The sequence below is a fragment of the Cyanistes caeruleus genome, chromosome 8 (genome assembly GCF_971803275.1).
Source record: "Cyanistes caeruleus chromosome 8, bCyaCae1.hap1.1, whole genome shotgun sequence".
Taxonomy (NCBI): domain Eukaryota; kingdom Metazoa; phylum Chordata; class Aves; order Passeriformes; family Paridae; genus Cyanistes; species Cyanistes caeruleus.
The window spans coordinates 13,138,629-13,208,784 of record NC_141708.1 but is presented as its reverse complement, the minus strand read 5'-3'; the positions used below and the strand labels follow the sequence as shown (position 1 = coordinate 13,208,784).

The 70,156-nt window shown below is 51.4% G+C and overlaps 2 protein-coding genes and 2 long non-coding RNA genes across 4 annotated transcripts; 2 read left to right on the top strand and 2 right to left on the bottom strand.

Annotated features, from left to right (window-relative positions):
• The first annotated feature begins 13,587 nt into the window (after positions 1-13,587).
• Positions 13,588-16,590, top strand: LBX1 (ladybird homeobox 1). Its single transcript, XM_086900584.1, has 2 exons — positions 13,588-14,740; positions 15,038-16,590. The coding sequence occupies exons 1-2, from the start codon at positions 14,416-14,418 to the stop codon at positions 15,535-15,537; spliced, it is 825 nt and encodes a 274-aa protein (XP_086756710.1). The 5' UTR covers positions 13,588-14,415; the 3' UTR covers positions 15,538-16,590.
• Positions 16,591-16,798: 208 nt separating this feature from the next.
• Positions 16,799-27,977, bottom strand: LOC147651870 (uncharacterized). The gene is made up of 3 exons (XR_015290319.1): positions 27,922-27,977; positions 17,979-18,051; positions 16,799-16,953 (listed from the first exon to the last, which is right to left on the bottom strand). It is a non-coding gene; the product is annotated as an uncharacterized LOC147651870 (long non-coding RNA).
• A 262-nt stretch (positions 27,978-28,239) lies between these two features.
• On the top strand, positions 28,240-42,360 carry LOC111931256 (uncharacterized). The gene is made up of 2 exons (XR_002865491.2): positions 28,240-30,142; positions 30,342-42,360. It is a non-coding gene; the product is annotated as an uncharacterized LOC111931256 (long non-coding RNA).
• A 3,438-nt stretch (positions 42,361-45,798) lies between these two features.
• TLX1 (T cell leukemia homeobox 1) lies at positions 45,799-55,831 on the bottom strand. The gene is made up of 3 exons (XM_023929759.2): positions 53,095-55,831; positions 51,231-51,432; positions 45,799-47,379 (listed from the first exon to the last, which is right to left on the bottom strand). The coding sequence occupies exons 1-3, from the start codon at positions 53,561-53,563 to the stop codon at positions 47,157-47,159; spliced, it is 894 nt and encodes a 297-aa protein (XP_023785527.2). The 5' UTR covers positions 53,564-55,831; the 3' UTR covers positions 45,799-47,156.
• Between the last annotated feature and the right edge of the window lie 14,325 nt (positions 55,832-70,156).

The following is a 70,156-nucleotide window of genomic DNA, read 5'->3' as shown; positions in this document are numbered from 1 at the left end:
AAGGCTTTGCACAAGCAAACATGGGCCGCTGCCATGCGAAACCAGGGAAACAGGATTAAAGAGATGTCGAGACAGACAGGCAGAGCATGGTGCCGGTGCCGTGGGCTGTTCCCAGAGCAAATGGCAGCAGAGACTGCAAGCAGCCAGGGCTCAGCAAATACACATTGGCCCAACCCTCCAACAGGGACGGAAAAGGAAAGAATCTTCCTGGAGAGGGAAGTTTTAAGGGATGGGGAGGGATCTGCTCCCATGCAGTGATGTTAAAGCCCTGCCTGCAATGCTCTGTCTGCTTGTGACACTCGGCCCAATACCCTCATCTGTCTCCACACCCCAGAGCTGCTTCTGCAAAGGATGGGGAGTGTCCCTCACTGCCACAACTCCTGCTCTTCATGGCCCCACAGCCAGTGCAACATCTCTCCTTTGAACTCTGTTACCTGTGAGGATTGGCCAGGTAAGTCTGCATATCCCAACTTGCACTGCTCCATGAGGGAACCCAGGGCAACACAGCTTGGGGTCCAGGGGAAGGACAAACCCAGCAGTGGGAAGGTGGCCAACCCACACGAGGAGACCAGCATGGATGGGGCTGATAGAGCTCCTACCTCAGGCCCCACAAGGGATATTTTTTCATTCATTTCTGGGCAGGTTTTGAACTGATGGAAAGGAATACAGTAGTATAGAGCTGTCTCAGTAGGACTAGTTCAGCAATGCAGTTTAAGGTCTGGAGTATAAGGAGTTAGGTGATGGAGAAAGATTACCCAGTGCTGGTTATGGGAAACAAAACTGGGAGATTACAGTGAGAAGTTTTTAACATAACAGCCTTCAAGATAACGAAGAGCTGGGGAAAGAGCACAAAAGGAAAACCAGTATCATCATCTCTCTGTGTGTCAGGGTCCTCACCTAAAGCTATGGAGATCACTTGCTGGGAAAAGTGCTGTATTTCACACAAATACCAATATGACTGACTACCACTATAGGATGAAGGGCTAGATAGGAACATGAGTTCTTCTAGGTTTTCCAGACCTACATAGTGGAATAAAACATTGCACCACATTTTTTCCTCTAGAACATGCAGATTCATACCTCACTCTTCATCAACAAGGAGCGCTTGAAATCCAGCTGAACCCGCAGTCCATTTGCAAGGTGCTCAGCAGACAGATGGGGTTTGGAGGGTGCCCCTTGGGATGCAGCCTTGGGAGCTGTGTGTTACAGCACTGCAGATCAGAAACTGTAATGGGAGGTCGCAGGAAATAAAGTTATTTTGTTTAATGGCTTCTGGAGACTGAGGGATTTGGGAAAATCACTAGAACTCTGGATCCTGGCAGGAAACCTGTGCTCTGTTTCTGTGCTAAGCAAAACCAAGCAGCCAGAAAAAACTGGGAAACAGGTTCAAGATCATGAGAGAATATTTAAACAAATGAAATAAAGAGTGGCTTATCCTTGTCCCTTGCCCTGAGTGTTTTGTTCTTAACATTCACTCACCTTCAAGGGTATCTCTGTCACCACAAATCTCAGATGAGAAAACCCCCATGTGCAAGCTGAACTGTCCCCAAGTGACATTTTGAGTCAAATGTTAAAAACTTGCAAAATCCAGTGAAGCTGTAAGACTGGGTGACCTGAAGAGTCTGCCCAGCAGGACAATGGTCAGGGTTTAAGTCGTACAGGACTGTCTAAACAGGGGGAGATACCTACAGCAAGGACATTTTGGTCCTTGTTCAGCGGCGGCAACTTCCACCAGTCCAAAAGTCGCATGCGCATGACTGAGACAGAAACACATCCCAGCAAGGCAGCGGGGAGACAGCAGGCAGCCTTCTGCAATTAAAATGAAGTATTTCAAGCAAATCTGGCTCTTTCCTTACTCCTATTACATTGCAAAAGCCTCAGGAAGTCTCCCCAGGGGCTCCCTCCTCAGCCTGGCAGGGTTTGTGTCCCCCACAGTGCCTCTGAGGCTTTCACATCACCCCCACAAGGCTGGTGGCTTTAACCTGCTTTAAAGATCTGTTTTCCTTCTCCCCTTCACCTCCTCATTCTCTCTCACAGTCACGTTCCCAGGTACCTCTCCACAGATGTTTATGGTGTTTTTGTAAAACACTTCCACTTTCTCAAGCTTACCAAACTCTTTCTGTCTCGCAGGTGTTCTTGTCTGGAGAGTGCAATGTCATGAAATGACTGCTCCGACATCAGGCATGTTCTGCCCCAGCTCCTCTCCCTCCCCAACAGCGCCATATCTAGAGAAAAACCTTGTGAAGGCTGAGTACATTTGTCCTTACACTTCTGCTATGACCTCCCAAAGCATATTAATTTCATAGCAGGGCCAGGAAGTCCCTTGGATTTAATTTTACAGCTGCAAAGTCCTCCCAGTCCTGAGAATGTGGGGTACACAAAGGCATCAAAACCTAGGTGGGCAAAGGAACAAACCCAGAACATTGCAGGCCATGGGGGGCTCAGGCTGAGGGACAGACTTTTGTCCATAAGGTTCTATCTTGGGTGCTGCCAGTGGATTCTCTCTATTCAATGCAGTGATTCCCAGCCTAGGTTCATTCCAACAGGGCATGTGTGAGCCCCAAACTCCTGGTCTGCTTTTTCCTGACTACTCATAAAACACTGGAGATTTTGGCTGACTGGGATGACCTCCCTCCCCACTATTTCTTTTCCACCACCATGGCCCCAGTAGCCAACCCTTCACATTGACAGCTGTCTTCAATCAACCCCATGTATCAGCCAAGAAACTTCCTCCAGCTCATTGTGGTGATCCAACATCTTCCTCAGGTGTTTGCTCAACCAAGGGCAGCACCAGGCTGCCACATTGCCCAGCACACCATGGATGTCATTCTCCCTCTGAGGTGCATCTTGACTTTCCTTGGTCTTCTCCATTGAGTACTCAGTCCCAAATGACCGGAGATTCACCTCTCCCACGCCAGTTCCATGCAGGCTGACAGGCTCTACCAAAGAACTTCCGTGCTGTCAGACAGGCTGAGGAGTGGGTGAGCAGGGATTAAGTGTTTGCCACCTCTTCCTGAACAAGTGCAAGCGGACGTGGAATTATCAAGTGGCAGATTCATAGCAAACAAAAGGAAGATCTTATCTGCATAGCTGGTAGATCAGCCATGAAACTCATTGCCCCCAGATATCATGGATGCCAAAAGATTATATGGGTAGAACAAGTGGTTAGTTGCATTCATGCAAGAACAATCTGTCTGTCTATAAGACTTGAAGGTATCACTTCTGGCTCAGGACTCTGAACCACAATCAGCTGAGGGCTGGGGAAGTATCCGTGGGAAGCATGACATATACTTACTAAAGTTTGTATGATAATAATATAAAGAGTTATATATAATACAGTTGGGTCTTTTGCTTTCTCAGGATGACCAGCAGCAGCATCAATGGAGTCAGGATATGGGGCTAGGCAGAATTTCATTAAACCCTGTATGGCCTTCCTTAGCCTCTCACACAGCCAGTGGCTGTATGGATCAGTACCAGGCCAACTGCCATTAGCACTCCTGCAAACACGTAACACTCATGTCACTGAACTGCCTCGTTGCTCTTCCAAGGGATAAAGCATCTGATTCTGAGCGGATTCACACACCCACGTCTCCATGTCAGACCCCTGCCTGTGCTGGGGATAAGCATGGTGTTAAGCTGTATGTTTGACTGAGCTCTGGGTCCAAAACCAGACTCTCTGAGTCAGTGTTGTCTTGGGTGTGGATGTCTCAGTCTTTCCTGGAAAGTTATCAGTTAGGGAAAGACTTTTCTGAAAAATATTTCTGAAAATAACTTCTTGTTTCTCAGGAACAGATTCTTTTCCATTGCTCATCTCTTCTCACCTGATGCAGTAACACTGACTTTTAACTGCTATTTTGCATGATTTCCTGAGTACTCCCAGACACAGCACCACCTCCTGTGCTCCTGGTCCACCCCCATTCCTGGCACAGACAAGTGCCATGATGTGGAGGTCTCAAAAACCGCCCTGCCCAATGTCCATGAGCAAGCATGGACCCTCTGCCCCTGACCACCAATTTGTAAAGCAGAACAAGCCTGGCCTAGCTCATGCAGACATTTTCGGGTGTGAATCAGCAGCTTTGGGACAGGAAAGCACCTTGAGCATGACACAAGCTGGTCCAGGTTCAGAGAACAACCATGACTGTCTTCCCCACTATCAGTGTCCTTCCCCACTTGCCTTTCCTGTAACTCTGCCAAAACTCCTGCTTGGGAAAGAGACCTGGGGATGGGGACTAGATTTCACCCCTCCAATCTCAGGGGAAAGTTTTGAGGAGAAAAGGTAAAACTTATTTTCCATTCAAATACAACTAATAATAAAACTAGGGAAGAACAATGCTGGAAATATGCTAAATAAGCAGAAATCTGACTAAACAGAAGTTTTCCACAAGGCATCAGGAAATCTCTGAATTGCTATGAGTGCCTTATTTAGTGGTGTGTGTGCTTTTTGTCCACACAAGTTCCAGTCACTGCAGCCATCAAACATCTTTTAATAGGAGCATTAACTTAAGAACAGCTAACAGTAATATTCCTAGCTGTGTGGAAACAGCATTTTATTAAATGCTTCACACAGATTTTGTATAATAAAGATGAATATATTATATCCTCTGCCTCCCCCAGAGTGAAACAATAATAGGAAAATAAAAAAAAAAAGCCAATAAAGTGAAACATAAATAGAGCATAATGGGACTAGTAGCAAACTGAACTGACTATATAACATCTGCTATTGTTTGCCTGGCAAACACAAACAAGAGGAGAAACCAAGAAAGATTTGAACAGCCCTAGCCTCTTTCCCCTCTGCTGCAAGGAAGCAGCACTGATATCCCAAGCAGATTAGAGCTGACAGAACAGTACAAGGGCAACTTGCAAATTTGTCCTTAAACAAATGTGTGAGATTCCCTTCGCTTCCGCGCATGAAGCAATTTTCACGAGTCTTTTGCTGCCAGGCAGTTTATGTGTGAAAACATTCCTGGGTCTGGTGAGTTCTCGATGCAAACATTCATTCATTTCAGAGCTTACATTTTGCCATGTGTTTGCCTCTCACTATCCTCTGGTTTCTGAAGTTACCTCATCAGCTGAGCCAAAACAAAGCCATGGGAGCGGGGCAACAAATCCTGCCAACTAAGGGGATACAGAAAGAGCTAATATCTATGGGCAAGGCCTTAGTTGGCTTCTGTTTATCATAGCCAGGGAGCCTGTATCCATTACCTTTGGATAAATCAGGGTAACTAAGGGATCACACTGTGAGCAGAAGGGAAAAAAATTAAGGATTTTTGCCAGGCAGCTCCTTTGCAGGTGGTGATCTGGCCAGCTCACAGGTGCAGTAAACCCAGGGCTCTGCATCTGCAAAATTCCAGTCTGTGTTTGTGTTCAAACTTAAATCATAGACATCCTGACTGAAAACAGAACTGGCTGGAAGCTGGGGGAAGGAAAGAAGAGCTAAATGCCTATAAAAGTCATTTTCTGTGTTATTTGTTATCTTGCTTGTAATGATCACACCATGTTTCCTATCTATTTTTACAGTAAGTTGTACTCTGGTCTCCAGAGGCCCCTGGATGACTTATTATTAACGATGTCTTCTTATTATGGATGGTGATTTATTATCAGAATGATTCTATTTGTACTGGGTATGTTGTTCTTCTGCCAGCACAAGGCTGTTGCCATCCTCATAGCAAAAGGTCATGTTCTCGCAGCACAGCATGCCCAGCTCCACTAGGCTGAACTGGTGAGATTGCAGACTGCACATATGTACAGGGCAAAAGGACAAAGACCAAAGAGAGGAGAGGCCCTGGTGCACCCACAGCATTGCAACTGCCCCATAGCGGTGGGGGGCACACGTGATCCACTGGTGGATTTCACATCTCCTTACCCATTGCCCACACTCCTTGTACGTAATGAGGTCACCATTTAGAGATCTGTACCCATCTCAGCAAAAAAGTCATATCTTCTATAATTTTTACATTGCATTACCAGTCAGCAAGTGTTTATTTAGCATTGGGAAATTAAAATAATTTTTCTCTCCTGTTCTTGGTGTCCACGTACTCCAAGATTCACAAACACTCCTTTCGCTGTAAATAAAGGTCTGTCTGGAGCTTGGCAATAGGTTCACAGGGCACAGGAGACTTTCAACATCCATTGCTTCACTGAGACTGGAAAAGGCAGCAGGAACAGGTACACAGTTTTCCAAGCAGAAAATCCCAATATTTAAAGTGAGGGAGAGGAGCTGCTTGTGGGAGGTTAACCTGTGCTCTGGGACAGACCGAGCTAGCCCCTCGAGGCCTGCCCTCGGTGCTCTCCCTCTAGTGGCAGCTCCCCGGCCAGGGACCCCTCAAGCTCTGCCACTTCCAGTCTCTCCAGAGGGTGAGGGATGCCCACAACAGCCATCCAGCCACTTTGCACACCCCAGACCAGGTTATTTCTGCTGTGTGCAGCCTTTATACCTTCCTTGCTCACCCTCTTAGCTCTTGCTGAGGAGCACTGGCTTGTTAAGTTGTAACACCAATGCAGGTAAGTGCAGAGAACCCGACTGGTTTTTCCATGTGCAAGCAGAATCCAGACCCACTGCTGCTGCGTATTTGGCATTAGTGAAGACCTGCTTTGCACACCTATAAAAAAAAAAACCCAGAGCTAAGTGGTCACCGAGGAGATTTCAAACAGAAAAATGGAAGAAATATTGAGGCTGTTCACTACACAGGCTTTACTCAGTGCCCAGGAGAAAAAGTCCAGGTTGTAAAGTTCCACAAGACAGAAGCGATTGTACATCAGCTGAAAAAGAGTCCTGGGTGCCAGGCATGAGGATATGGGAATTTGGTCAAGATCAAGAGATCAATCAAGAGATGTCACAAACTGAACAAAATAGAGAAGGGAAGTGGACGGGACTCCAAGATGCTCAGAGGTGGGATCATAAGAGAGATTTTTGTAGTGATATTAAACCTCAGAGTTCAGACTCTGAATCTGAAGAGCAGGAATCAGGAAAGTGCCTAACAGAAGAGATTTTTTTTTCACTCCAGCCTCCTCCAGGAATCTCTTTCCTCTCTTTCCCCATCATACCTCCATGTAGCACTGGAGACTGGGAGACAGCCTGATCTGACAACGATCGGTACAGAAATGCTGTAAGCTGACAGCAGCTATTATGCAGGATGGAAAATGCCAGTCACCATTACAGGATGCTAAAAGTACCCATAGAAAGAGCTCTGTCTGAAACATGACCATCTGAGGAATGTGTCTAAGGTTCCCAAAACAGAAAAAGTTCCTTTATGAGGCAGATCTGAGGATGCAGAGAGCAGCTTGGCACTGGAGAGCAGTGCAGTGGATCCCTGTGTCCAGCAGCAGAGGCTGGGAGAGGCTTAAGAATCATCTTTTGAACCCTGGCTGGAGATGGAGGCCACAAGAAGGCAAGGGTATAACCTGGCCTTTGGTGAGAGGAACAGAGGAATAGAGAAGAGGAAAGCTGCAATACCCTGTCTGGGTCTGGGGGATGTGTCTGCTGCTAAATGCCCCTGCAGTTTGGAATAAAAAGAGTCATCTGAGGCCTTGCAAACCTACCTCATGTGTGAGTTGAAAGACAAGTGAACTGTTGTTTGACCCTACCTCTAGCTGCTACCCATTCATAACAGGATCTAAGAGGGACAAGAGGAACAAACATGCCAAGTCCAACATGAAGAGATGTATTTTAGGGAGAGTTTTCTTTCCAGCAGCACTTCTCTGAGCTTGGAGGGCTCCTGCAAGGCCAGACGGGGTAGGATGAAAAAAAGGAGGGATTTAAAAACAGGGAGACTGAAAGAAAGAAGCGAGAAGGAGGAACAGCCTCACAACACCAAAAGTTTGAAGAGATCACAGGCAAACTCTGGCTTTTCATCTTGGTGCTGCTCTTGCAATGGATGGAAATATTAGTTTTTAATTAATTTTCTTACTGCAGTTGTTGGAAGGGGAATCACCTTCAAAAAAAGAAATACAAATAACTGCTTTAACAGGAAACTTTTCCTGCTGTAATTTATTGGAAGGCAAAATGAGCTCCGATTACATTATCCACCCGCACAGTGCTGGCAACGTGTACTTCGGATATTGCGCTATAATCCAATGACTGCTCCTGAATTATTAACACCAAGTTGTTATTAGAAGAAGTTGCCTGCCTTATTTCCGCCATTCTCCCCCCCCACTCCCTTTATTAAGTTTCAATTGATTCCCCACACCTCCTCCTGCCCCCCAAAAATGAGCCTTCGCCTCCCCGGCTCTTTCATAGCTGCCACAAACGTTACTTGCATTTGGCAGCCTGGTGAATTATTCACGCGTGCCGGGAGCAGCAGAGATATTACAGGTCTCGGAGGAGGCAGCGCGGCTCGGCTGTCACAGTCCTGGGTGGCTGTGTCGTTTGTGTCCCCCCCCCCAACAAAAGTTTTGTGGAGCCTCGAGAGCGGAACGCAGTTGCGGGACAGGGAGAAGCCTTGCAGCAGACCCTCGGCGGTTTCTCCCCCAGGGGAAGCGAGGGATACCCGGGGCCGGGTTGAGATGGGCATCACCTCGGGTCTCGACACCCCCAGAGCAGCTCCGCGGGGGCCAGAGGTGACAGGGGAACCCAGCGCTGTTCGCTATTTCCAGCCGCCTCCGGGCGCAGCTGCACGGGCCAGGCGCCGTCTGCCCCCCCACCCCAGCGCCCAGCCCCGCCGTCCCACGGTCAGCTCCGCGGCCACCCCTTCCCCCCTTCCATCCTCTTCCCTGGAACCGAGAGGGACTGGAGAAAAGGGGGCGGCTGCTCCCCAAACGAAAACAAAAGTGACCCAGTGATAACTAGGAATTGATAAAAATCAAGGTCTCGCCTTGCCTGGAGCTGGGACAGGCACGTCCCGACTGTTTTTCCCAGGGAGCTTGAGTCCTACTGGATTTCTTGGCCTAGAAAATAAAATACCGGAATGTAAAAGAGTAAATACGTTCAGACACTCCTATTGACCCTTCTCCCACGGGAACTCCTGGAACGCCTACAGGGGAAACCCGGGGGTCTGGCTGGGGAGCCATCAATGCAGACTGGTTCTCTAGCCCCAACAAACCCTAGGGAATCCCTAAAATTCACCGGGAGTGGCGGGACGGGAAGGTCCCCCGGCTGTGCTAAGAGGAGCGACAACGTACTGATTCGGGACATTTGGGATGGGGGCAGCCCCGCGTTTCTCCCCCTCTCTGGGAACTGCTCCCTGAGACCCCACGCAGGATGATGAGCTGGCTGGAGGTGTTGTTCCACCCCGGTCGTTCCTTTCCCTTGTGCTCTAAAACGGCTTGTGGGGGAGACGAGCTCCCCTACACCCTTTACTCAAGCCCAAGAGCATGCCCGCTTACACCGGGTCAGGGACCTGCCCAAATTGAGGTTCTCCCCATCTCCCGGCCCCACAGCGGGACAGCGAGAGCGCTGCGAGCACCGCCGCGCCAGCTCCACTGTGCGGGGACTTTGCTGGGGGGAAACAAATCAGCCCCAGGGGTGGGCAGAAAGTGAACGGACTCTGCAGCTCCGCTGGTCTCGGCGCTGCTGAGTCGCCCCGAGAGCTGGTTTGCAAACGAAAATCCCCAGGAGAAGTCGGGGAGCTGGGCAGCGCCCGGCCCGTGTGCCCGAGGGGGGCTGCTGCTCCCGTCCCGCACCTGGGCGGGTTTCTGGGCACGCGGATTTCGTCCCTGGTCGGCCCCGTTCAGGTCCTGGCCCCGCGGCCCAAGACCTCTGAGGGAACAGCGACTTCTCCATCTTTGCCGGGGAAAGTTCGGGGCTTTTATGGGGCCACGTGTGTCCCAGCCGGGCCGGGCCGGGCTCCTTGCCTCTGACCCCGGCTCCCAGGCCGGATGCGAGCACTCGGGTCGCATTTATTTTTAGTGCAGAGAAGTTTCTTCCTCTGCAGAGAGGTGGTTACGAGGTAAGGAAGGGTCGGCCGATAACTGTACAACGAGCTCCAGAAATGGGCTCTGCTGGGGAGCTTCTCCCCAACCCCACAGCATTCCCCGGTACCCTGGCGTCCCCTCCCCATCACAGCCGGGAGCCGACGGGCGCCCAGCTAGGGACAGTTGTTTTCCAAAGAGAGCAATGCCGAGCAGTGCCCGGCGGCGATGGGATCAGGGGATACCTGTAGGTGAATTTAACAGAGCGTTTTTCAATAGTGGACTGGGACAGGGACCACAGACCCTGCCGTGGCTCTCCGTCCTCCGTCCTTCACCTCGGGTCCCATCGGGGTCTCTCCTCCCCTCAGCGCTCGTAGCTCCAAACTTGGAAGACTGTTTGAAGACTAAAACAGCTATTTCTTAGGTTCCCGGCTGGCCCTCCCGGACTTTGAGAGATGCTGTGCCAAGACTAGCTACCAGCTCGAGGGCACGGAGTTTTGCCCCTCTCCACGCTGCTAACAGGGAGTGGTAAAGTGTTTAGACCACTTAAACTAGGCAGACATAGCTGGGAGCCATGCACGGCTCAGCTATGCCGGGAAAGGAGGTGTCATTTGTACGCAGTTACTTTGGTGATCAACACTTGAATGATATATGCCGCCTGCTTTAATTATATTCCTGTGACATTTTCCTGGACAGGAGCGGACCGCACACAGCCAGAGCCGAGCAGCCCCGGGAGCGTCCTGCTGCTGCCCGCCAGGCCCGGGACTGTTCCGGGGAGGGCAGCTATGTCGACACTCCGAAATACGGTTCTGGAGACGGCAAGGGGAGAGGCTTTCAAAGATGCTACTCGTAGCCAGAGACATTTTTTTTCTTTCTTTTTTGTTGTTTTTTTTTTTTTTTTTTTTTTTTGCGTGTGTCCCCACTCACGACTAGTTCTGGATCCAGCGGCAGATTTCTCCTCTGCGAAGAGGAAACGCCGCAGCTTTATTCGCTTTTCTTCCACGGTGGAAGGCAGGCACCGGGAGCGACACTTCCCCAAAGGTTTCGGGGGAAGCCCTCATCCATCCCCCGGGACATCCAAGGGCCGCGGTACCCCTCAGCCCTGCTTCCCCCGCCTCTCTGCCGGGGACCCGACTCAAACTTCTGCCTGCACCAGGAGTAGGTCAGTTCCAGGTCTCACTCAGAGGGGCTGTAGCAGGCAGAAGCGGGGGGCGGGGGGGAGAGCGTTGGATGAGGGTGTTCTTCCCCAAACGACCTCAGAGCTGGGACACACGACTAGCAGCTGCCTCCCGGCGGGACGGACAGAGGAGCCCTGCGGGATGCGAAGTTCCGTGGCGGTGGCTGGAGCAGGCCCCCGGCTGTCCCCTGGGCTCCCTTGCTCTCGGGGCCCTCCGAGGGCAGTAAGATGCAATGGGACACGCCGGAGGGCACTGAGGGTCCCTAATTCGGGGCTGGGTGCCAAACGGGCTGCCAAAAAAGAGAATTAAAATCATTAAATTCCGAAGGATGAGGAGGGAGGATGAAGAGCTCTCTCCCTAAGCCGGGCTGGGGGCAGCCCAGCCCACCCCCGGTGGCAGAGAGGGAGTCGTTTGCGGGGAGGGAGATGCAGCGGTTGTAGAAGAAAAGTGAGCGCAGAACAAACGAACCCAAATCCGCCAAAAGCAGCACCGGGCAGCCGAGAGCACAGCGGAGAGGGGTCGATCGGAGCCCGCCGGGACAACCACCGAGAGCCGGGGTACTCGGAAAAGGGGGCCGGGTTCTGCCCCCTTCCCTCTCAATCACCCTTTTTCTCAGTAAGGTGCTATGTGGGGAGGGACGCTGGGCACAAGGGCAGGCTACAGGCCTGGAGCCACCGAGCTGAGCTACTCATGCAAATCATGAACCCAGCTATGCCCTGCCAGGGAGCGGCCCAAGAAAACGAGGAAGGGTCCCTCTGTGTCGGGAAGTCTGTACTGAGGCTGCTGTCCGTCCTTCCCCGGGCTCTGCCTCTATCGGGGAGCCAAAAGGAAAAAAAAAAAAAAAAAAAGCAGGGTTCTCTTAAAGCCTTGTCCTTCCTCTTAGGAAGAGAGGGGAGACACAGGCTGGGGGGACAACAGGGAATCCAAAATGGTGTGCATGATTTCGCTGTGTCTGAAGCACTTTTGCTCGTGCCCTGAGCCAAACGGGCTGTTCCCGAGACAGGGGCGTAAGTTGCTCCCGTGTCCACACTCCGCTCTGCGGGAAAAGCTGCTGCACCTAAGAGCATCCCATACACCCACCAGCCCGCCCAAACTCGCACCCAGGAACGAAGCTATTTTTCTTTCGTTTCCCCACCCCCCCCCCCCTCCCCTTTTTATTTTTTTTTTTAAATCTTATTTCTGTAATTATAACACCAGCACCCCGGCTGAGTTCTCAATAAAACCTGGATCCTGACATAAAACGCCACGCTGGAAAACAATGCGAAGGGACACAAGGGAGAGGAGGAAAGTCTCTAATTGGTTAAAATATGTTTAAATCACTTCATAAAACCCAAGCAAAGCGAAGCAAATAATCCACCTAGCAAAGCAAAGAAGCCGGGCGATTTAGAATCAGTGTAATTCGCTCCCCCCCGACCGACTCCCCCCATCTCCTCGCAGTATTTGATATGATGAATAACCCAATATAGGCCTTTAAAAATAGGTCACTGCATAAAGAGACTCCCAGAGAGCTATAAAAAATGGGAAGAGGGCGCTTTAAGGAGAGGAGCCATTTGCTTCTTTTGTGCTTGTTTGGTACCTAGCGGCCTGGGAGCTGCCAGCCGTCCTCCTCTTGGCCCTCAAGGTGAGGAGGGAAAGTTGGGGCCGGATCCAAGCCCCTGCCTCTCTTCCTGCCCCACCGCCCCTCCAGCCACCGCCCGTCCCGTCCAGTCCCGGCCCGGCCCGCGGCTCGTGTCCCGGCCGGGCTGTCCCCGGGGACCGTGAGGTGTTCACGCCCGCAGTGGGGGCCAAGCTGTTCACCCCGGCTCTGGGCTTTGTCTCCGTCCCTGCGGAACAGCGAGACAGAAGCGGGATGGTGATCCGCGCTGAAATACTAAGGAGCTGGCCTGGCCCCGCGGAGAGCAGAGCGGGGCCGGGTTCCCCGAGAGTGGGGGGACGGCAACTCCCGCCACCCCTGCCCCTCTCCAGAGCCGCCCGTGGGCTCGCAGCAAAAGGACTCGGGCTAGAAACCTGCCCTCCCCGACTCTTTCCCCCCGCGCTGCTCCCGGCCAGGACCACCCGGCGCCACCGGAGCCCAAGAAGCCGCCGACATCTCCGAAGGGCTCCCGGCCCGCAGCCCGCCACGCAATCCCTCCGTGGGCTCTCCCGACACCGGGGGGGCCCTGCTCCCGCCCCGGCCCCCACGGCACGCTCCGACACAGGGCGCTGGGAAAGAGGAGCACGACAAATTCGGCGGAAACCTTCGGGTTTTATTTGAAAGGAAAGGTCTGCCTTACCTGGAACCAGGCTCTCCCCTTCTTCCCCTCATTAAAAAAAAAAAAAAAAAAAAAATTAAAAAAAAAATCAAACTGCTCTGGGTAGAGCTGGAGAGAGACATTTTGAATAACCTGGTAGCAGAAATTAGCAGGAGGGAGAAACAGAAGGAAAAACAAAAAAATCTTGGGGGCAAGAAAAAAAAAAAGATACAGCCGGATATTTTTCGGTTTGTTTTGTTTTCGCTTATTATTATTTTTCACTATACTGCATTATCCTGATGCAATAAAGCCTGGTTTGTAATGTAATTTAAAAATATATATGTCCAAACAAATAGCAGGGCCAGAATATGACAAGTGCATTCAGCATTATAATTCAACTGGGCTCCACCTCCATACCGCCTCCTAATTAATGGGTCTCCGAACTTGCAAAAGCCTGCATTGGACAGAGAGAGAGAGAGAGAGAAAGAGAGAGAGAGAGAGGGCGAAAAGTGTCATTGAAGATAATTGATTACCTCCCAATCAACAATAACTTGTTAGCAATAGTCAATTACCCCATCTCTTCTCGCTTCTTTCCCCCTGGTCCGAGGTCTCGGTGCGAGGGCTGCTCTTCCCCTCGGCGAAGTCTGCTTTTTCTTTTTTTTTTTTCTTTTTTTTTTTTAATTATTTTTAAAAATAATTTTGGGGTGGGTATTCGCTTGGGGTGGGGGGCAGGGAAAGTGCTGTGATTTGGGGTGTTTCTTAAAATAGCAGCTAGAAAGAGAAAGAAAGAGGAGAGACAGGGAGAGAGAGAGAGAGAGAGAGAGAGGGAGAGAGAGAGAGAGAGAGAGGAGACAGAGAGGAGGGGGGGAAATCTCCGACCCAAAACCCTGGGACAAGAGGTACGGCAGGACCACCTCTCGGCGAGGGACCGACGGCAGCTCCGCTCCGCGCCCGCCCGCCGCCCTGCCCGCCCGGCCCGCCGCCCGACGTGGCTCTCCCCGGGAGGACCCGGGGCTCCTCCGCCGGAGTTGGAGGTGGGCTTCAACTTTTGCTCGCTGTCTTCGCCGCCGTCACCCCGCGGTCCCGCCGGGGGCTTCTCCCCGCGGCAGCGCATCCCCGTCGCGGGTGGGGAAGGCAGCCCCGTGCAGCCCGGCCCCACCATGACTTCCAAAGAAGAGCCCAAGCCCTCCTCGGGGGAAGAACGGCGGAGGAGCCCCTTGGATCACCTCCCACCGCCGGCCAACTCCAACAAGCCCCTCACACCCTTCAGTATCGAGGACATCCTCAACAAGCCCTCGGTGCGGAGGAGTTACACCCTCTGCGGAACGGCCCACCTCCTCTCCGCCGCCGAGAAGCACCCCCCGGCCGGGCTGCCCCTCTCCGGCCGGGCGCTGCTTTCCCAGACCTCGCCCCTCTGCGCCCTGGAAGAGCTGGCCAGCAAGACCTTCAAGGGGCTGGAAGTCAGCGTGCTGCAGGCGGCCGAAGGTAAGCACCTCTCAGAGTAGGGGAATCCTCCAACGGGTGGGTGCCCCGCTCCTCCCCACGGCCTGTTTTTTAATTCTCTCCTCGTCCCCCGCCATCTACCAGGGTGTCGCATGGGGTGGGATGGGGGTCCCTGGGCGCCGGTACCCGGCAGCATCCTCCCCCCGTGGCCTTCGGGATGCGGAAGAAGGAGCTCTGCCCCGCTCCCTCCAGATACCGACGGGGCAGGGGTGTGGGGTCCGGGGGCTCGGGTCGGGGTGGACACGGGAAACCGGGGACAATCTGGCGGCTCGTCGGCAGGCCGGGACGGGATGACCATCTTCGGGCAGCGGCAAACGCCGAAGAAGCGTCGGAAGTCGCGGACGGCCTTCACCAACCACCAGATCTACGAGCTGGAGAAGCGGTTCCTCTACCAAAAATACTTGTCGCCGGCGGACCGGGACCAGATCGCCCAGCAGCTGGGGCTCACCAACGCCCAGGTCATCACCTGGTTCCAGAACCGCCGCGCCAAGCTCAAGAGAGACCTGGAGGAGATGAAGGCCGACGTGGAATCGGCCAAAAAGCTGGGCCCCAACCCCGCCGTGGACATCGTGGCCTTGGCCGAGCTGGAGCCCAGCGCCGAGGGAAGGGGCAAGGCACGGCCCGGGTCCCCGCCGCCCCCCGCCGCCGCCCGGGAGCCCGGCGCTCCGCCGCCGCCCCGCCCCGCCTCGCCCCCCACGGAGCGGCCCCGCAGCCGCCGGGACAGCGAGGAGGAGGAGGAGGAGGAGGAGGAGGACGTGGAGATCGACGTGGATGACTGAGGGGAGGCCGGCGTCCCCCCCCATGTCCCTCCCCCCCCCCATCCCGTCAGCTCCAAACCGGCACCCTCGGTCCCCATCCCGGCCCCGGCAGCGCGGCGGGGCGGCTGCTCCCGTCGGTCGGAGCAATAAGCAATAGAACCCCACCACAGACACACACCCCCGATGAATTTAGGGTAGAGTCGAGATCCCTCCGCCTGCCACATCTTCGGAACGGTGCAATTACGGACGGCTTCTGTATAAATATTTAAACGTATATATTGGATTTTTTTTCCTTCCCCCTTCTTTTTGAGGTTTTGATTATTTTTTTTTTTAATAGCTATCAGTGATGATTGTTTTATCTATAAGGGAGACGCATAACCTTGGAATAAACCTGGCTTCCAACAGATGTTTGGGAAAGCAGTTGTTTTCAAAGACTTCCGAAACAAACCGCTTTAGAGAAGATTTAAGTTAGGCTTAAAACGGCAACAGCAAAAAATTAGCCGCTTTCCTTTCCTTGCATGTTTCAGATGTGCACGAACTATTTTTTTTTTCTTTTAAAAATATTTTTTCTTTCGCAATCTTAGGAACTTGGGGCTGGGTTATAATGCAAGTTGAAAAATATATACTTTCTTTTTTTCCTAGAGCATAGAGATTTGTCTCCAATGCAATTTCTGCCTCATTTTACCAATTAAAAGCTATTTTTACCATTTTCTGCTATTGTTGTGCTTTTATTAAAAAGCTGCCTTTCGTATTTTTGATATGAAGGTGGTAACAAAACAAAAAAAAAGAAAAATTTAAAAAATCCTAGAATTATTTTTTACTCTTTTTAGAATTTTTTGCATGCTATGGAAACAAAAAAGGACAAATCCCAAAATCAATACATTTAAATATTACACTATAAATTTAAAAAAAAATGTACAGATTTAAGACCTGTTTTTGTTTGAATTGTACAAATTTTAAAAGGCCTGCTATTTAAGTTCCGATAGGGACAATGTCGCTTTATTTACTGTCTCTTAGAATTGTACAGATAGTTCCTTTTTTCCGATACAATAAAATCTTTACCATTTTAATATACTTTTAACGTCCTTCATTTGTGACTGAAAAAACACCCCTCTGGTCCGAGGCTACACCAGACTTTTCCCCCACAGGGATGTCCCATCCCTTTTGCATTTAAAGTTACTCATGGAGCAGTACCTGCCGGAAAAATTACGGGAGAGGAGCACACGAGCGAGACCAATATTATTATTTAATTTCATTTTTCTAAGTCTAACGCCAGGCAGAGTTTAGCAAAGGAAAAGCGCGGAGCATCGATAAGGCCGGAGGTGCGGGCAGCGCTTCCCGGGAGCGGGGGATGCGAGGCGGCGGCGGGAGAGCGAAGGGGAGAGCGGGACCACTGGGACCCCGGGATCCTCCCGCTGTCAGCAGGGCACTTCCAGCCTGAAATTGCAGGGGTAAAAGAGGGGCAGAGAAAAAAAAAAAAATAATAATAGAAAGAGAAAAGAAATGCGAGCGGGAGCAAGGAGTTATCAGCGATTTGGACAAAAGGAGCGGGGTGTGCTGCGGGGGGAGCTTCCCTCCGCCCGGCGGGCCAAGCCTCCCCTCCTGGGCAAAAGCTGCTACGAGGACATGGGGATGGAAAATGTTTCTTTTCCTCCCTTTAATTCTTTTTTCTTTTAATTTCCTCCCTCCTATTAGTTTGGTTTTTTTTCCCGATCGTTTTTTCTTTATTTTTTCCAGCCAAAATTAAAGCTCTGGTGAATGTGTTTTCTCTTGGCAGCGTGACTTGCCTTTGGAGTCGAGCAACGTGTGTTTCTCCCTATTCTTTGCAAAATTTATGTGAGAAAGGCAAATCTGGTGTACAGTGGTGGAGTCGGCAGAGAAGTGTCCACATAAGACGGGGTTGGTTTGTGGGTTGGATTTTTTTTTTTTTTTTTGGTCCAGTTTCTCCGAGGCTAAATAAATCTTTCTCCTCTTTGAGAATGGATGGGGTTGTAATTTTTAGCGTAAAGCATGAAAACTGGGGACAAATGAGCCCTCTTCTCTGAAGTGACAAGCGACAATGGAGCATATACAGCCTCCTGCGGTTCGCCATGCTGAAACAAGCGTGCCCCTCCACAGCAGAGAGAAGGCGAGCGCTTGGAGACCATATGGTTTTTGAATTTTCTTCACAATTTCCAGACAATTTGATGGATTAGGTTAACCCTCCCTTCCACTGTTTAACTCCACAACAATGGGAGCAGAGCTGTTCTCCCTTCGTCGGGGCATCTGTGCGCTTCTATTCTTTTTTCTTTCTCTCTTGGTATTTGGAACAAGCCTATGAATTACAATGAAATTCACTTTCCTTTAGTATTATTTGGAAGAGCACTTGTTTTCCGCCACCTCCCGCCCCCACTCCGCCATCCCCTCTTTTCTCATTTTTCCTTTTTCTTTTTCTTTTTTTTTTTTTTTTTTTTTTTTTTTACCTCCGAATGATAGCTTTGACTTCTGTCCAGATCTCTCGGAAAGCCTTCAATCTTGTCCTTAAGTGTTTTTATGCTAAACAGGGAAATCGTAAATGCTGAGAAACTGTGACATTTATGTGAAGATCTAGTTAAAGGGCTTTATTTGTTTTCTTTATCTGTTTTTTTTTCCCCCATTCCCTCTCCTGTTCCCCCTCCTCTCCTGTCCCCTCCCTCCCCCCAGTCTTTTATTCTTTTGTCTTGGAATGGATTTAATGAGGCTGCAAACAGTACAATTCACTATAACCAAGAAATAAAAAAAAAAAAAAAAAAAGAAAAGAAAAAAAAGTGTCTGGGTGTATGGAAAATAGGCTGGGAGTTAATTTGAGTTTCTGATCTATTGACTTCCGAGTGCAAAAAAAAGAGATGTCGGGCCGCCTTGCACCCGCAGAAGTTTACCACACGTGGCTGGGGCGGGTTAGTAAATAAAGGCTCCTCCTGAAGGTTTGTAGCCTGTTAATTTGGCTAGCCCCCCCTCCTCCATTTCCAAATAACTGGGATTTTGGCTGTTTAACCTGCGTTTTGGTGAACAAAAGATTTTTTTATTTTTTTTTTTTTAGTTTAAAAATGATGCTCTGGCTTGTGCCCTTCGTTTGTGCCCGTCGTCCAATTTGAAATGCGCCGTTCCCTGGGATCACCTACCTGAGTAGATCTATTGCTCGGGGTTTCATCTCCTTCGAATTTTAGACACAATACTTTTTTTTTTTTTTTCCAGTGGTTTGTTTGGGTTTTGTTGGTTTGTACGTTTTTTTCTGGTTTGTCTTTATTTATTTTTTTTTCGGAGGGGATGGGTGGGTGTGGGACTGTTGTTTATTTGTCGGTTGGTTTGGGGTTTTTTTTCCCCCCCGCAGCAGCAATAGGGACGCGGTGACAGCGCTGAATCGTGCCCTCTGGGCTGACCTAGCCGCAGCCCTTCCCGGCCCATTAGGAAGGCTGCTGCCAAGGACGCGGCATGGAACCCCTTGTGCCCGCCCCAGATTTACCCCAAATTAGGGCTCTCCGGATCTGCCTTGACGACCCAGGGGCCGCCGGCCGCGCTTCTCCCTGTCCAGCGCTGTCCCGGAGAAGGAGGGAGCTGGGCCGAGACCCCCAGCTGGAACTTCCTGGCCGGGGACACCTGGGGCAGCGGTCTCCTTGTCTGGCCTTCAACCTGCCCCCCGTACTTCCTGCACGGATTCACAAGCCGGGGGCAGAGTCCCTCCCGTTTCCCACCCCGGGCAAACCCGCAGCGTTTCGGAGCTTCTCACCCCCCGCCCGGTGCTCCGTGCCCTGGGCACCGGCTCACCGAGGTTCACCCTGTGAAATGGTGGGCATGGGGCAGGGGGAGAGAGAGGCCTTTCCCATGTGATTCGCGATAGGAAAAATAAGAGGTGAAAACGAGCAATTGGCAAAAGGGTGCGCGGAAACATGGAAGCGCCTTGCGGAAGCGAGCTGGAGGCCCGAAGGTCCCTCATCACCCGCCCCGTCGGGGGCTGCGCTGCCCCGTGTCCCCCGGTCGGGGCGGGCGCGGGCACCGAGAGCCGGCAGGTGCGGGCAGGGGCAACGCGGACACGGCGGCTCCCGAGGGTGTCGGTCCAGCCCGCACCTCGACCATCGCTGTTCCCTCCCCGGCAGAAACCCCGGTTCTCAAAAGCAGGAGCCGGACATGCCCTCCTGCGTGTCCCCCCGCTCCCTCCCGCCCATCCTCCCGCCCCTGCCATACCCATTCTTCATCCCCAAACTTGACACTGCCTTAGATTTCGTTTGGAGGTGTGAAGGGAGCGGGAGGGGAGGAGGCGGTGGGGGGTGTTGTCTGCTTGGAAAAGCCACTGTTTAGTGTTTGCGGGGGGGGAGTTAAGCTTGCTTTTTTTTTTTTTTTTTTTTTTTTTTTCCTGAGGGGGGTGAAGAAGATCCATATTTGATCTTGTTCACTTCACACAGGGCTCCCAGACGGAGAATAAAGCCCCCTTCTGAATTATCCAACAGGGTTGAAGCAGGTTGAGTCAGTGAAATTCAGTTCCTTATTTTATGAGGTGTCAGAGCTGATGTCGAATATGGCAACGATAACTAATACTACAGTCTGAGGGACCAGAACGTGGTAATTAATCCCAAAGACTTAAGTGTATTTTAGTTCAGGAGAAAAAAAATCACTAATTCAATCGTCCGGAAAATTGAAGTTTGATGCATGAGTCTCTGCTGAAAGGAAAGGCTTTTTCTTCCCGATTCTGGGGTTGGGGCAGGAATCGCAGCCTCTCTCCTCCGCTCCCCGGAAAGGCCCCTGTACAGGGCCGCTGCCCGCCCGCCCCCAGCCCGGGGCACACCAGGGACCGCCGGGCTGAGGGACAGAGGTGACACAGGGCTCTCCTCGTTTCCTCCGCATGTCACACCGTCTTTCCCACCCGCCCCCCGCAGTAAACATTAAACATTCACGGCTGTATCGCGACCGCTCCCTTGTATCGCGACAGAAAGACGCAGAAAGGCTGTCGGGCAGCGCCGCGCGTCCCAGCAGCTCTTGGCCTCCCACTGTCCCCGTACCTTCGGCAGCGGGTCCGGTGGGACATCAGCATTTTGTCTGCCTGCCATGCCCACACCCACTCCCTACACCATCCCCCCGCGGCTTTCGGCCCCGGGACAAGGCCCATATTTGCTCTCTCTGCTCTGCGGCGCTCTGGGGGGCGCTGGGGACGCTGGATCCCCTCCGGTGCCCGAGCGAGGAGACCGGAACCCTGGGACACCCAGGGGCATCCTGGGGCATCCTGGGGCATCCTGGGGCAGCCCGGGCGGCCCGTGCAGGGCCGGTGCCTCTTGGAAACGGAAAGCTCCCGGCGTCGTGATATCGGTGGGGCCGCGCCCGCCGCATTCAGCTCCACGCCCGTGAGCATCCTCCTCCTCTCCGCTCGGCCGCGGACACCTTTCAGCCTTCTTAAACTCCTATCTCTCCTCCGGCCAAAGAGGGGAAGTCCCGCCGGACCACTCCTGCTCCCACCCCCTGCCAGGCTCCCCGCTGTCCCTCGGGACCTGGAGGGTCCATCCGCCCCGACTGGCTGGGCTGGCACCCCTGGGGTGTTCGTGGGGTCTGGGTGTCTCTTCTGCAACGACGGGAGGTACTTTGGACGTGCGCACTGAGGGGCCTGGCCCTTCGCCTCCCCGTCCAGGTGAGCCCAGGGCGTGTGGGGGACAAAGCGCGAAGTGTTCCCTCAGACTGTCTGGCGGGGCTGAGACTGCCCCAGGGGTGGGTTTTCCTCCACCTGTCCCCAACCCAGGCCTGGTGTCTCTAGGGGAACATCTCCAGTGCTGGAGGAAGGGCCTCAGGCCCCCAGGGGAATTGCGCGCAGTCCTGCTGTACAGGTCATACGCGGAGGGGGCAGCAGAAGGTATGACGTCATCGGCACTCCCAGTGACTTTATCACCCGTCCCACTGAAGGCAAGTGGCCTTCGGAGCGGAGCCCTCGAGGGGGCGGCCGCCAGCGCCGAGCCGAGCGGGCCCTCCCAGAACCGGTCGCTTGACATCATAACAGAGATGATAATAAGGGCAATGGATGCGGGGGAGAGAGGGATGGCCGGCGGCTTTCCGCTGCCAGGAGTCCTCTGCCGGCAGCGCTCCGGTCCTCAGAGCCCCTTGGCCATCGCGCCGCGCCCCCTCCGCGGCTCTGCTCGCCGAACGCACTGAAACGCGCAGCCGGAGCCGGGCCAGGGAGTGCGAGGGGGTGTAAACACGTGTAGAGCCCGTAGTGGTAACACGTGTGAGGCTGTGTCCACACCCCCACCCCCACGGCTGCACACTGAACGTCTTCACCGCACTTTGAATTTTTATTCCCAACGCCTGTTTCTCGGAGGAAGAGTCCGAGCGCTGCCCGGTGGCACCCGGAGCGGGGGCTTAGCTCCCGTTGCCCGGGGCGGAGCGGCATCCCCACACGGCTCGGAGCGGGTGTGTGCCCAGCCTGTATTCAATAACCCCACTTTGGCTGAGGGAGGGAGACACAAATGGAGAGAGGAGAGAAAATAATTGCATATTTAATGAGCTGCTCGGCAAAAGGTGGTTTTGCCGCGATGGCACCGGCGGCAGGCTGGGTGGCGGGGCCGCCGTGGGGCCGCACACCCACCCGCGTCCACCGGCTCACACGCAGGAACCACCGTGTGCTGAAGTCGTTATCATTTTTGTTAACTTTTTATCGACTGTTTGCTAGATGGCATGTCACTAAAGTGTATGATTTGAGATGAAAAATTAGACAGATTAACCCGAGGGGAGAGCCTGATTGATTACTAAATAGGATCAATTTGAAAGTTTTAGTCATAACGTTTCTGTAGAGCCCCTTAATACTTCAAACTTCAATTTTACGGGCTATTGAACTAAGCATGTTCCTGACAAAATTGATATATGTATTAATTTGCTTTAACTGTTGATTAATTACTCTCCACTGAAAGAATTATATGGAGCTGTTTGCCTCAGATTTGCATATTAATCAAATTCTAGTTGATAATTCAGTTGGTGCGATGGATTTGGAGATGGGAGGGGGCCGAGCCAGGGCAGGGCTTGCAGGAGAGAGGGGAAAAAAAATAAATATATATCGCTAACCTCTGCTTCCTCCCCAGGTTTTCCATCTCGAGTCCCCTCTCTCCCCACCTCTGTGCTCCCCTCACTGCTTAGCTGCCAGTTAGTGCATTAAAATCAAAGATGCAGAACGCGCTACCCTGGCTATTTGGTGAAAACAGAAATTGCCTGTCCGGTTTTTATGATGTTCTCAGCCTGAGAAGGCTGCACTTTAATGTGTCCTGTCAACATGTCTGGGATTTAAAGGGAAAACGGCACAATTTAGCGCCGGGTAATTAATGACAAAGCGCCCCGGCCGTTAAGATGGCACCAACGCCCTCAGCCCCTTCGGGTGATGCCCAGTCCGGGAGGAGCATCCACTGCTGCCGTCGCCCAGCCTCGACGGGGTGAGAAATGCTGTATTTCTTGCTCGGTGTAAGGGAGCGGGCCATAGAGCTGCTCTTCCTAAATGGCGAGCAAATTAACAGGAAAATAAAATTAATTGGAGAGGCTCCGGCTCGCTATACGCTGAGGAAAGATAATGATGTGGGAACTGGGGAGGTGTCCGGAGGGTTACATCTCACAGAGGGGGACGCGCCCTGAGCCTGCCCGACCCAGCTCTCCGGTTTCCCCACGGTGAATCCCACCCGGTACCGGCCCAGCTCGGAAGACGGCCGGCAGCCGAGAGGCGGGTGCAGATGGACACGGGGAAATAAATATTTCCTGATGTGCACGCAGCTCTACACGCGCGGAGACACCGCTTTTTCCCACCTCCGCTTCCTCCCCACCCCTGCGTCCATCCGTCCATCCGTCCATCCTTCCAGCAGGAACATCCCTGCAACTCCCGCACTCCCTGACCGAGTCTTTGCTGCTTCTTAAGCCTTAAACCTCGACACGCCCTCGCTGCGGATTGCGAGGGTCTGGCTAGAGCAACTTTTCCACCCCCCCACAAATATATGGATTCAAAGGGTAACAGTGTAATTAAAAACAGATAATTAATGAGACAATATTCCTACAGCCTACATCTTTAATGAACAAAAGCCTTCAGGGCCAACGTGCTCTTCCAGGCTCATCAAAGAGAATAAAGTTGTAGGGCTTATGTACTTCCCAGTGTGTTAATAATAAACCAGCAGTGTATGCTTTTTAAAAGCATAAAAGCCGATACTTTCCACACCTTGAAAGAGCCTCACAGAGCCTTCTGCTTTAAACATTTTAAATGCAAAGTAAGGTACTAAGGATGCTACGAATCTCCCCTCCCGTTGTATTAGAGGGGCTGCGCAGCAGAGCACTCTGCTGATTCCGCGCCTTTAAAACAGACCCAAAATGCAGAGAGGGAAGGGAAAAACGAGCAACTGTTCCCTGCAACTGCATCTTTCAAACTTTCTGTAACTCTTCGTTTTTTCTCTCTTTCCCTCCCTCTCTCTCTCTCCTCTCCTCGGTGCTGTTTGCCTTCGGGAACACGCAGCCACCCAGGCACGTACGAAATCCTTTTGTTTATTTCCAAATATATTTAAGAAAATAACAGCCCTGGGTTTAATGCTGAGAATATACAGCCTGTATCTGCTGCGTGCTTCTATACATTTAAGCTTCTTGTTTCCTCCCAGATCCTTCCTGTGGAAGCTCCCGAGGTAATATTTCCATTTTAGTACTTTGCAAGCTTCTAACTCAAATTGTTATTGCTTCACATTTTTAAAGTTTACTTAGCAAAAGGCCCGGCTAACGTGAGCTGCTTGCAAGCTCGGAGAGAGACGAAAGGGCCTTGCCTTCAGCTACATTCTGCAAATGTGAAGGGATAGGGGCTTTTAGGGATGAGTTATACCGCAATCAGCTTAGTAAATCTGCATGCAGAAAGGATGCTAATTAGTCTTAATAGTCTACCAATATGCCCCAAGACTGGAGACACAACAACGTAAATCTGCTACCGATAAATATTTTTAATTGTTAAATTTACTGGAAAGAAAAGTGTATTTTTCCGTAGCGAAAGCGGAGGATGCGGCGGGGCCGGGCTGCGACACGACACTCTCCGCTCCTCGGCGGGGGCAGGGCGGGGACAGAATCACCCTGGCAGGGGCCTCGGGCCGCCTCGACCCCCGACGTCTCCCCTTACCTTCCCCCCCAGCCTTGCCCCCGAGAAAGAGAGGAAGCGCCTACTTAGATTGTGCTTGGTGAAATTAGTGATGTATCACGTTAATTACCACTGTGATCTTAAAATGGTTGCAGGCCCAAGGAAAATTAATGGAAATCCAAATTCTAATTATGTGGCTGGTGTTAAAGAGTTGAACTAAATACCCGGGAAGGGAAATTGGATGATAATGTGGAAATATGCTACATTTTCTGGCTGCTTGTGGTTATTGCATCATGAAGCCTAATAAATGCGTTATCAGAGATACTGCTGGAGGATGATCTTTGGGGATATAAATGGGGAAGGAGGTATGGTGATTCCTGGAGAAACTGCAAAAAACAATGAAGAAATTCCGAGAACCGCTAATTTTGCTCCATCTTTGCCCGACGTGTGCGGGCCCGGTCCTGTGTGCTGGGGTTTGCAAGGAAAGAACCGGGGGCCCCAGGGAGGGGGCACTCGGGGGCGTCCCCAGAGCGGGGCTGCAGCAGCATCGCCCGGCCCGGCTGCCCCCGTCACGCCCCCTTTTGCAGGCGGGGAAAGGCGCCCCTTTTTGAGGCATGGGCACGCATCCCTCCGGGCTGCACCTCCCCGACCTCTCTGCATCCGCCCCGGAGTCACCCAGCAACCACACATGGAGGACTAATTAATTAACACGATTAAGCTTTCGGAACCCGGGGCTGAAACCCGGGGGGTTGCAGAGAAAAGCCGGGGGGACACGACACCGAGTGCGGCAACGTGTGTCACGTCTGACCCACGCGTGTCCGCGGGGAAGGAGGGCAAAACCGCCTTCCCACAGGCTTAACTCTTCCCTCGCTGGCCGTCTCGGGGTCCCGGGTTTCAGTGTTAAAATCTCAACCTCATCCATCACGGAGTTAAAAAAATAGAGAGGGAAACCAATACAGACAAACACATCAAGACTCAGGAGTGGCGACCCTTGGAAAAGCCAGGGTCCAACCAGATATGAATCATTTTTCTTTGCATAGTTTAAAGGAATTACTAGTGATATGCACGGCTGTCACTGCAAACTACATTTATGGATTTGCAAGTCATTTCCATAAATCAGCTGCATTGGATCCATCAGAAGAGCAGAGCCCGGCGTCGGTGCGAAGATGATGGAGCTCTCTTTGAACGTATAATGAAGTGTTCCAAGGGCTGCAGTTATTTTTCTGCTTGTTAAGGATTTTTTTTTTGAAGGGGGAGGGGGGCCTTTTCGAATTTGATTTTAAATTAAAACGTCGCCAAGAGATGTTTTATTGGTGATCACCCTTATGATAAATTTATGCTTCAATAATTACTTTTCACGGGATATCGATTTCCTCTGGCAAAAGCCTTTCTCCCTCCTTCCCAACCCCTGTCTCCCATTTCCCGAGCAAGACAGTGCTCCCCCACTGCCTCCGTCCCCCCGCCGGGATGGCTCCATCGGCAGAAACACGAATGGTGCAGGGGCAACCGAGTGGTCACACCAAGGAAGTGAGCAAGCACACTTGAGCAGTCCAGCGTCTGGGGGAGCCCCTAAAGCCCCCAGGTCCTCCCCAGGTTCAGCGGGCCAATGAATGGTGGGGCGACTTCGCCCGACTTAGTGGGGGTCCCTCAGAGGGATGCAATAGCCTCCGAGGCCGCAGCAAAGCCCCCCACGCTCTGAGTTGTCCCGACTGCTGGGGAGATTGGCTACTCCTCCACGGCACCTCCGCCTCCCCCTTTCCCCGAACCCAGAGCAAACCTCGTGGTGAGAGAGTGCAGCCGGTCCCAGCAGCCCGCAAAGCAGGGGAATGCCTGTGCCCCCTCCTCTGGCACAGGAGAGGGTGGCAGGGTGGCTGCCCCGCTCCTGCTGTGCCCCCAGGGCTCACACTTGCCCCGGCTGCCGGGGAGTCCCCACTGATCTCCAGTGCCTGGCCTGCAAGGGGAGCGCACGGAGCGGCACACGGCAAAGGGGAGGGATCTCTTCACCGGGGCCGTAACCCCCAGGATTAGAAGTGCTCTGAATTGTGCCACGATCTGCAAACGCATCCCCTGCCAAGGACCCGGCTGCCCCCTCCACGCCACCCCCAGCGGGCACGGCCTCACTAACAGCAGTCCCGCTCCTCTGTTCTCGCACACCCACTAACCCGCTGCTGCAAATACGTTCTGTCAAGCATGGACATTCAGGGAGTTCAAGGCACTCAGAGCAGAGGGTCCGTGATGGTTTCATAGCCCAAAGCAATGCCAAGGCCACACGGAACTACCACAAGTTTATTGCACAAATGTTCCTTATCTTCAAAAGCATTAATATTACAGCCAAACTGGAGTTCTCCAAGATGCTGAAATTATTCCAATATATCACTTCTGATCTGTCCTTTCCTGACAAAGCCAATATTCCTGTCAGCTCCCCCCAGTCCATTTATTATGGAAATAACTTTTCCCTTGGACGGGACTCACACCTTGATCAGAGATCAGAGCAGTGAGAACAGGAGACCACAGAACATGTCAACACAGAAAACTGGAGCTTGTGCCAGCTCCCTCAGAGGACCATTTCACAGTTTTCTGCTCTTTACACTAGTAGCTGGCTGCTATTCTCCTTTTGCTTAAAGAAAAAAAAAAAAAAAAGAAAAAGAAAAAAGAAGAAAAAAAAAAGGATCCTTTCTTTGGGAATAGGAACATGGTGTTTGGTGGAAAAGTGATGTGACTGTGAGCTCAAGTCTTGCCAGCCATGGAGAGGCCAGTTATCTATAAATGCTGGCCTCACAGGAGTTTATGGTTGTTGGCAGCTCATGTAAAAAGTAAAAATTTCAGGTACTGCCATGTGGGTGAATGGATCATCTCATCTATTACTACTATTACTATTAGCATTACTATTAGCCTTACTATTAGCCTTACTATTACTATTACTATTACTATTACTATTACTATTACTATTACTATTATTATTTTAAAGCAGTGGATGAGATGAATGAGCAGCACTGTGCCCATTCCTAAACCTCAGCATCAAACCCAAGTGCTCTGGAGTGTAGCCACGGCAGGCTTAACCATGGCCCATGCACTGAGGATGAGAGGAGGCTTGTGACCAGGACCAGAAAAGCTGTGGTGGGGACCCAGGGCACCCTGTACACCCCTGCCTTGCCTGGTCTGGCTTTACAGCAAGGCCAAGGGATGCAGCAGGTACCCTGCAGGGGTACAGCCTTGGCCAGGTGTGGGGGTCCCTTCCAGCTGGTGGCAGTACCCCTGCTTCTAGCTGCCGCTGGGCACAGGAGGGAACACCCCTCTTTTGTTTCCTCTGGTGTGCGTCCAGTAATTATTACCTTTTCACGCAGTTGGGGCCACTCATTGCTTTCCAGAATCCCATGCACTGCCAAAGATGGAGCCGCCACAGTACTGACATGGGCACAAGCTGGCGAGTTCCAAATCCATCATAGAGACTGGAGCAAAAACCAGATCCAGTGGTAGCTGGAAAGGAGGGATGGGCTGCCCTGTCCCATTGCCTCTCTCCTCAGTGATGCCAGGCCTGTAGGCCTCTGCTGACGGCAAGGTCCAAAATGTCTCTGCCCTGTACCAGATGCCCCCTCGGCAGGGCAGGGGGAGTCTCAGGACCGCCAATTCCGGCTGCCTGCAATTACAGCATATTAGCCCGGGCCGTTAATTGTCCTGCCTTCCCGGGGTCCCACTTCGAGGCCACCGCTTCTCCAAGCTCGGTTCACCATACCCTTAGGACACACCCAAGGCCGCTTCGGCCCGGACGGCGGAGGAGGGAGCCGGGCCGGGGCCGTGAGGGGGACCCGTTTCCCGCCGCAGCCGCTTTCCCGCCCGGCGCTCAAAGCTTAGGCGAGGGGGACCTCTGCAGGCCGCACCGCCAGCAGGCCCCAAGCACGGCTGGCACCCCCGTGTGGGACCGAGCGGGCCGGGCCGCCTCCTGCCTAGAGGTTTTCGCAAGGGGAAAAAGCCCTTCTGAAAGTTAAAAGGTGAAAAGAGGGTTTCGTGAGCAAACCCGCGTCCGTGGCATTCCTTTTTCTGTGAGGTGAGCAGCCACTTCATATCCCACAGAGAAATCAAATCATACTTTCCAGGGTTTGTGACATTACTAACGTCACCGTGTGAAGAAGCATATTGAACCCCCATATCAGGACCTGATGCTACCACGATAATGCAGTCTGAAGAGTGAAACCCGTCCCCTGGTTCACAGCCATTCTGGAGAGGATTGCCACTTAAAACAAAGTGACACCAATGGACACAAGTCTCGGGGAGAGGATGGAAGGTGAAAACCTGGCACAGGGTTAGAGGTGATCTGAAGCATCTCAGAAGCAGTGGGGTGACACAAAAGCTAGAAGCTCTTCCTAGTCCATCTTGTGCCTGCCTCCAAGCCCCTGTCCTCCAAAATCGAAGTGTCTCATTGAATTTCAGCCAAAATGTGACTAGGGACATGACAAAGAAATTCAGTCCTTGGATGTTTCAAATCCTGCCATCATCAAGAACTGATCTTTGGAGAACTCCCTGCTGTGTGCATACAGCTCCTTTATAGCCAAGGTCACCTCTAGCAGAAACTCTCCTGCCTCCCTGCTTCACCCCCAGAACCGAGAGGGTTGCAGAGTCCCTAGGTCACTGCCTGTCAACTTAACAGGACTTCACGCCTGAAATGAGCCCTCCCTTGCATATGTCCTGTCCCAGCTGCTTGAGAGAGTGTCCCCCCTTCACTGCTCATGGGATCCTCTGTGCCCTGCTCTGACGCTGGCAGAGCCGACAGTGTGAAGTCCTACATATGTACAGGTGGACACTCCCCAGGTTATTTTCTGCTCTCAGTTTCATGGGCAGCAATCACACTCCACTCTAGCCCTGCCTCTAGAGCACACAAATGAGTATTACAACCCTTATACTTCCCATGAGTATTTTCAGAAAATTAATAATAATTTGAAGGAAAATACAATGTTTCACAGCAGGTTGTTTGTTTGTTTTTGCTGGGTTTTTTTGTTTGTGTATTTATTCCCGGAGAGTGGGGAGTATCACAAGTCACGTTCATTTATGCTCATGCTGACAGCTCCCCCCCGTGTCCTGTGCTTGCACATCTTTTGCAAAGACACCCTTACCCACACCAGGGATGCTTGGTGGAGAGAAGATGGAGCCAGACTCTTCTTGGGGTATTGGGAAAGATGAAAGGCCAAGAGACACAAGGAGTGACAGACAAGTTGCATCAAAGGAAACTGTGATTACTTATAAGAGAAAGAAACTTTCCACATGATTAATAGTCAAATACTGGAGCACAGATCCAACTTTGAAGTCACTAACCGTGTCAACATTCAGAGGTTTACTGAACTGAAAAACCTGCCCTAGAAGCACTGAGCTCTGGTCCTCAGAGAGAGAGCTTGATCAGAGATTTCCTGAGGTCACTTCCAACATGAATTATGTGATGATTGAATGATGAAGCAAAAAAATCCTTGGCTGCTACTCCTGCATCCCCCTCATCCATCAGTGCTTTCCTGCACACCAGAATGAACTGGAGCAGTCAAGCAACTTCCAAGTCCATCAGTACAGGTACCAACATAAAGCCAATGTCACACAGTCTGTAATTAGCTTCTATTTCTTGTTTCTTAAAAAGCTATTATTTTATGGTCTGTTAATGTTTTTCCCAATTAGTCCCATTTATTTTTCACCTAATTCAACCACAGCCCTTAACTGTTTGATATTAATGGCTTAAATTTCTCTCCCTTTTCTCTTTTTTTTTGCCCTGTAGGAGGAATCAGCCACAATACCCATGGGCAAGATAGCAAAACAACTTCTACCCTTATTCTTTGTGCCCTGTCCAGCCCAGGGTACAGAAACCATGATCAAGGGGAGAGGCAATCTGCCCTATTTGACATACGAGTACTTCAAGGGAAAGCAAAAGATGAATTAGCACTGCAAGATGTAAAGACACAGAAAAGATCACCCCAAAGTGAGAAGAAATAATAATCAACTGATATCTTGGTTCTGCCACCAGGACCTCCTATTTCATTTAACTGATGCTTGGGTGAGACATTCAGAGCTGGGCTCTGAAGCACCTCACTTGGGAGTGGTGACAAGTCTCCCCCTCAAAACCCTCTTGCAATGGGTTTGATGGTAAGAAAATTGAAGGAGAGGTAAGGACTCAGTGGGAAACTTCCCAGCCCTACTACACTGTTTCAGCTGTGTTGCAGCCTTGATTTTGGTACCTTCTCTAGGCTCCCCTTTACAGCTGGGAGGATGAGATTTCCAGAGACATGACTGGAAAGAACGGGTTTGGGCAGGAAATTTTTAGGGGGGAAACAGGACAGGCATTCCATTACCTGCAAACATGGCTGGAGCCTGCATGCACAGGCTGAGCCTTGCTCCTCTCTTAGCTGGCATCCCCAAAGCAAGGCACAAGAGCTCGGCAATTCTTCCTGAAAGATGCTCCGTGTTCTGGCAGAGGATGCTTGTGAGGCCCTCTCAGTATCTTTGGCTGGCCCTGAGAGTCCCCAGGACTTGGTCAGAAGTCCAATGGTCATGCTTGGTCAGCATGCAATGTGACTCTGTGCCCCTCACAGCTCACACTGCCAGGACAGGACCGGGGGCTTCCCTTGCAGTTTCCTAATGGGTGTGGGTCTGGCACATGCTGGGCACAGGAGTTCATTCACAAGCTCTGGCAAATGCCTACCTAGATCTTAATTTTTTTCCAGGCCTTAACTGTTAACCAAGGCAGGAATCTCCCTTCAAAGGAACAGTGCTCAAAAAAAATCTATTTCTTAGCCAGTGATACAGAAGGCAAATAGTTCATACCAGTCCCAGAGATGGTGGAGTTCATCTCATATTCTTCTTCATATGCAATGCTCTAAAAAAACAAAACCTTGATGATCTGATTTTGATGCAGTACTCCACCATGACTGCTAATTGTTTTCTCATTAGTCCTTGCTTTTGAAAGTAAAGCTAGATTTTGTTGGAATAGCTCTGAAAATCTATCAGGCTCAAGAGGTGTGGCTTGCTAGCAGCAGGAAGGTGCAGAGAAATAGATGATGGGTATGTGCTAACTTTTCAGATTACTGGAAAATGTCCCAGTGAAGTTATCTTGTCCCTGCTGCAGACACAGACTCTGAATATTGCTTGTCCTTGCCTGGCAGCAAGAGAGAGCAGCAGCAGCATCTGTTGGCAGCAGAGGGGATGCAGCCATGAGGCATGGGTGCTCACTGTCCCAGGGACCTTCTCATTGCATTTGCTTAGTGTAAGCCTAAAATTATCACGTTCAAATTGATGGGAAGAGCAGAGTTTTGAAAAGCTGTGTCTCAATAAGAAAGTTTATTCTCCTTTTTCTTAGAGCTGATAAACTGCTGCCCTAACCAAGGCAGGTGGAGAAATATTTCTGTGAATAAATGAGACAAAAAGGTCTGTCAGAAGAGGATTAGTTGGGGCGGAGCCTGCCTCTGAGCAAGACAGAGGGCGAGGCGACCTTGCAAAGCCTGTCTGGGCTATTTTCTTGAGCTCTGGCAAGAAGACTGTAAAGGCAGTAGTGACACAGGAGAGCTGCATTCAAAGTGGAAATTAATTTTGCTGTAATGCCTGCTGTTGCTGCTGCTTACACAGCAATGAATAATGGCTGTCTAGCCTTGAAATCCTAAGATCCCCCAGTTGTCCCCAACCCTAGGGAGCATGAGCAAGTCAAATGGAGGCTTTTCCATACCAGGAGGGCCCTTGCTCTGTGGCCTACTGGGAAGTGTAGTTCAGTGCCTGTATGGCCATTTCAGAGCAGCCTTTGCTCCCTCTGGTTAGCAGAGCCTGAGGTTTGAGAGCAAGGAGTTTTGTGGGGCAAGGTTGGGATGGCTCCTTGAGTTCATTTGCTCCTTGCTTCAGTTGACCATCCCTCTCTGAAGTGTTGGATCATGAGATATTCCCTCTTTGCTAGGATGTCTGAGGGGAAGAGCTGCATGATGTCCTTTCTGAGATGCTGTTCTGCAACCCCAACAGAGAAAGACAACCTTGGTGGTGAGGGGCTTGTCAAATCCTGCTGCCAGTAGAAATAAGGGTGGGCACAAGCAAACAGGAGACATGGCTGGAAATAAGGCATGTGGACAAACATTGTCCTGAATAGGGAGTGTCCAGGGTTGCTATGGAACAGGGCCAGCCTGGGCTTGTGCTTGCTTGCCCCACTGAGTCAGGGTCAGAGTCACCAGGTTAGCTCAGCCTTCCCCAGGGAAAGGTTCATGCTGACATATCATGGAAACCAAAGGGAGAACAGTGCTTTAAACACGGCAGATTAGGCTAGTGAGGGGCAGGGCAAGTAAGGAGCATTTGGGGTTCAAATATTGCATAAAAGCTCAAAAGCTGCAAGAGAAGAGGAGGGAAATACGGACCTGGCCAACCACCCACAGACACTGGATGTGACCAGGTATGTAACCCCAGCAAAGCCAGCAAACCTCCAGCATCTGGCAAAGTGGGTTTGCACACTTTTGAGTCTGGGGCATATCTTGAAGAACATGAGACTGGATGTGTTTGGGGGTGTTTCATCCAAAATGGAGAATTAGAACTTTCTGCATTTCTTCCCGTGTTATTTTTTTATTTCCACCAAAGTTTTCTTTCTTTCAGTAAGGAGATGTGAGTTCCATCCAGACTGCACCTCCCCATTTTCATCCTCAAAATAATAACAGCCTCATTTGCTAAAGGCACTATAAGGATATTAAGTGAAAATGAATTAAGTTTAATTCAATTGTTATTTTAGGAGCTTTGCCTCGTCAGGGTTTTGCAAAGCTTCATTCTTCCACTTGCTGGAGACCAGCTTTAACACGCCCCTGCTGAGATGTTGCTGCAAGCCACAAACCCATCACGCTGGGAGTTTTACTTAATGCTTAGGGTTGGATTTTATTTTGCTTAAATGTCAGAGTCTGTCTGCCATGCTGCTGGGGGAGAGGGAAGAACCAGAGACTGGTTAGCTCAAGTCCATCATATGCAGCTTAGAAATAAAATTAATTGTCTGGCTGGTGATTTCTCAGGCAAAACCCCAGCAGTTCTTTGTCCAGAAAGCACCATGTCACTGCTGCCCTGTTTCAGAGAGGCTTCACCTGCTCAGTGCATCGGGTCTCATCTGGATCTTCTCCACCTGCTGTAGTACCCTTTGGATCACCAGCACATGAGGGTGGAAGCTGCCAAGGTGGGAAGAGCTGGGGAAGGATTAGTTTGCATCTGCAGAGTAGTCATTTCACCTGCTCTTTGGACTGGCTTAAATGCACTGCAAAAGCCCCAAAATACATTGGGAGCTGCCCTGGTTAGGGACCACTCCCTCATCTCCAGTGAGGCATCAGCTCCACCTGGGAGAAACTTTGAAAAGGGAGAAAAGAGGAGAGAAGGCAGTGACAGAGGGATCTGAACTATCCTAGGGCTGATGACTATGGCTCTGCTATGTGGGCAGGCAGGCTGCTGTGTGCCTGTAACCACCTGGGCATTTGGAGAAAATTCACAGCCCTGCACAGGACTGGGGCATGAGGAGAGTGTGATCCTGAGGGGTGAGAAGAAGAGGGCCTCAAACTCCCCCAAAGCCCACCAAAAGAACCTTTCAGAGGAACTGTCATCTCCCATAGCTTGTCCAGTGAAGCTGTAGGATCCATCCCACCCCTCCTCCCTCTCATCTCTGGCTGTGTAGCAGAGGGGCAGAAGGGAGGACAAGGCCCCAGAGATAAATGCCTGCACAGAGTGCTGGGACAGCTCAGTGTCAGTGGCAGCAAGCAGAAGAAGGGAGCACTCAGAGCAGAGTTCTCCCAGCCCCTAACCTTGCTGAGAGCCAGCACCCAGGATTTATGGAAGAAAATCTTGGAAGTGACCTCTGATCCACTGCAGCACCAAGCGCGGACTCAGATGGCATTACAGCTTGATGTACAGCCAGCGGGTCTGCCGGGCAGTCTCCTGTGAGCGATGGCTTGCGATATTTCTGGAGTTTATACCTAGCTCTCCAGCTCGATGGGCTTTCTGGGTATGATTTGTGCCCTGTGTAGCTCTGTAAATATTGAGCTCAGAGAATTATATATGGCGACAGCCCTACAGCACTCCCGGTGATATATCCCCGCGTTTGTGGTTGTAGGCGAATAATTTTAGTTTGAGTGGTGTGGCAATGAGAACAAGGAGGAGGTAAAATAAAAGGGTAATTCGAGTCCAAGTGAATGGCAGGGAGCATGCGTGAGGCTTCAAAGCCTCTCCCACCAATCACTCAGGGAATTGACAGCCAGGACAATTTCCCAAATTAGTTACCTTATCCCTGAGTGCTGCTGTCTGCAAAATTAAGATAACTCTCCGCTTTACTGAAAGGATATGTTACAGCAGAGCAAGGAAGGAGCAGGGGACAAGGCTGGTGCTGCAATGACAGGGTCAGACCCTCCCCCCTGCTGGGGCATTCCTCAGGTTGGAGTATGGGGAGAACCTTGGCTGTTACCACCAGACTCTTATCACTCAGTTCTCTGGAAAGCTGCAGCAGAACTGTCCTGGGAAATCCTCATGACAAGTAGCTTTCAGGCCACCATGTAATGTGGGGACAAAGACTTTTTTTCTGCTGTAAATCTGGGTATTGCTTAACTGATTTGGGATTGCTGCAGTCCAAGTGTTGCTTCCTCACCTGTATATCCCACAGCATTCCCTCCCTCTGGCCTGGAGATGGGCAAAGAGGGCTTAGATCTGTGCAGCCACTTATTCAGGCAGATACCACCAGGACCTCAGAACAAGCTCCTTAATGGGATGTAGACGTGGCCAGATACCCAACTCCAGAAAAAAATTGAGGCCAGCTTTCATACCATGTCCCATTTGCTGTGATGCTTCAAGATGTTCTGGTGCTTGTGTCCATGCCAGGTTGGCCATGCGGGTGGGTTCTCTACACCAGGCTGACAGGTTCAGAAAACCCACCGTAAACCAGCAAAATTAATAATTTTCACCTTGGTGTCAGAGCTTCCATGGGAAGGGCCCATCCCTCAGCCCCACACTGCCCCACTGCAGGTGACAGGGAGTGCTAGGGTGACCGAGCTCTGTGTCCCTAGATGGGAAGACTGAGGAATTAAGTTTTAATTGTGAAATAGGTAAGTGAAAAACCACCTTAGGAATGGGATTACAAGAGAGGGAAAAGGATAGATGCACCCAGTCTGCTAACACACTTTCCTACAACAACCAGTCTGTGCCGATGTGTCTCAGGGTGCCCATTCCAGTGCAAATGCTTTAATGGGCCCATTATACTTACATTTCTGTTACTGTACTGTTGCAGACCTGGACTACCCATGATTCCCAAAAATTCAGTTTGCTAGTCCAGTGTCAATGAATAACTGCAGCAATAGACTAATGCAAAGGAGCTAGGTCATGTCCTCCCCTGGGAAACCCCCATGTTCAGCTCCCTTGTAACCACCTAAGGGCAAAGTCATGGTCCTGTCAGAGTGCTGGCTGAGCAAGCAACAGGCCAGGAGCAGGAGAGACCATTTACAAGGGGCTGGAGTGACTGGCTCTGATTTTGTAAAGAGATGAAAGGTCAACAGAAGGCAATAACCCTTCTTGGTGGCTTTATATTAGGACATACTGCAGATGTTTGCAATCACAGCTATGAGAATTGATCTGATTCCTTCCTCCAGAAATTTCCATGGAAACTTCCTCCTACTTCTATGGAAAGCTGTTGCTTTAACCTTGAAAAGACACAAAAGGCTCAATGAATTCAGGATTTGACACAAAGCAATTTTGAGGTTAAAGTTGCCACTTCTAAAATGATAGAAGCCTTGTAGGGCTGGGATTTATGTTTAGGTTATCTATACAGGGCCCCTGTAGCCAAATATTGATATCCCTCTAGGAGATTTGCTACAAGTCAAGGAGCCTGAAGCACAAACTAAGGGTCAAAAATGTTCCTGGGAGATACAGTAGGTCAGATGAGTAGTTAGAATTATCTGTTGTGGCTACAAAACATATTCATCTCTCAATCACATGAGTCACTGGAGCATTCCATATTCCTTCCTCTGTTTCTGGATGACTTTCCCATCTGGACAGACCTAGCAAAGCCTGGCTCCAAGCCATGTAGTTCTGGAAGATGAGACCTGCACGCCAAAGCCAGTGCCCTAGCATAGATTAAGAACCCACACTTTCTTGATTGTAGCCCTGAACATTTCCTTGCAGTGTTGCTGTCTGCTTTGATGGAGTGACTCAATCCTACTGCAGGGGTGATGTTTCCTGGGCAGGCACACGAGGGGTCTCCCATGAGCTGCAGAGGACCAGAGAGCCACTGGCCTTTGCACCAGCATCCTGTGGAGGAGGTTGTTCTGCTGCTGCTGTTGGAGCCAGCTCAGCTCCATGATTTCATGGCCTGTTGCAGGACGTGGTTAGACAAAGGCATCCTGCAGACAGCACCTTCTCACCCATCCTCCTGGCTCCCCACTTGGTACTGCCCATCTCTTCCCTTGTATCAGCTAGAGGGGCTGATCTCCCCTGATAAAGGCCATCTCTTTAGTCTGTTCTGTGTCATGAACAGCCTGATTCTTTAACTGCTGAGGCCTCTCTCTTGCACCTCCCATCTGTACTGGTGGTATTTTTCACCAAGAAATAAGGCTGGCTGCTGCTGAGCTGCCGCTGCCCCCCTTCGTCCTCCAACTGCACTGATAATTCCTGTGAGACTTCATTTTACCCTTACCTGAAGCAGCCAAATACACCTGTGAGGAGAAATTAGCTGCTTCAGTGCCACAGCTTAGTTGCTTAGGAGATTCCCAGTGCCTCCAGGACAAGAAATAAATGAGGCAGCTCACTCAACAAGTGTCTTCCCCAAGGAGCATGGCTCAGTGCTCTGCACCCCAGCAACCTCACCAGAACTGACAACCGTGCCAAGCAGGGTTCATCAGGGCTTTGTCCCACAGTGTTAATGCTTTCTCCTTACTGCAGGAAACAAGGCACTACAGCAGGCTGGCTGTGCCTTCCCTCTTCACCTTCCCTCTTTCCTACCAAACTCAAGCTGTTTCTGACTCTTCACAGTTTTCTACTTTGTACATCAGTGAGCAGTCTCAGCATCACCCCAAATGTCTGGCCCAGCCATGGCTGGGGTAGGGGTTGGAAAAGGAGTCTGGCTCCCTGCATGCTCACCTAGACTCCAAAACAGCCTTTTTATCCCCAGCATTGGCAGGTCTCTGTTGGACAAAGAGAGAAGGGTCACCTGTAAGGACCCATCCGGGACATCTGCCACTTAAGTGCTGGCCAGTGTGAAGCCCACCTTCAGATCCCCATCCCAGTCTGGCAGGGCCTGCTGTCAGCTCTCCTCTGCCCCAGGGAAATCCTGTTTGGGACAGGGCCATGAAAAGAGCACAGGCAGGGAGGACAGAAGTCAGCCTGACCTTGAGGAGGGCCAAGAGAGTGGCCAAGACTGGACCAGAGAGGACAAACACTCTTGGCAAAGAAGAGAAAGTTCACAGCTGGTAGACCATCCAGAGAATGTTTATCCCAAATTTCAACACATCTTTTTAGATCATTTTGGCCTCTGCCCTCTGGGCACCATTTCAGAAGTAAATGCTCTGTGGAATAAATGCCAAGTGATGGTGAAACACAAATAATCCCTTCTCATAGAGAATTACTTTTCTGGTGAATACTGCGCTATAAATGCAGCTTTAAAAAGCAATAACTTGTTAAACTGACACACACAGACACACAGGCAGACCCCATTAAACTCATTTGATGCAAGCCAGGAAAAAGTGTCTCTAAATCACATAATTATTTTAAGAGACAAATGCATTTACTTAAACTGGTTCAAATCACCTTTGGGGAGGGAGGAGAGAAGGTTTGTGTCTGCACCATTAAGTGCTTTGATTTCCTGCAGCTCACCCCAGACTCTTGTTTTAATAGCATTAAACATATTAATATGTGATAATAAAATACAGGTGGTTTCCTTGAGCTTTATTGACTTTGTCACAAAGACAAAAATCATTGCTTTCTTATATATCTGCTTGAGTGTTTCATGGATTTATATTTTTTCTTTTGATGAATGCAAGCAGCCTCTTGGCTGTCCTAGAGAGCTGTTGGAGCCACCTGTTTTGATCAAAGCTCATCCCTCTGCTTAAAAATGTCAGCTGCTTGTTGTCAGTATTTACTGCACTCCATGAGCCAGGAGGTAGGGGTGTGTAGCCAGGAGAGGGATGGAGCCAGACCCCTTTCTCAGAGGGTCGAGGTCCTCAGCTGCCTATTCTCTGTCTGCAGCCCCCAGCAGCAGCCCTGCACACATCACACACCCCATCCTGGCACTGCCCAGCGCACCCAAACATCCTGCAATTTACCCAGCACATGAAACATCAGCATATGGGATATCCTATGGAAAGTCTCGCTTCCTAATCCCAGTGGGGAATACTAAATAGAGGGGAGTCCATGCCTTGGATTTCTCAGAGCTGGCTTTTTTCAAGAAAAAAAGAGTGTGGCTGTGGTGCTCCAGGACACGGTTTAGTGGAGGACCTGGCACTGTTAGGTTAGCGGTTGGACTCCATGATGCGTGAGGTCTTTTCCAGCCTAAATTATTCTGGCTCTATGTCCCCTTCAGAGGCAGGCTGTGTCTCCAAGGACGCTCTCGGGGCTGGGCTTGGCTACCTTTCATCCTGAGCACCCAGTGCTCCCAGTCTGAGCCATTCTCTGGTTTGCCTGGCGCTTGGCTGTCCGTGCTCAGCCGCTCGCAGCGCCTCGGGCGGGGCACGGGCGTGCGGCCGCTGCCGGCAGGGACGAGCCGAGCGCTCGCCAGGCGCTCCCTGACCCCTAGATGGAGCTCGGTGCCCGCCGATCGCTCCCGGGGCGGGCAGCGATGTCCCCGGCAGCTTCCCTCCGCGCGGTACAGGGCCGAGGAGAGGGACAGGGTGTCCAACCCACTCCTGCTTGTCTAAGTCCCCTCCGGTGCTGACCCCTGGCCTGAGTGTTTCACGTCCTGCTGTTCTGGCCAGCTCTGCGGGTCACCGTTCACCGGGGTCACCTGTGAAGGGGCAGTGCCACAAATTTTGGGAGAAACACCCATAGCTTTGGCCCCTATGTATGTCAGAACACTTGTGGTAAGGGTTATCTTGCCCTAGACCCCATCCTATGGGGGAAACCAGACAGCCAAATGTTCCTCTCCGTCTGCTGCAGAGAGGTTTGAGGTTCTCTGGCTCCCATCCAGGACCTAAAAATAATGGCAAATTGAGGGAGATTCCTGAGACTGAAGGGAGGGACAGGACACAAGGAAGGAAAAAAGGGCCATGGGGTGGGTTCCACACAAGGCAATATCTCTAGAAGTGCCAAGCAATACTCACCCTGTCCCCCCTACCCCATCTCTTGTGTGAGGGAGTCTCCACTCCTTCTATCCCACCACAGCCAGTTTGGGCCAAGCCATCACCAACAGCTGGGGTTTTGTCCAGGAAGGGGAATGAGGCTGGAGTTCCCTCCTGCAATCCAACTTGTTGGCAGGGAAGGGAGATAAATTGACTCCTGAGACGCAGGAGATGTTTAGCAACAATTCCTCGCTCCTCACTTCTTTCAGCAGTGTCTGTGGCCACAAGGTCCCTTAGGAAATCCTTTCCTCTGGGTAACATCACAGGTGTGTCTCTGCCTGTCTCTGTGCCTTCCCTGCCAGGGCTATGGTGTTTCCTCAGGGACTGGCACACACATCTACATCCTGGGGTCCCAGCAGGGCACCTGCATTCCCTCACCTGACTGCCAAAAGTCTGGCTTCTGCCTCTGGTGTGTGAGATGGCTCTGCTTTGAGATCCTCAGATCTTCAAAGGACCAAATCTGGAGGGAGAGTGCATGGGAAGAGTGGTGTGTACACCAACAGAAGTCTGGTGCCTTGCTCCACAGAGAGAATATTCTGCTCTGCATCCCACCTCCTGCCTCTGGATGGGGTGGTATGAGCCACAGCAAAGGCAGGTTTCAGACCTGTCATAACAACAGATAAGGTTACAACATTTGTTTTCACTCCATCCCAAAGTGAAAGCTGGACCTTTTCAAGCATTTCTGTGTGAATGGGGGTGAGTGGGAAATGCCCCTGCCACAGCTCCCTCACTTTCCCCTGCAAGTGGCTACCTCAGTGGGCAAGGTGTGTGGGACACATCCCTCTGTGGTTGCAGATGTCCCTCCAAAGACAGTGGAGCACAGCCCAACAGTGCTGTAAACACATATAAAACTTTCTGGAGCTTAATCCTGGAAGGAAGGAAGTGGTCTGAGTACAGCCCAGCGGTTACCACCATGCTCCACAACTGTGTCACCATGGGATGCCATAGGACTGACATTTCAGCAGCAGTCCCATGGTGTGACATCTCCAGACCCTGCAACACCTTCCAGTGCAAGCCACTGGTGCAGGGCCAGGCAAGCTGGGTACAGACCCTGCTTGAGAACAGTCCTCTTCTGCCCAAGCCAGGCTCCCACTGGGGCCACTGCTCACCCTCAAACCCCACTGGTCTACAGACTTGGTGCCTTTTCTCTGCAGTTCTCAAAAGGGCACCCTTGTGGGATGCTCCCCAGGACCTGCTGGCCTTTACCCTCTCCTCTCCCAGCCTGACCTCGGGGGACACCCCCACTTCTTCCCCAGGCTCTCCTGTGAAAACAGCCTGATCAGCTGGGAGAGGGAAAGCACACAGAGGTCTGGCCAGAACTCAGTGTACTTGTGATCACTTCCTCACCATGACCCCAAGCAAGCCCCATCTCCACCTGTACCTCTTTCTTCCCCTTTCTCACATGGGGAGATCTGGGATCAAGCCCTGCCTTTCAGCACATTTATCTCAAACACACCTGATAACCCAGGCTCAATCAAACCCACATTCAACACTGGCACAGCAAACTAGACACATTCTAGATGAATAACTAGGAAGAGTCTGGTGAGCTGTGACATGTGCCTAAAACCTCACAACAGCAGGTAAAAATTGCTAAAGATAATGACTTCCCAAAAATTTCCTCTGGCTGAGACAGGGAAGACCCTGGGAAACAAAGATTTTCTCCATGTTTTCATCTATCCCCATGTTAGTACCACTTCTAACTGTAGTTAAAAAAAGTATATATTGATTGATATTTTTTAATCACTGCTTTGTTATTTTTAGACAGTTGCAGTCTAGGAAAGACAGACAATTAACCGCAGCACTCAGACCAGCGGGTTCACATTCTTTACAGGCAACAAGAGAACGAGTTTTCTCAGGCTTCGCTCCTTCCTGCTCAAAAACCAGAGCATGGGCTCCTCATTTCTGCTCATTTTATTTTTGTCTCGAAAGCAGAAGGGCAGAGAATGGCTGAGCTGAGGGTAAGTACTGAACTTCCAGCCCCAGGGAAGCGCAGGGCAGGGGATTCCAGCTCTCTGCAACACAGGATTGCACACCTTCAGCACACAGAGGTTTGGCTGGAGGCTGGTGCGTGACCTGGACTTACAGAGCTGAAAGCTGCTCAGGCCAGCCCTGTGCTTACCTGCAACAACAACAACAAAAAGGAAAACCCAAACAAAAATAGAAGGAAGCCAAAATTGTTTTCTACATTCAGAAAAATCAAGATTATTCTGATGCAGCCAGAAAAAAAAACCCTAAGCAATTTTAATATAGTTTTAGGTGTGACTTGAATGAATGTATAGAATTAATTTAAAACTATCAGTAGCAAAGAGTTGTTGATTAATGGAAAGGAGTGGGGGAAAAAACCTCTGTCCTAATCTTGGATAAGTGCTGACCCGTCAAATAAATTTCCTACTGTAACAGAGACAATGACAATAATTTAAGGAATATCAAAATCACAGTTAGCTGCAGAGATGAAAGATCTGAAAAAAAAAATCTGGTTTGACTCCAACAAAAGTTTGTTCTAATAATCTATAGCTTTGTGTGGGGTTTTTTCCCCTTAATATTTGTTTAAAAAACTACCTTTTTTCCTCAAATTTAAGACCTTCTCATTTAGAGAATTTTCAGCCAGGATAATTTAATAATTCCAAATGTTATTTCACAAACGTTTTTAAACAAGTGGCCATCAAAGCTGACCACTGCACAAAGAAATCAGTGTCACTCAGCCAGTCTGCTTCTGGCAAGGAAAAATAAAGGTTAATTCAAAAAGTTCCAGCTGTCCCAGAACCCTAGAGAGGAATGGCTTTTTAGTGTAACCCAAACAGTTTTCAGCAAAGCCATTTTCAGTTTTGTCAGTAAATTGGTTTGGGATTTTACCCCATCCAGCTCCGAGTGTCTGCGAGCTGGCCTTGGCGGCGAGGAGGGGCTGCCTCGGCGGGGATGGGCTCCTGCTGCTGCCGTGCTGAGGCAGCAGCCCCAGCCTTAGGCTTCTTTTTTAGTGTTTTGGTTAATCAGGAGCACACTGAAAAACACCAATCATCAGTCTCAGTGTGATAATGAAAATGATCTTGCATATGGGTGTTTGTGGGGTCAGTGCCTCCTTTCATTATCAGTTATACAAACCACATTAGAGGACACGTTCATTCGCCTCAGTCTTTCTCCAGCAAATGCCACATACAGGTGATTCTCACTGATGCTGCTGCTGCAGCAGAAATAACTTAAAATATGTAACAAATGCCCCATAGACAGGGTAATGCAGCCCAAGGAAAACTGCATGTGGGACTCATGTAGAAAGTGGGGGGTGCCTGTACTGCAGGGATCAAATGGGCTGGCCCATGCCAAGCACAACTGCAGGCTCTGCTCAAGGTTGAAGGCTCCAGCAAAGACCCTTCAGCCTTTTCCTGGGCCATCCCTCAGCAGAGAAAAATCAACTGATCCTTGTTTGGATGACTCATGCGCTCAACTAATTGGCTAAATGGGGCCCAGACCTCTGGTTCCCTCCTGCCCTCATATCTTGCTGAGCTGGGACCAAACCCAGACAACCACAGCCCATTCCATAGGGTCTCGTCTCCTCCAGCTCCACACAGATGTTTAATACTCCAGCTGCTCATGCAAAGACAGTGTTTTCCCCCGCTCCAGACCTTGCCTTCAAAAGCTCAGCACATCCAACCCAAATGAATGATAGCTCTCGGTCCCTGGCAGTGTTGTGGGTGAGAGAGATGAGCACAAAGACAGTGTAGTCCCCTGAGCCCTCAGCTTCAGGCATCTCACAGGCTTTTCCCTCCAGACCAAAGTCGCTCTACCTTGCTCTGTATTTCCTAGATACAGGCAAACAGTAGTAAAACAGTTCTCCCTGACTCCCATTTCATATTTGGGATTTGGTTTATTTTGAGAGCGAAGGAAGGGGGAAATGACTTTCAAGGCATCTTAATGCAATTTTATTCCTGCTCCCAAATAAATATAATACAAAAAATTAAATCAGCCTTCAATGTGATATGGATGGCCCCAGGATACAGCTGAGGTGATGTCAGTCTACAAAACATAACATTATGTGTCATTGTTTCATGTCATTACTTATTGATTTAATTCCATCATATTTCAGACAACTTTTATTGTCTAGGTACAAATCATCATATTAATAACTGGAAGCACATATGCAGATATCAAAAACACCTTCTGCCACTAAACCAATTTTTAAAATGAATCCAAGAGAAGTATTTTAAGAGAAAACTCCTCCAGAAGCAATTTTTCGAGGGACAAGAAAGACCAGGCAACTGTTTTTCTGGTTTCAATGTAACATATATTCTTATTCCATACTGAGATTCCTTTTTCACTTTTTTGGTCTTTTTTTCTTTCATTTTTATTTCTTTACAGGAAAGATTGATGGGAAAAGGGGGAGTTCCACCAGTTTTGAAAACAAGGTGTAGTTAAATATTCTATCTAAACATATTCCCTTGAATATGCATTATCATATGCTCACTGGGGAGCATTTTGGATTATGAACTGAATAAAGTGTATATTATAAAATGGCCATCTTAGCATTAAATTTTACAATATCGATGTTTCATAATAAAATAGAAAACGGTTGTTATATTGTTGTTGTTACTATTATTATTATTATTATTATTATTATTATTATTATTATTATTATTATTATTATATTTTGTGGATCAGGTTTTTTCCTATGCAGCAACCCTGAAAACAAAAATACACTGCAACAAACTGTAAACTATTTTGTACACAGCAGTGTGTCCTGAAGGAGTTTAAATTTGTAGACAAAGTTGGATGCGTGTTAAATAAGAAGCTTAATCAGAATCGAAAAATCTGACTGTAGTATGGTACAGAATTCAAACAAAAAACTTCCCTGAAATTTATGTTGGAAAAAAATACAAATTTTTTTTTTTAGTAGTTTTCTGGCAGTAATCAACATCTTTTAAAGATATTTCCAAGAATGCGTGTTCTCCCAGTTTCATGTTTCCCTGTATTTTATCCTTTTTTTCCTTTTTCTGGCTTCTTTTCTCTCCATTGCTGCAGATGTTTCTCTGTGTTCTTGTACACATTGGACTGCAGAATGGGAAAATCCTACAGCACCATAAATTCTCAGCCCAGTCCTATGATAGCAGATTTTGGATGAAGTAGGCTATTCATATGCTCCCTTAACAAGCTTCCCAACAACGCTGCACCCAGAGGACCCAGCCTCCCGGAGCACTGGCACCCACCAGGTCTCAAAGGCTTGGGCTCTTTTGTTGCACATGTCCCACAGGCAGCCTGGACCCCCAGTGCTCGTGGCTGCCTGCCCTTTTCAGTCATATCCTCCAATAATTCCCAGTGCTGGAAGGAAACACCGGGCTGAAGCCAGCCATAGGGCTGGGAGTCTCCCCCAAGGAAGCTGATACGAGTTTTCCCACCGGTTTGATTTTCCTCTGAGAAAGGCTTGCCAAGCTGGGGACAATGTCCTGCAGCAAGGCTGAGTACAAATGGAAAACAGTGTCCCCCGAATAATCCCCTGCAAGACTAAAATATACTCTTGTACTTTTCTTTATATTCAAATTCCCCTTTCCATATTCAGTTTCAGACACGAATATCTGTAGATCTGCCCCAGCCCAGGTGAGACCTCATTCCAAGGTCTTAAATTATTAATTAAAAGGTCAATAAATTATTCCACATGAATTTAAGCCTAAGCCCCTGCATAGTCCCTGCCACCCCCAGCAAGACCCCCAGAAAGGCTTCAATTTAAACAAATGCTAAATGCACTGCTGGGTTGAGCCTGAAAATGTTTATAGGACCAGGGATTAAAACACAGCATATTACATCTGGAGCTTCCAAAGCCAAGTGGACCTGAGCAAAGTCAAATGGAAATATTAACTCTATTTTAATTTAAAAAAAAACCAGCACAGGCTTCAGCAATAGTTGTGATATGCTGTCTCCTCTTGGGGAACTAATAGACAGGGAACAGCAAGGCTTTAAATGATTTATTCAGTACCCTGGAGATTTTTTTATTTTCTTTTTCATTTCCACATAAATTACACAAGCACTTTATAAAATGAATACACATAAAACACCTTGTAAGTGCATAACTTAAAAAAACAAAAGAAAACAACAAGAAAAAGCAAACAAACAAATACCTTTAAAAATCTCACTGAAAATAGGTTTTCTGGTTGTTTGTACTAACTGCTTAAATTGGCAGTGCTGTTTTAGATTATAAGTAACTGGAAAATATATACTGTTTATATATATATATCTATATATTTCTGGCATTTGCTAGAAGTGCTTTGTTTAATTGTGTCTCGTTCTCTCAGTACAATTAAAAGAACAACTAACTTAAACAGCTGAGAGTGACATCAATTTTTTGCTGTCAGGGACTGACTTCTAATGGGAAACTGATAAAATAAAACATTGGACAACATTTTGCAAATTATATGGAAATATTCCATGGAAAGAAACTGCATTACCCCCACAAACTGCCACCCAGGTCTTCTTGTTATTAAAATACTCGCTGATGGGCACAGAGTCCGTGGCAGCCAGGGACTGTTTGGGCCCTTCATACAATTGAGATATCATATTTACCGTCCTCAGGAGTCTGTCAGATCCTTCTCTTGTTCCCCCTTCACAAGAAAAAATTAATGAAAAAGGGGAGGAGAGACAGCGAGGTGAGATCTGAAGGGTTCCCATCTGGCACAAGCAGAAATTGCTGCTGTTTCCTCCATTTGTTGCATCCCCGAACATCTCCGGTGCAGACAACCCAAGAAGGCTCACAGCAGAGACGTGCTTCCCAGGGAGCCTCCTTCTATTTTTCCAAGCCATCAGTTCAAAACATATATATATATGTATATATATATAGGTGTATTTATATATATATGCATATATATTTATATATGGATATATAAGGGTGTACACAGACTTTGCACTGCCGCCAGTAGAATCCTAAGGAAGTTTTCCTCTCCCCCAGCTGGATGAACACCGGCGGCTGTGTCTGTCAGAGCTGGGTTTTTGTCTGGCAGCGCGTCAGCAAGTTCAGGGTCGACACTGGAGACTTTCAAGAGAACAAAGGGGTTGGGGGGAGGTGAGACAGCATTGCCGCTCCAGCAACTCCATGGCTGGGGAGAGTTTTTGGGGTGGCTTTCCTTCTTATTGTTCCTTGTGGAGGGTTTCCCCAGCTGGATACATAGGATGCAGGTGGCCAGAGGATCAGGGGGTTCCAACCCTCCTCGGGGAGAAACAAAGTTGCTACATGTCCCACCAAGGATGCCTCGTGTCCCCCTGGGGACAGCCCTGCCAGTAGAAGGTGTAGGTGCCACCAGTGGGTGCCAGACTTATTCACAAGCAGAGGCGACAGTTGTGACACTGGTGATCTTGGTGGAGTCATCAGACCAAGGCTGGAGATTCTGGAGGGCGAAGAGAGAGGAGTTGTGGACACATATTGGGTCGGCTTGGATGGGCTGGTTGATGGTTTTTTGGAAGGCTTCCTGCTGCAGTTGCATGAGGATGCGGTTTGCTTGCTGCCGCTCAGCCTCGCGCTCCTCCGCTGTCTGCCTCCTAGGAGAGAGGGAGCCATTAGGGGGGCTGGGGGAAGCAAAGGAAGGGTACATCCAGAGAGTTTGAGTTGTGCTGGGTGTTCATAATGTGGGAGGGCAGGGGTAGGAAAAGAGGGTGCCTTGCCATGGCATGGTCCCACATCCCCTACACAAATGGCCAGTAAATCCCATAATCTGGGAACTGGGTCTGTCTTACTGGCCTCAGTAAAAACTGCTCTGATCAAAGACAGCTGGGAGCAGCCCACAGCTCTGGAATACTCTCTGCCCACAGGAAAAAAAAGAAACAAGCAGAGACAAAACACCCAAAGTGTCACACAGCAGCATTGCAAAAGCTGAGATCCCCTGAAAACATGTTCTGGTCTGACAGCAAGAATCGAGCATGCAAAGCCTGAAGGAAGAGGCATGGAGCAGGATGGGGTGAGACAGTGACTGGCAGTGTCACACAGCTGAGAGATGGGCAGTGTCACCCTCGACATCCCCTTCCAGCATCCACGTTTGCCATCTTGTCTGCCACACTGCAGTGATCAGCTGTTGAGAGCTTGGATGAAGGCAAAAACATTCCCATGGCAGGCAGCAAAATTTCAGCTAAACACTAGAAACACATTTTTTAGCAGTAAGAAAAATCAAAGTACAGATTATATTATCTGGAATGGGTGAATGACAATGTTTTTCAGAACAGTTTGGACATACATCTGACTGGTATGACACCAGCAGAGGTGATCCCCAAGGAGAGGGTGCTAGTGGGTCAGAAGGGGTTCTTTCCAGTGTTGGTTGGGCCCTGGCTCTGGGCTGCCTGGGAACAGATAATGGGATAGACTGAATCCTCTTATATCCACAATGGAAACGCCACTCCTGCTTGCTTGGATAGAAGGTCAGTCTAAAGTCTGCAGCTTGCGCTCACCTCTATTTCATCTGGCACTTGTATTGATGCTGCTGGGAAAACCTAGGAGCAACTCCCAGTGCTGGTCCCAGCGTGATTCCCAAAGCATACTCTCCCTCCCTCAGACCCCCAGGCTCAGCTGACATCCTCTCAGCAGCTTCAGTGGACCACTGACACAGGAAATAGCAGCTTTTTAATTTGGCAGCTCAGGGGGATGTGAGATGTCTCATCCTCTTTGGCCATGGGAATTGGAAGTAGCAGCTCTGATCTCCACAGTGACATCTCGGAGCACAGGACAGAGGGTCCCTGGCTCCCAGTGTGGAAGCAGGGTGAGGCTTGGAGGCTAGCAATGGGTCTCTGGGCACCCAAGCCTCCAGACATGCAGCCAGTGTTCCCTCCTGGGAGCAGGTAGTTCAGGGCTCAGTCCCTGATCTAATCACTTGTCAACATCTCACATAAGACATCCCGGGAAGAGCAGGCTCAGAGCTGCACCAGCCTGGGGAATAGCTCAGTCCCTGCCTCAATGAATATTTAATGACTCCCTGCACAATGAGGAGATGCTCCAGGAGGAGGGAGTGAGCCCCAAGTACAGGGTGATCAGGAGTACCATGGCTGCGAGAACTTCGCTCTCAAGTATCTCCCTGCTGCAAGCAGCTGGTCTAGTCATGGTTTCACACCTGCCTGGAAAGAACTGTGTCTAAAACAAGAACCCAAATCTGAGGAGGGGATCACACAGCCACCTCACTCCAGTGGAGACAACCAGGCAAAGGGCAGGGACAAGACTCTTCCCCCCAATCTGTGTTCAAGCTGTTAAATTGCTCAGAAGGCTCATAACAACTCTCTTTTCTTGGATATTTCCCACTGCCTTATTCAGGCCAAGTCTGCAGCAGCTCCTTCCAGCTCCCAGTGCTCCAGGAACCACTCAGAGTCCACTGCCCAGGGCAGGGGCTTGAGGCAGCAAGATGGGTGTGCTGCCAGCCAGGGGCATGCACAAGTCCATCGCAACACCCAGCAGGCACAGACACATACAAGCAGAACTTACAAGCCTGTGTCCCTCTGGCTCAGGCCAGAGATTCTCCCATGTCTAATATTACAGCTGAGGTCTGGCTCCAGCCTTTCCCTTAGGCAGAAGCAGGATTTTGTTTCTCTTTACCCAGCTATTTTTTGTAAAACACGTGAATAGGTTTGTATCCTCTGCACCTCTGCCAAAAGAGGCTGAATTTAGCCAACAGACGCAAAGAGTATTGACAGATGGATTTGCTTCACTTCCTTAGGAAACCTGGTTAGAAGACACAGCTGACCCTGTTTTGCAGGCCACAGCAGGACTATTCCTCCCCCAGGATTCTGTTTCTGACCAACAGAGATCACTCCAGCTAGAGACTTCCTAACAGTTGGAGAATTGCACTACCATGAATTCTCTAGGGAAGAACTCACTGGGGTTGAGGATTCACACACCCCCTTGGTTTCAAGTTCCTTGACTCCCATTTCTTACCCAACTTCAGTATATTTAGGCAATCTCTGCCCTATTAAACCTTGGGATGACTCTGGGGAAGCCCTTTCCTCCCATTTTGAAGCTGCCTGCCTGCCTGCTTGCCCTCCAACCCCCAGTGCTCAGCACCCAGCGGCTCGGTACCCATCTTCCCTGCTCTGTGAGGGGGCTCCCCCTTGCCCATCACTTTCCACCCCCGCGGGAGGCCCGTCCCCAGCCCAGGGTAGAGGATGTTCTCAGGGCTGGGGCGCTTCCCTCGGTGCAGCTTAGGAGGGGCAGGGTCACTGCGATGGAGCCCTGGAGGCTCCGTGAGAGCCCAGCCTTCTCTTCCTCTCCGGCTTCACCGGCACTCCCGGCAGCAGAACAAAAAGAAACCTTTTGGGCAAGGAGGCGCCGCCAACCCCGCGGGGACAAAAATCTCCGCGTTGTGCAGAGCCCGGTACTCCGAGAGCGCCGGCCGAGGGCTCCCACACACTGCGGGAGCCTCCGCACCCTCTGCTGCCACTGACTGCACCCTGCACACGCGTGTGGATACACACATCCATCCCCCTGGATCATACCCGCACCCGGTTCTGCACGCGGGTCCGGTGTGCGCACACCATGGAATGCACACACACAGCCCGCAGCACTGCACACTCCCGGGGACGTGTTCTGATCTCACACAAACACACAGACACAGACACACACAGACACTCACACACACACACAGAAACACACAGACACACAGAGACACACACACACACACTCTCACACACTCACACACACACAGAGACACACACTCACACACACACACTCACACACACACACACAGAGACACACACACACACAGAGACACACACACACACACTCACACACACACACACACACACAGAGACACACACATGCACACACACAAACACACACACACACAGACACACACACACACACACAGACACACACACACACACAGACACACACACACACACACAGACACACACTCACACAGAGACACACACACACACACAGACACAGACACACACACAGAGACACACACACACACACTCTCATACACTCACACACACACACGCTCACACACACACACACACACTCACACACAGACACACACACAGACACACACACACACACAAACACACACACACACAGACACACACACACACAGAGACACACACACACACACTCTCACACACTCACACACACACTCACACACACACACACACACACACACAAACACACACACACATACACTCACTGCCTGCAGGCACATTTCACACTCACCGTGCAGTTCCACACGCGTGCCCTGCTTGCACACATACCCGCAGGTGTACACACACACACACAGGCACACAGAGCTGGCCACGCACACGGTCATGTCCACACACACACGGTGCCTGCACACCTCTTCGCTGCCATCAATGTTCCTGGCAGAGCTGCTGGCGGCCAGTTCTGTCCCCACCCCCGTCCGCCGAGATCCCCGGTCCCTCACCTCCACTTGGTGCGCCGGTTCTGGAACCAGGTCTTCACCTGGGCGTCCGTCATCTTGAGGGCCTTGGCCAGGGCAGCGCGCTCGGCCGAGGCCAGGTATTTCTGCCGATGGAAGCGCTTCTCCAGCTCGCAAATCTGCAGGCGGGTGAAGGAGGTGCGCGGCTTCTTCTTCTTGGGGGGCGTGCGGTTCTGGTAGGGGTGACCTATACGGCGTGTTACAGTGAAGGGTGAGAGGGCCACTGGGGGGGACACGGGAGGAGGGGGGGATGAGAGGCAAAGAAGCAAGCAGCGACACATCAGCAGAGGGGCTCCGGCTCGCGGCCGCTGGACTGGGGACCGTCCCCCCACCGCTCCGAAGCCGCGGCTTCCCCGCCGACACCCACGAGCAGCAGGAGCTGCCAGAACTCGGCGGCGGCCCCGCGGACCGGGAAGGCCCGGCGGCCTCTCCTGGGCGCTGCGGGCACCCGCCGGGCACCGCTCCATTCTGGCAGAGGGGAAAGTGACCCCTTGCCCGGCCAAGTGCCTGCCGGGGAATGGGGGGTCAGCAGTGGCAGCCGGTCCTGGTGCCGGGCCGGGGCTCCGCGCTCCGTACCAAGTGGGATCTGGATAATTTCGTTTAGGCGCGGCGGTAACCCCATCGGACCCAGAGCCTCCTACACGGGAAGGAAAGTCCCGGACTGGAAACCGGAGTTGCGATTTGTTGCTCTGTTTGTTTGGGTTGTTTTTTTTTTTGTTTTGTTTCAAATATATATGGTTTTGTTTGGGTTTTGTTTGGTTTTTTTTTTTTTCCAGCCCCACAAAAAAAAAGAAAAAAAAAAAAAAAAAAGAAAAATAATTAGTGAAAAGTCACATTGTGTCTAAGCCAGGAACAAATTGAGTGAAATCCAGTCAGGTGCTTGCCAGGAGAACAGCCCCGTTCGTTCACCCTCGGCCGTGCCCCAACCCAGCACCATCGGTCCGAAATTAAACGGGAACTTTCAAATATCGGGCCTTGGTTTCCGCCCTCGGGAAGAAGCGCTAATTTTTTTTCCCCGTTGTAATTTCGTTCCTTTTGTTTGTTTGCGTCTTTTTAATTTATTTCTTTTCGTTGTTCGTGTTTTTGCTTTGTTAGTGCCGAGAGACGAGCCCGGCTACACCTGGAAAGGGTGGCGAGGCCGGGAAGCGGCTCTAGCCCGGGCCCCGCTCTGCTCGGGTCTGCAAAAAGTCCCTTTTGGTGGGGAAAAAGGCTGAGCCTAAACCCGCAGCCGGGGAAAGACAGCCCGGTTAAGGACGGCAACGGGACGGCTTTCCCGAGCAGGCCAGGGCCGGGGCCGCCTGTTCGCCTTCCCGCCGGCCGGGCCGTGCTTCCCAAATAACTCTCGGTTTTGAAAGAAAGTTTGGCTCGGGCGGCAGGGATTGGGCAGCCGTGCCGGGGGCTGCAAGGAGGTCGTGTACAGAGTTTACCATCGCTTTTCCTCCTGGCCCGCCTTTGCCGACCCGTATCGCGGGGAAAAATATTATGTAAAAACCTACAGCAAACTAGTAATAAATAACTTAAAAGGAACGAAAACAACAACAAAAAAATCCTCCACACATACAAACAATCAAAACAACCAAAATATCAAAACAAACAAACAAAAGGAAACATAACTAATTTAGGGGACGACTGAATATGCCTCATTTCCCACCCCGTCTTGCTTCTGGCCTCCTCCCGAACCAACTTCCCAGGACCATCCCGGCTGCTTTCTGCATCTGACCGGAGAGATCTCCGGCTGGATCCTGCGTGCCCCTGTGGGCAGCGGCTGCCGCGCAGAGGCCGGGCGGCGGGGGAGGAAGCGGGGCAGCGGGAGCAGAGAGAGAAGGGGGGTCCCGGTGAGGCAACTTACCTGTGAACCTGTCTTTTGTGTACCGCCTGTTGCTCTCCATCCAGGGGAAGGTGAGCCCTGTGAGGCCGTTCATGCCGTTCACTGCCGGCACGGCGGCGGAGAGGGGCTGGTGGACGCCGCCGGCCACGGGCCGATGGGCCGGGACGCGGATCACCCCGCCGGCCGAGCTCAAGGTGTTGCCGTTCATGCTCACCGCCATGTTCACGTTGTAGGAGCCGGGCAGGCCGCCCATGCTGCAGGAGGTGCCGGTGTAGGCTCCGGCCGCGCCGCCGCTCGCCCCGTAGCCACCCGTGACCGTGTTATAGGCGCTGCCCACGATGCAGCCCAGCCCGTAGTCCGCCGAGTCCTGCAGCCGCGGGTGCGACACCATGCAGCTGCCCGGCTCCGACGTGTTGAGGATCTGGTCGATGCCGAAGCTGATGGGCTCGGCTTGCCCTTGGTGCAGGTGGTGAGCCCCGAGGTGCTCCATGCCGCCGCTCGGGCAGCGGGGCCGGACCCGCGCCCCGGGCAGGGCAGCGCAGCCCGCACCGCCCCGAAACCGGCAACGGGGCCGAGCACAGCCGGGACACGCCGGCTACGCGCTCAGTCCCATAGCACGACGGCAGAGCACCCCGAGAAACGCCAGCAGAGCCACGCAAGGCCGGGACACGGCAGCCACACGCTCAGCACGAAGACACACCAGCACAGCCATGCGCAGCCCAGGTACAGGAGTGAAACACCCCCGCAGCCGGGGACGCGACAGCCGTGCCCAGCGCGGCACAGGACACAGGCACGGGAGCCACCGCAGCGCCAAACACACCCAGCGGCTCCCGGGACACGCGACACCCCAGCCACGCACACTGGTCCCGCTCCGGTGAGACCCAGCACTCCCAGGTACGCGTCAGGAGCCTCTCACCCAGGACACACAGACCTAGGCGAGGACACACGCACACGCACACACACGAGGGTGCCCCGGGGACCCCTCGCCGCGGCGGGCGGTGGGGAGCCGGGAACCCCGCGGAGCTCGGCGGATTGTGAGTGCGATCGCCCGCCGCCCCGCTTGCCCATCAATCACCCTACCCAGGGCCTACTGCTGCAGGCCCTCACTCTCCATTGGTTGGATGCTGAGAGCAGCCCAGTGAATGACAGCAGAGAAGAGCGCACAAGAGGAGTTTCTTCTTCCCCAGCCCCCTCTCGCACCCCCACCCCACCACGAAAAAAAAAAATCACCGCCAGTCTCGGCGTTATAAAGTGAGCGCTGGGTGAGCGCAGGGCACCGGGGGGTGAAATAGCGGCTGATAGCGGGCGGCAGAGCGGGGACGTTTGGTCTCGGAGTTCGTGGCGGCGGGCTGCTGGGAAGGGGGATCTTGGCCGCCAGGCCCCGCCGGAGAATCAAGCCTAGGCTGCGATTCCAAAGGGCTGCCGCTGACCCCGAGCGAGGGCTGAAGCCGGAGGATCCCCTTCTGGTGGGCTCCCAGCCCCGCCGTGTCCCTTTGTCCCGGAAGGCTGTTCTCAATTTCCAAAGTCAGCACCCTTCAAAAAGCCAGGGGGAAGCGGCTCTCCCACCCCACAGCAGAGACACGGGCACGTTGAGAAGGGCACCCCACAAGTGCCCGGACCCGTGGAAGGAGTGTGATGGGAGGAGGCGAGGGGCTCATGAAGCACACCTCCCCCCGGAGAACCCCCAGGACGATGGCAGCCCCCAGCTGCACCCCGCGGGGCAGCGGACACCGCTGGCCGGGCACCGCCGCTGCTGGCCCCGCCGTCTGCTGCCGCCGTCCCCTCCTGCCCGAGGGGAGATGAGTGTTTTCGTTTAAAACTACAAAATAAAAAAATTAAAACTACAAAATAATTTTAAAACTTTAAATCAACATGAAAATGAAATCCACTACTGCGATTTCTGTAAAACTTGTAATGGTCCTGGCCCGTCGGTGCCTGCTCCGCACAGCCAGGCCAGAGGCAGAGCCGCCGATGGCACCGGGCACTGCCGCTTGAATCCGGCCTCCCACGGCTGCCGACCGGCGCTGCCCAGCGCGACCCAGCGCTCCCGGCAGAGACGTCGGGGTTTGGCCCGGTCGTTTGTGCTCTGCCTGTCTCATCTCTCCCGCTACGGGCTGGGACCGACCCTCCAGGCTCCCTCCTCCCTACCTGGGGCAAAGGCTGCCCTTCACATCTTCAGCGTGCCCGTGGGTTTGTGTCCAAAGGGGACCGTGGGGACCGCTCAGAACAGCCTGCTCTGGGGTATCCCCCACATAAAACAAATGGTGCTGGCATGGAAAGTCACGTCTGTGCACTCAGGTACACCACTCATCACCAGCTTTATCATCCCATCCTCTTCCTCACGCTCCATATGTTGTACACAAGCTCACAAAGACCCTCATGGACTCACAGGCACCCGTGCTGACAGTCCCACACATTGTCTTGCACACACACCTACATTTATGCGCTCATTCAAACATCCCCACACACTCACAGACTGTCACAATCCCCTGCACACACACACGCTCTCGTTCACACCTTCACAACTATGTATTCACACCCACAGTCACTCCCACAACAGGCAGTAACACACCCCAGCTCCCGTGAGCTCAGACACCCCCAGACGCTCACACCGACCCAGCAGTGCTTTTGGGTTCCTGCCACCCTCATCCAAGCCACAACCCTGCTGTGGTTCCCCAGGACCCGTCACTGTCACCACACCCACACCACAGCCCCGCACGGGAAGGCTGTGGAGACAGCGGGCGGCAGCAGCAACCCCCAGCCGGCCCTCGGCCCCATGCCCGGCCGCTGCCCAGCCAGCTTGCCCCCACCACCACCCAGCCCTGCCTGCCCTGCCTGCCCGCTGGGGTCGGGTTTCCCCCCCTCCCAGTACCTGCCTCAGTTCTTGACTTCTGAACTCTTCAGGGAACTCGCTGGCGCCAGCTCCATCAACCAAAGTCCTTGTGGTTAGGAGGAGCTGGGAGAGGAGGGAGGGAGTGAGGGCTGGGGCCAGCCGGGGCCGGGAGGCTGCCCTCGGGCAGGGGGCCTTCTTGTCCCACAGGACTGCAGCTTCCTTTCCCCTTCTTCAGGATATGCCTGGGCTTCTTAGCCTGCCCCTTGTCACACAGGAGATGTGGGGCAGAGCCTGCTCACCTGCCCTGAGTGTGTCAGGTTGTCTCCACAGGGAAGCAATAAAGCATGCCGTGCCAGTCCTGCACAGTCCCCTGTCAGTAAGCTGTGACATCCAGAGGGACTCAGATCTGCTGCCAAATCCTGAGACCCCGGAGATGTCCCCCCTCCAGTAAATAACACAGCTGCCTGATGCCGCTTGCACATCCCAAAGGCCCCAGTTGATGCCAGGAAAAGCCTTGGCCTCCCCTGTGCCAGGGATCCCCCAGGCTGAGCAGATGCCGAAGGCCCCAGAGGGACTGGCCTCGAGAAATCACAAGGTCAACACCAGTGATCCAGTCTGGTTAGTGAGAGTCACAGCCCCCAGCTGCTGAACCCAAGGTAGAGGCTTTGGGGCAATAAAACTTGCCAGGAGACAGATTACAGGTGAGTCAGAATTCCTTCTGTCCAGCACCCAGTGAGGACAAAGGAGAAAAGCAGGCAGAGCTAGGTCCTGACAGGGATTGAAAATTTCTGGAAATCAATGGGAATTATTAATGAGTCTGGGGGATGATGCACAACCCCAATATTTATTCTCTGCATAAGACAGACTTCACTTGCATCCTTAAGAAAGCCACACATCCGCTGGCATTGGAAGTTTGGGCACTGCACATTGAAGCTCCCGGACAACACCCAGTTCAGCTATTCCAGTTCAAATTGCTCCTGGCCTCACTTTCCCCTTAGGCTCTCCAGGGCTGTGCCTTGAGGACTACTGTAGAGCACAGGGCTCTGGAAATGTCAGTTAATATATGTTTTTTGCCTCCCTAACTCTGAGGCTAAAGAGGCAGTGCTGCAAGTTCACATGCTAAGACATGTCAGGGTCAGATTTGGTGCTTTCAGGTTTGCATCCCAACAGGACAGTCTACAAGGACCAGCACCCACTTTGAGGTGCATTCAATGATCCTACAAATGGATCCTTGGGCTGGGAGCCAGAGGCACCCCAGCCCAGCTGTCTCTGCCTGGATCCTCAGTCAGTATGCTTCCATTTGTTGAGGGCTGGATTTGTCACTCTTTGCTAGGACTCTAAATGCCAGGCCCTGCAAAAAATAATCCAGATATCACACTCTAGGCAGAGTCGAGGGAGACAGACATTACCAAATGTTTGCCCAAACTAATGCTTTAGTTCTTAGCTTTCTGTACAGAGAAATCCTATTTTATGGGAAACACCAATAAGGTGGGTCAGACCTCCTTGGAGGAAGACAAAAGCCTCCACTGCAACAGTTGATACGTGCACAAAGTTGCTGCAAAATCCGTACATCAAGGAAGCCCAGTGTCCTCAATCTCCACTTCTCCAGAGCATCTCACCTCTTTCAAATATCCACAGCCACTATACATATTCCTGCAAGCCTTGAAACTTTTGTCCCCCTTCACCTGCCCCAAACAGCTGCTGGGACAAGTTCGTTTCCAAAATGGTGTTTTAATCCTGCCCCAAATGAGGGTTGAGGGCCCGGTATATCCACTCCAGGAAATGACAATTTAGATGAGGGCTCTTACTGATGCACAAGGCTCTCCCTCCCCACGAAGTGCCCAGGGATCCTTTCTCAGGTTCTCTCATTGATCGTGTGCATCTGCCTCCTGCTAGCAGAGAGGAGCAGCCCAGCCAGGGCCTGACCTCCACCCTCCACTCCCCTTTTCTTCTGCCTTGCTGGCTTCCCGGGGTCCTCCTGGCCCTGAGCTCCTTTGCAGCTCGGGGCTCCCGGGAGTTTGGCATCACAAGCTGCCTCTCTGCCTCGCAGCTGCTGGCCGGGACACCGCTGCGAAATACAAGCCCTCCTGAGGGGACCAGGGACAAAAGTGGTGTGTCTGGGACCCTGGCAAGATCCCAGCAAAGCCCATCGGGCTCGGTCCGAGAACTGCACTTGGAGTAGTGCTTTCCGGAGCCTATAAAGCCCTCTATATTGCCGAAAGGAGAGTGAGCGACTCTGCCGCGGGCAGGTGCGTGGCGACAGACCCCCCTCAGCAGAAGGGTGCGCCCCGACTCCTTCCCTCCCTCGTTTCGTTCCGCCGGGGCCTCCCCCAGCTCGGGCATTATCCATCTTCCTGCGCGTCCATCACTTCCCACAGCTCTTTCTCTCCCGTCGCGGCCCCTGTGAAATCCATTGCGGCCAAGGCTCCGGTGCGGGTTGGGGCAGCGCACGGGGGCTGCCGAGAGAGCTCCGGGGCCAAGACTGCCCCGTCGGGCATCCCTCGCCCCTCCTGGACCGGGAGCCGCGGTCTCCGCTGCCGTCGGGGCTCTATCCCTCAGCACTGCCGCCCGCAATAAGTTACGCCGCAAATGTCGCGACAGACGCCGATAGCCAAGCGGGAGGAGCCCCGCACCAAGCAGCCGGGCTCCCTCGGGGCCGTGGGTTTCCCGACGGGAAATCTCGTTTTCCGCAGCTCCCACCGAGTCCGAGCCCGCACGGGCGGCGGCTTTTCCCCGGCTCAGGGTCGGCTGGAAGGGCGGCCTGCGCTTCCTGAACGTTAAAAGCAATTAACACCATTTGGGGAATTTTTAATTGCTCTATAAAGCACGCTGTAAATAATTACTCCCAGCTCTGTTGATCCCTGGAATACGCACTGACAGTTGTAATTTATGGCTTTGGAAACGTGGTCCCGTGCATTCAGCATAACTCCTTATTACAGTAATGACTTAGCGCCGCTGCACTTAATGAGTATAAAGTGCCCGGCGCAGCGGGAGCCGCAGCATCGCACGAACTTCGCCCGCAACGATATTTCTCCACTTTATGGTTACAAACGACCGAGAGGCTGCGAGTTAATACGGCAGGGAAGGAGCGGCCGGCTCCGCGCTCTGTCAACGACATCTCCCGGGCCAGTAGTTATCTACCAAAAATAAGTATTTAGAGCAGTTCGCAAACTGCCCCTTCACCTTCCTGTAGCCCCTGGCTTCTTGGAGAAAACGGGTTCAGCAGAGGGAAGCGCAGGGTCACGTCTCACCGCACCTGTAGGCGCAAGCAGTGAGGGTGCCGCGGAGTCCCGAAGGAGCTGCAGCTTCCCTCTGCCTCCCAGCTCTCTTTGCCCTGGGACTGACCCGCTCCATGCAACAGGCCGGGGGTCTCTCGTCCTCACGGATCCTCCCCACACGGGGGTACCCGCGGGAGGGGAGGAAATGGGGTGCTGGCCGATGGGGCCCGCCGTGCCCGGCGGCGCCCCATGAATATTCAATGTTGCCGGTTGCCGGAGGAGCATCTGCCAATAAATTATTGGTCCTGCGGCACCGGCCCCTCTCTCCACCGTGCAGAAATGCGTGTAATCCCATTAGCCCCGTCCCCTTGGCCACCCGCCCCGCACCAGCCCCTCTGTAATGAACGGCGTCTGGTCGCCACCCCCGAGGGCATCGACGGCAGTGGGGGACACCGGGGGCTCTGCCCCGTTATTAACTCATGGTTTAATTACACTCCGTGAGAGCGAGGGGAGCAGACGTGGGCTGGTCACCCGCGTCCCTTCACCGCCTCCCCCTGGGTCTCCCCCGCTCCGAGAAACTCTGACCCCGGCGACAGCCGGGCCCTTGGCGACACAGAGGATGGCAATCGTGATACGGCCCGATCCTGCGCTTGCCCCTCACCCACGGGGGCTGCTCACCGCCGCCGGCCCCGGCTGCCGGCAGCTGCCCTGTTTGCTCGCCCGCCGGGAAGCGGCGGCCTCTTTGTCTCCCAGCCGCCCCGAGCCTTAGGCCTTTTCCCCATCAGACAAAGTCCTGTTTTGCCAACAGATTTGTGTCTCTCCCCTCCCCGGCCCCCCCACCTTAAAAGCCGCCCTCGGGGGCAGGGGCGCAGGCAGCTCCCAACGCCGGGCAGGCGGGAAGCGGCCCGCCCTGCCGGCTCCGCTAACAGAGTAGCTTTCACTAATGAATGAGAAGATCCGATAATAATGGTCTTAATTATTGCAAACATTGTTACGGGCTTAGCTCTAAAAACCTCAAAACCTTCCTCGGTAAATCCTCGCGTTTGTTTGTTTATTTCCTCCCTCTTTTCCCCTCCTCGAGGTCAATTAGTACGCAAAAAGCAAATAGAAATTATGGCAGAACCAATAGGTAAACTTAAATCTAATTTGCTGTTGTTTGCATTGGCCTTTGGAGAGGAGGGCCGGGCAGGGGGGGCTGTCCCGTTCCCCCCAGGCAGCTGCCGCACAGGTGGGTGGCTGCGGGGACAAGTCCTTGCCCTGCCCGCGAGTCCCTTCCGTCCCCGAATTCAGGAGACTCCGATGGGCTCAGGGGCTTTTCCTTATTTACACTTGTCTTTTTATAAATGATTCGTATATGGGCTGAAATATCTGATCTGTAAATAAATAGAAAATATTTTTGTACCTAAGAAAAGTACTGACAAACTCCAGTACCTCAGATTATGAATTACAGTAATTTTTGACCTAAGGATTTTTTCTTGACATGTACATACTGTATGTAATCGAAGTTAACATTTGTGAAGTTTTTATACCGTTTATTTTATGACATTCTGAAAGGTAGTTTTTGGAATTTACAGTTGGCAGGGCTAAGTTTCCTAGCAAAGGACTACCCTGCTCACCATTTAGATAATTTTTGCATTTAAACTCATTGCTGAAGTTTAAGAATACATACAAATTCTCTCAGGGCACTTAAAAACTTGCCGCAGCACTTGTCGTTTACAGTACAGGTATTATCCATGGCATAAAATCGGGGAAGTGGTTTAGAAATAGGAAATCATGGGGGTTTCCAAACCCTAAATCTCCCTGCGGGTAAAACACGCAGCGAGCTCCGCCCGGGGTCCGGTGCCCGAGGATGGGGAGCGCAAAGGATTATCTGTATTTAAACACGATTGGCCATTGACGCAAAGAGTAACCTCCACGCTTGCAAATTTAATCTATTATTTCCAGTTTTCGCTTTCGTATTAAGTGTATTTTCCACCTGTAATTCGTTGTAATACCCAGTGCTACAGCCTCTCGATTCACCACGGGGAGAAGCCAGGGCTGGCTCCATCCCAAAGGTTTTGCGGATGTTTCTGACTGCCCAGGTGGAATGCCGAAAATCAGCTTGGAGAGGGCATGACAGAAGACAAACATTAAACACGGTGTGTAAACATAAATCGGGAAGGTGACACCAGTTTCCCAGTTCCGTGCACATCACCAATGGCTTTGAATTGCCAGTGCCGGGATCGGGGCTTGCGAAAACTCGCTGTTTTGTGTTACTGCTCCCTCCACGATTTTCCGGAGCTTCCGGGACCCCAGGAGAGCCCACAGTGCCTCGCTGGCCGGTCAAGGTCACCCACAGACACCGGGGGCAAGAAGGGACGTGGGTTTTTTTAGGTGGGGAAATGAGCTGTGATTTCTGGGGACGAGTATTGCAGCGCTCCGATGGAATGGAGCTATCCGAGACATTACATCATCTTCCGAGACAGCTTTCTCCTTTCCCTAAAGCCTTCCCTGCGAAACAGGGACAACTTCCAGCAGCTCGTCCTCTGCTGCAAATTTTCCCCAAATCTGCAAGTGGCAGGAGCTGAGGCTTCAGAGATGTGCCCACACAGATCTGAATTCTCAGGGTCGAGATGCTGTACCCCGGGCAAAACTCCTCTCCTCAGCTCCTGCTCTCGGACTGTGAAGTCTGACACAGAAATGCAGGGCTGGTTGTGGGGATTTCAGTCCTAGGAGAAATCCTGATCCATCTTCCCGTTAAGAGGGGAGCATCCTCGGAGCCGAGCCCCGAGTGCTGCCGCACTGAGGAGCCTCGCAGGTCCAACCAGAAACAAGAGCTAGGGCAAGGCAGAGTGAGCTCGCAGCAGGATTTGCAGAGAGGTGCTGGGAGAGCTCTGGGGTCCGACACAACCTAGTGCAAAACCCGGATCCATTCCTCAGCCTCCTCTGTTCCAGGAGCAGCTCAACAGCAAAGCTGAAATTTTGACAGGGCACTGAACCTGCTGCGAAAGAAACGGCAGTTTTGACATCCCCTTCATCCTCCCAGCATATTTTTTCCCCTTTTTCCCAGGACTTTTACTGCTCACAGGAGATGAGTCAAGACATTTCCTTCTCCCCTTTCATAAATATTGCATCTCCCAAATGCAATTACCAAGGGCGAAGCAACACAAGTGTTTGCTAAATAAGATTATGTGATAATGTATTTTATGCCTGTGCTGTGACACCAGACAATCCCCCTATTAATAACAGCTCAATGAGATGTGGAAGTTCTTAACAGGGTGCTTTGGTGCTTCGGGGGATTGGGGATTTTTTTTTTCTAATTTTTTTTTCTATTTTTTTTTGCACCAAGGGAAAGGCAAGCACAGTACCATGGCATCAGTTGTAAGGGAGGAAGAGCAATTCCAGGCACCAATTAAAATAGCAAGTGGAGCTGAAAGCAGCATGGAAGGTCCAGTTGTTCTGTAGATAACACACAGACTGGTTAGGGGTCCTGCAAACAGTGTAAATCTCTCACAGACTTTCATAATGCAACAAGCCTAGAGAGGTTTGTGCACATTGCCATGGTCCTGCAAACGAATTAGTGCCTGACTAGGAGTATTTGGGGACCCTGTAGGTTTATCAGAAGTGCTTTGTGCCAGTCCATGCATCTCAAACTGTTAATAATAGGCAGAGCCTCACCTCTCCCTGAGACAAGACAAGAGCAAGAAAAGCTATAACAAAAACCACCCCTTGGTTCAACTTCCCTGAGCTGGAATAACTCAGTCAAAATATCCCAATCAAAGCTCTCCTCTAGTGATCTCCAGCTCTCACCTTTATCTGCTTATTTTTCCTTTTCTCCAGTGGCCACATCCATCTGCTAACTCCTATTGACCCATCCATCCCTTGTGGTCTTCTGCCTCTCTCACATGACTCTCTGTGTGCCCCTCTGCATATGGTCAAAAGTAACTGGGGATGCTGGCTGCCCAGCCTGAGACATTTAGATGTGACTCCTATTTAGGAAGTCCTTTGAAAACTGTGTACTGCAAAGCCCAAGCTTTCTCTGTGGCCCCCAGTCCCAGCACCCTCAGGTTAACATAAAACCACCAGCACCCAGGTCCATCCACCTGCACAGCCCGCAGCAGCCCCACGGTGCTTGCAGGACCCTGGGGGCACACAGCAAATCGCTTGTGCTGAGCTGCCCACGGGGCATCACTCTGAAAGCGTGAGCAGCCCCAGGCATCCAAGTCAGGGATTTCCCTGTAGGCTTTTTCTGCTTCAGCCCTTGAACTGACACGGAGTACCTTCCCCGAGTCACTGGCCAAAGCTTGGTCCTCTGGGTGGCAGGGCCATCATCCCCATGTTGATGCAGACAGGGTGATACATGAGTCCTTTGCCTTCTTTGATGCTTCCAGGGTAAATTCCTCCGGAGTCTGCAAAGTTTGGCTCTCTATTTCACATTAGCACTAGTTTGTAGCTGCCCTCTGGCCCCTGGGGTGGAAGGTCAATCCTTTATTTACTTAGTCCCTCACTTAGTTCATCTGCAGCCCTCTCAGTGCTTTGGATAATAGGCACAAAATGGGCTGCTAAGCTGCTCTCTGGCCATGAGCCTGCACTCCCCAGCTCCTGTGCCGTGGAGAAGCATGCTGCCTTCTCTGGGTGATACCAGTGCCACACAGCAAAGCAGGCTGGGCTGGCAGCAGCTCTTTCCTACTCAGGGGCGAGACCTGATTCAGCACGGGAGGGAACAAGGGGCACGCATGCTTCCAAGCACTGACATGCCTAGGCTGAAGATCATGAATGGCACAGGAAAATTACATCCCAGGACATCACACCTGTCCTGGCAGCTCCTGTATGGTGGTGTCTCTAGAGCTGGCCTTTGCTGCCCTGTAGAACAGCATTGTCCCTGCACACTGCAGTATCCTGCTGCCATTGTCCTCCTGGAGTGACTCAGGTCCTGTCCTGAGCGCATCAGATGCTCCTGCACCTGTGAGAATTTCATCAGGCAAAGCCAGAGCCCGATGCTGAGCTGGGGAATGTGCCAGCTCCAGGCTCCATGCCCAGCACAAACAGCCAGCTCCCTGCTGCCAGCACCCTCTCTGCTGCATGCCCAGGACAAGAGAGCCTGATGGATCCCAGCCACGTTCTGGACCCCCCAGGATGGCTAATGATTGGACTCAGACAGAAAATTCCCCAGAAGCAGAGAGGTACAGCTCAGTAGGCCAGCTACAGTTCCCCAGCTCTAGCTGGCCACAAACCCAGTAGCTTCCAAACCTTGTCTGCCTGCATGAGCCCAGAGAGTGGCATTTTCCCAGTCCTGCCCCACCTGGGAACAGCCACCACTGAGCATCTCTCCCGTTATTTGGGATACTGCAGCTCACTGTGGTGAGCCTGACCTCAGCTCCCTGTTGTCTGCAAGTAACATCAAACCAAAGTAATCAAAAGCAGCAAACAAGCTGTATGAATAACTAAATGGTTATCAAATCATTACTACTGAATATTGTTCAATATATAAATTAAAGTAATTAAAGTACTTCTCAGATGTGTGCTGGGTTAAGGTTCTGAAGAGGCAGATGAGAGATCTTGCCTCTCAGAGGAGACCATGGACCAGATGTCTGCACAGGAGCTGGAGACAGCCTTGGCTCCCACCCTCTCCAGCAGCGAGGGACCCGTGGTGCTGGTGCAGACACTGCTGGCTGCAAGGAGTGGAGGTGTTTTCCAAGGGTCAGCCAAAAGCAGAGACAAAAGGGGTTTCCTTGAGGACTCCAGGCACTGGGAGGGAAGCGTGCCCTTTGCCTGGGTGCACCAGGCTGGGTGTTTATTCAGGTCCTGCAGAACAACGCTGCAACCGGAAAAACAACCTCCCCCCTGCCCTAGGCCCAGCTGGAGGGGCTGTGTGTGTCCCTTGAGCTGTCCCCTGGGTGGGTGAGCGGTGCCTTGGCTCACAGCCATGCTGATCATGTTTGTCACCACCGGGACCTTTTTCTTTTTTTAAATCTTTCGGTTTCCTCTCTCTCCCAGTGCTTTGGAAGACAGGAAGTGGAGCTTCTTGGAGAGAAGGCTGGGGATTTGGGGAGTTTCAGGCTGGGAGGGAGTACAAGCTCATCTGTCCTGACCTCCCACTGCAGCCCTGTCCCACAGCATCCTCCAGCTGCAGGAGTGCTGGCTGTAACCTGTCACACGTTGCTGCAAGCCTGGCTGCACCAGAATACCTCTGGAGCAGGGGAATTGCCCCTGGCCAACAACTGAGACCCTGCTCTTGAGATCCCAGCAAGCCCCAAAGCTGGATGCAGTGGCAGGAGGGGAAGGAAGAACGACCACCACCAGTGCTGTGGTCTGTGGTTCAGCCAATCCAGACTCCCAGAGGGCAGAGGCTTCCCAGGACACCTGTAACCCAGGGATGGCGGGGTTTCAAGGCAGCACTAAGCTCTAACCTCCCCTGCGCAGCCACCTTTGCTGGGCAGTCAGGAGAAATCAGCCAAATAGTAGCATTACTCCTGCTGAGGGTTACAGAGCCAAGGCTGAGCCATACCCAGCATTTAGCAGGGCTAAACTCTCACAGCCATTTTTTATCAGCTGGAGGATGCTGCAAGGCAGTGATCTGCCTCTGCACTGAGTGCTCCTGGTGTTCCCTGAGTGAGATGTGTTCCCACTTTGATTGCATTACAGGATGCGACAAGCTGATCCCTGCCAGGAAATTAATGAGCCCCAAACACCTTGCTCATCCATCACCACCCCAATCAGCTGCTTAACACTCTGCCCACCCTGGCCACACACCCAGCACTGCTGGTCACTGAGATCCTGGGAACTTCACTTTTCAAGGACCTAGTGCTGCTGCCAGGCTGGCAAAGGGCCCAGGTCACTGCCAGGCCAGTGAATCCCAACTCTCCTCACACCCCATCAATGGCTGTGGTGCTGACACCTCCCTCCAGCACTGTTCTGTCTGACCAGTGCCTGTTTTCCCTGCTCATTGCCCATAGGAACCCCTGAGGCCATCATGGTCCTCAGTGCTGAGGTCATTCCCTGGGAAATGCCCTGACTACCAGCAAACACAAACCTCATACTTAGCAATGATTGAGGCAGGTAAACACAGAGTTGAAAATGAGAGCAGAAAACCTGGTGGTTTGGAGAAGTGTCCCTTCACCAAATCAGATCAGCAAATTGGTGAAAAATTCAAAGGAAAATGAATTAAAATAGTTTATCATATAACAGTGGGGAGAGCATTGTCCCAGGACTTCATTTCACAGTGCAAAGGCACAAAAGGACACTTACAATACACTAGCAAGTGGCATGTTTAAAAGTGGCATGATAAAAGGAGTGGGGAAGTCAAATGGATGCAGGCACTCCCAGCTCCTGAAGGCTGTGTTCCCCAGGGTCTGCTCCCTGCACAGTGCTGTACCAAAACTGGTATTTAATGTGCTCACGGTCCTGCAGAAGCTTTTAAAGACACTGGTGCACCATGATGCATTTGCTCACACTTGCAGCTTGCCAGGTGGATTCTCTGAAGCTGGGTTTTGGGGCAGTGATGCTGGATGCCTGATGCTTAGCAGCATGGCAGTGGTGAGATGACAGCTCCCTGGGCTTGTGCCAGGTGAGCAGCAATCCTGCCTGGCACCGCAGCATCCTGCTCAGCTGGTGCTGGAAGGTGAGGGAGATGAGGGTGCCCGGGTCCCCAGAGAAGATGCCCTGGTGAAGAGGTCCCTGCTGAGGAGCCACAGTGCCTGGATATGGCCCTGGGGAAGAGTATCAGGCTGGGAGCCACTTCTCTCCTGTCAGCTGGGGGTGCAGGGCAGCCCAAAACCTGCCCAGCAAGGACTGATGATGGCAGATGCAAGGAGTGAAGCAGTTTGTGCAGCAGGCAAAGCCAAGCAATGCCTCTATGGGTCTTCACAGGATGAGGGCACCCAAAATGTCCTTTTGTACCACCCCAGCATGTGCAGTCACAGCAGGAGGCAGAGGATGGGGCTCTGAGGATGGGGATGTCTGCAAATGCTTTCTTGACGAGCTGCTTCTGTCCCTGAAAAATGAAATTTCATTAAATTAGCTTTGAAGTAGCGTGTGAAATTCCCATGTTGTGTTTGTGCTTCACTTTGTCTCCATTGGATAATTATGAAAAATACAGCTTTCCAAGTGTGTCACTTGCTCTTCTTCAGCTTAAAAATTTCTTTTCCACCTCATTCTCCAGGCAGTATTTTTCGCTTCATCTTAATTGCGGAAAAAAAAATTTTGACTTCCTGGTAATAAAACAAAACAGAGACAGAAACTTTCCAACCTGAAACTTTTTCACCAGCAAAGTAAGGAGCAAGTGGAACATTTTTTTCCTGGCTGTCTTTGTTCCCCTTGAAAAATTTCAAGAGGAAAAAAGTCACCAAAAGACAAAAATTCAGTAGTTTCCTCCCTGAGCTGATGGAGATCTCTCTAGAGGAAATGTGTCCGATAAGCTAAAGTGAACCCACCTCCCCTGCTTTATCTCAAGCAGTGTCAGATGGGTATTTCTAGCAGGATCTCTCCTGGACACTCGGAGCATCAAATTACTCTCCCATGCCGTACTCCTGCAGTGCCCTGCTCCAGAGCTGATCACCGGAGACACCGGGCAGCGGGATGTGGTCCCTGGCTGAAGGGAAGGGCTCTCACCACAGGCAGACTCCATTCTCCAAAGTGGCTGCTTTGCTGGACAGGGCTAGGGGTGTCCCAGGAGTTGCCCCAGTGTCACACAAGTGGCCACAAGTTTTCTGTGTAATCAGGGGTCTTCAGTCTTAAGAAAGCTGCTTAGGTGCCTCAGTTTCCCCACTGAGTGTTTCAAGGGGACACCTCAGGCACTGCACTCTTCCCTAAAGCAATTGTGAACCAGAAACATCCAAAATTCCTGGCATTGGAGACGTCTCAACTCACCCCTAAATACAAAGTCAGCAGCCCTTGCTTCTGACCCCACACAGGGCCAGTCAGACAGGGAACTGAACACCTCAAAGCATCCAGGTCCCAAAATACCCAAAATGCAGACTGGACACGTGCTGCCAGGCAGGCTGGGGCACAGAGAGCAGTGTGAGTGCAAGGCCAGTCATGTCCTCATCCCAGCTGTGTTCGTTTTCCACATCTTGGGGTTTGTTTTAATATTCCCACCTGCCCAAGGGATTCCCTTGGCTGCCACCACTGGTGCATCAACCCACATTTCTATTCACTTTGTCCCTCAGGGCTTTGCCTCCAGGTGCCATGATGCAGATGCTCATTTTTACATGAGAGAGAGGGCCAAAAGGAGTCCAGCCTGGAAACCTTGACCCAAAATCATGCCAATTACCCATTAATTGATGCTGCTCACTCCCCAGTGATTAATTGTCAAGAAAAACCATGTCACATTTTGCAAGCCCAGACCCCAGTGCAGCGACACCACGGGTCCTTTATCAGCCCTGGGGCCAGCCATGGCACCAGCCTGTCTGAGCCAGCCAGGTACCTCCACATCCCAGGGCTTGTTTGTTTTGGTGTAAGCCTGAGTGTAATTGGGGATAAAGAAAAATACCCACAGCAAAACAAATGCGGCGCCAATGATGGACACAGCCCTGCAGCCAGCACAAAGACAGATGGGAGCAGAGCCTGTCCTGAGAAGCGCAGGTGGAGATGCCCAGGGAGTTCAACACACGGCTGTCAACTGTTCAATTAACTTCCAGCGGCCCCTGTGAGAGTGAAGACTTGAGCCAAGCACTGCAGACTGATGTATCCAGGGCCAGAGGGAGAACCCACTGCATCCCACCCTGCCTTCCCAGCTGGGGGACCAAGACCACCTGCACAAGCCACGGGACTTCCTCATAGTTTTCCTTGCCTCCATTTCCCACAACATCATCCTGAATAATTCATGTACAAGACAGAGAAAGGGCTAAATCACAAGCAATGATTAACATGAGTTATTTCACATGCTGGGAAGATCTGTCAGCCTGGCTCTATCAGGTTGAGGCGATTAATGCAGTGTGCAGTCCTGGACAGAAGCCCTCACATTCAATTACAGATGCTGGGGGCTCCTGGACAGCAAGAAATCAGAGACAAGACTGAATGGGGAGACCCCAAGCCACTGTAAGACATTTTGAGTGGATCCATCTCATATTTGCCTTAATCAGGTTTAGTGGGATTCAGACAAGTTAAGAAACCAAACACAGAAATCAGGCATACTCTGACATCCCAGTGCATTTGTGATTTACTGCAAAGCCATCAAAGCTGGTTCTTAGGTCACATCCAACACACAAGTCTGCAGGTTTGTCAGACCAGCCCTCTGATGCCATGGGAGTGGACTAGCTTGGTAGCAAAAGTTATTTTAGAAATAAATCTTTTAAAAGTGCAACATCTGACTTGATTAATAATTATTAGATAACTAACAATTCATTAACATTGATTAATTAACAAGCTGAATGTTACTTTACTTCTTAGATAACCATTGACTCCAAATGTTCTTTTTCACACTGTCCAGGGCTACGCTTGTTTCCAGGTAAGCTCCCCCTGTGCCACATGAACACCACCTGATTTAATTCCAGCAACAGCAGCCTGACAGAGATGTTTCTGCATCTGCTGGAAGATGCAAACAGGGAGAGACCTGGGGGCTTGTAGCCAAGATCACAGGTGTCCAATATGATGGCATTTGAATCCAAGTGCTGAGCTGGGTCTGCACACTGACTGTTTTTTGCTGTTTGATTTCTATTGCCATGCCAGCCTCCTTCTTCTTGTATCATGGCCTTCAACAACAAAATGTCTCCTTATTCAAATTTAGGTTTAATAATCAATACAACACAAAATTCAGGAAAGCCACCACTGAGTTGTATCCATGTGGTGAGGCTTTAACTACATGTTTAAGAGCCTTGATAGCATCAGACCCATGGCACCTGTTGAAAAGAAGTGGGTGAGGCCATGGTCACAGACTGCCCAGCAGGAAAAACCTTCCCCCGCTCACTGGCATGGCCAACCTCACTTCCCCCTGCAGCCTGGCTGGACCCTCGTTTCACTGCACAGCCCAGTGATCTTCCAGGGAGGACTTATATTAGCCCAAGCCATTAACACAGAAAGTTATTAGTATGCTCTTGGGCAGAGTCTATTTTCA

Bases quoted from the DNA above. Each gene is read 5' to 3' on its own strand.
- TLX1 (XM_023929759.2), bottom strand. From the start codon at position 53,563: ATGGAGCACCTCGGGGCTCACCACCTGCACCAAGGGCAAGCCGAGCCC. The intron at 51,433-53,094 runs GTAAGTTGCCTC...CACGCCGTATAG, and splicing joins CACAAAAGACAGGTTCACAG to GTCACCCCTACCAGAACCGC. The intron at 47,380-51,230 runs GTGAGGGACCGG...CCTCTCTCCTAG, and splicing joins AACCGGCGCACCAAGTGGAG to GAGGCAGACAGCGGAGGAGC.
- LBX1 (XM_086900584.1), top strand. From the start codon at position 14,416: ATGACTTCCAAAGAAGAGCCCAAGCCCTCCTCGGGGGAAGAACGGCGG. The intron at 14,741-15,037 runs GTAAGCACCTCT...GCTCGTCGGCAG, and splicing joins CGTGCTGCAGGCGGCCGAAG to GCCGGGACGGGATGACCATC.